Here is a 72,089-nt window from a genome sequence, read left to right on the forward strand (position 1 = left end):
ATAGTTGTACGGAGGACAAAAAAAAAAAAAAGAAAAATCTACACATATATATATATATATATCAGAGGAAAATCTTAAATATTCTAGGATAGTCATATAATAATCTTATATCAATTTAATTTATTGACATGTTTGTCACATTGCAAGAAGACCTACATTGATAAATCGAAGTGATTTATTACATTAGTAAATTCAGCTCATTACAAAATGGGAGCAAGAGTCCTTTCCCATAAATAAACTTAATACATTACCAATCATTTAGAGTACATTATTTACTTCCTAGAGAAAGGAAATAAATAATATTTTTGGGTATATTATTCATAGTAGTCATTGTTTAGACCAGTATTGTTCAGAGTAGGTGCTGTGGCATGACTGTTGTACTTGTTTTATCACTTAACCGCGAAAATACATTTGATTTCACAAAGAGTAAGGAACCAGCATCATGGATCCTTCTCCAAAAATTGTCCCACATGAACTTGACATGAAATAGACCCTGAAATTGAGTCTCGCTATGTTTTGTATGATATATAAATCTAATAAAGAATGTTAAAAAATGTATTCAATATAAAATTCAAAAAAATACGCATGTTACGCAATGTAGTGGCAGGAAAACTGGGGTTATACAAGTAATTTTCATGTTTGTCATGGGGGGAAAAAAACAAACAATCATGAGGGCAACATATTAATCGAAAGACAATGATTTGTTAATTAGTTTTGACTTTTGTGATGTAAATCGTGTGCATTTTTTAGCTGGCCTGTTTTGTTTTTTTGGAATTGGTAATTTGAAGAAAGAATTATCTTTTCCTTAGCTGTCGTCGTTATTATTTAACTCCTGAACAGTGATGCCAATAACTTGTTACTTAATAACGCATTACTCTAATTCGACTACTTTTTTTTTTTTTGCAGTAGCAAGTAATTTAACGTGCTAATCTTTATAAAGCAGTAGTAAGCTTAAAGTTACGTACCAGTTCATGATGCCTTACTATTTTTGTCATTCTCCTTGGAAAGTATCCTCTCCCGTTTAGATACTCTAATTACACTTAGACCATTAATAATCAAAGGGCAGCATAACGACAATTAGTTTTATCTTCATTTAAGTATGGAGTGATTCAAAAGTATAGATAAATTAAAATATGAATTATAATCCCTTAGTATCAGATTAAGCACTTCACCATTTGCATTACTCATAAAATATAATCTGGCCGTAGTTTAATTTTAAAACGAATAACCATAAATCAAATTTATGGAGTTTATTAAATATACAAAGATATAAAAAAAAAAATAAAAAAATATTGAACATTAGGGGGATGCTAGTCCCCGACAAATTATTATAATTTTGACGGAGAACATTTAAACTTTTAAAGTACTGTACTTATTCAATAGAATTGTACAATTATGCATTTTTGGCATGTAAAAAGACAAACAAAAATGAATATGCTAATCCTGACAATTTGAAGAATCTTTGAAAAGAAAAGAGCTTAAATGTCATGACGTTTCATTAAATTCATTAGACGGGTGGCCCATCTAGCGGTTGTATTTTTAACTACCACTTTTTTGACATCTGACAGCTGTAGTAACATTCTCATTGTGTCTAATATTTTGTAAAAGGTCTCGGGTTTACGAAATGGTTAAGTTTACGCTCGAAGAAAATTGGGAAATACTGAAGACTTACTTCCAAAATGGAGAGTCTTCAAACGAAACTGCAAGAAAATTACGTCGGTCGAAAAAAAGCGGCTTCCAGGCAGTTTCTGGATAAATTTGTGAAGCGTGTGCGCGAAACTGGTTCGTTAATGGATAAAACAACGTGTTCCCATGTTCGTCCAGTGCGTTCAATCGAAAACATTGCTGCTGTTGCTGAAAGCGAAAAAACAAGAAAACAAGCAAGGAGCTGCTGTTACGGTCAATGGTGAGCGCTATCAGGCCATGTTGGAAGATTTTTTGTTTCCCCAAATAGAAAAGGAAGACATCAACGACATTTGGTTCCAACAGCCAATATTTCAATGGATCTTTTGCGCACTGTCTTCGACAATCGCATCATAAGCCGAAACGGCAACGTCAACTGGCCACCTCGTAGCTGCGATTTGACTCCGTTGGACTATTTTTGTAGAGAACCGTCAAGGATAAATGTTACGCCAACCATCCAGAGACGATTGACGATTTGAAACACGAAATTGGAGTCGCCATTGCAGCTATAGAAGCTCACACAATCGAAAATGTATTGAAAAATTGGGTCGACAGAATGGACTACTGTAAGGCCAGCCACGGCGGTCATATGAATAAAATGGTGTTCCATTTTTAACCGGAATGTTGAGGCTTTCAAATAAAAAAACAATTATTGAAAAATATTCACCTGTCTTTTTTTTTATAGCAATATATATAAAAAAAAAAAAGTTTCGTGGGCCACTCTTTAGTTGCAAGCAATAAACACAGGCTCAAATTCGTATACCAAATTACATCGGCAAAAATCCTTCGTTTTGATCATCAATTCTACTTTGAATTCAACAAGGACTAAAGGCTGTCATTAATTACCTTTTTTAGTACATATTTCTACGGATTAAAAACTTTTTGATTTCATCAGATTATGGTCACGGGAAGTGAAAAAATTCATTATTCAATCACACAAATTTTTATTTGAGAATCTATCTCATTCATTTATGAGAAACGTTTGTCTACTAAAATGAGTCCATCTATTCGTGTCCTGGCCAAAGTTTTTATAGAGAAGTAATTACTTTCTAGCTCCTAAATTAAGGCAACGACAATCGACAACATTTATCAAAAATTTATTTTCCTATAATTTATAGAAATCTAATTATGTACAAAGATAATCATTGCTCCTTGATCTCTTGTGCAATGGAAGGAAATTTCGGTGCTGTAATATTGTGTTGTAAATTTTCAAGCAATTTTAAATGAGACACACTTGACTCATACTTATCAATCTGATTTTTATTTTTGTCTTGATAGAATGTTATAATTTAAAATTAATCTAAGATAACTGAGACAGGGAGACGAATAGATTGATCCCTCTTGGTAAAGGAACGTTTCTCATGGACACATGAGATACATTCCCAAATAAAAAGTCGTTCGCTCGAATAATTAATTAAATCAAAGAGTTTTTTAGTCATATAGAAATGCTACAACAATTGTTAATATCAACCTATGTATTCCCTAAAAATGCGTGCACTTTCCATGTATAAGATGCTCCCTGGATGGATGTCACTAAGAGGAAAGAAAAGATTACTTTAATTCCCGGGTAAGAATTATTATTAAGTTTCAATCTAAGGGAGTAATCTGTAAATTCTTGTTTCTCTTCTATATTTGCTATATGACGTAACGGTAATTCAAATTGTATTTAATTGCCTTCTAATGGTTTGTTTCGAATTTCTGAGTAAATCACACTGATTCAAAAATTAAACTGTTGAAACCGTATCTCCTATTTTTTATATTTTTTGCTTGGAGGAGAGGTTTTTTGTAAAAAGGTTCTACAAAAATTTAAGGAGATATTGCAATAAAGATTGACTCCAGGATAATAATAATAAAAAAGGAGAGGATATGCGTGCAAAAATAGTGCGTAAGCACTTGAATGAACCCACTTTGTTTTACTCTTCGTCATTCATGAGCACACACACTCATGGTTACACTTTATACGTAGATGTTCTCTCCTCAAGAATGAAATGATAATGATATCACCTTTTGAAAAAAAGAAAAAAAAAACACTCCTCAACATCCAAAAAACTTACATGCTAAAAAATGCACAGGATTTACAACCCTACTAATGAACATATCTGTTTACAAGTGTGAGACTCGGTTCAGCACAGATTTTTATTTCAGTTTGGTCTTATGTGATATTTTCTAGACCGATTCAGACCAATTTTTTGGTCCAGACCGCGGTTTCAGACTGTCGACCGATTTTTTTCCGGTCTCACATTGTAGACCGATTTTTTTCGGTCTCAATTTATGGACCCATTTTTTGGGTTTTTCATGTTATGAGAGGCCATTTTTTTTTCTAGATCAACTGTCATTCATTTTTTTGAAAAAAATTCTCAAAAGTACACGATTAGTTCTAGAACAAATACTGCATACATGTAAGATACGCCGAGATAAAAATTAATCTGAGAGTTATCTCTGTTTAAACTTCGATTTACGTCATTGTATTTGAAAAAACATAAGATTTCATGTTACAAACAATTTATCTGTAAAATAGGTGTAGACTGTAGGATTTATGCTTTGGACCGATATAGACATAATTTTTATATGGGACCGGTCCAGACCGAGCTTTTTTGTTGGATCGAACTAATTCGGTCCTACAAAGTATATAACAGTCTCAAAGTGGTCTAGGATATCCAGACCGAAGCCCAACACTAATATTTACCTTAAGCATAAAGTCAATGAAATTTTAGGAAAGGTGATGAAAAACTATAGCAAACCATTTTTCTTAGGATATTAATTTATTGACCAAATATTATAACCAAATTTTGGGAAATTTACCATTTATTACTTCATAAATGAATGAAAATTTCAATACTTATTTCTTTTTTGTCACTTTTTCCGTAATTTGATAGGCTTTGTGCTCCCGGTAAATATGGATATATATATATATATATATATATTACAATGAAACTGCACTGATGTGTTCATTAGTGGAGTTGTAGAAAAGATAACCTGCTGTTATACTAAATCTGTCTTAGACTGGGCTGGACCGAAGAAATATGGACTGATACAAGACTAATGAAAAGAGCTTTGGAAAATATATTGCCATTATGTATATTTTCGGTTTCTTTTTTCAGGATACCTGCACACGGTGTTACCACAAAAAAAAAAAAAAAACATTGTTTTTTTGTCAGCTGTAGAAGTTTCTGCTTCTTTTCTCCTAATCAGTATTTTGAAAATGGATTGTTTTAATTCGAATTATCTCTTGTTAGGCTGTGCACTATTCCCAACAATTATTGAATAATAACTACTAACAACTGATTTTGACCATTTTTGTCCTTTTTTCTTTTGGAGGAAAGGTTACAGGACAGAATATACATAAAAACTTGTTAAATGACGAGAATTTGAATTTTTTCTTTGTAAGCTTTTTGAGTTTCTACTTTGCCAATTTTTGTAGCCCTAACTACTTTTTAACTCTCTGAATATCTAAACAATTAGCACTAGTTTACTCTTACATTAGAAAGAAACTTGGCTAATGTGTGCACTTTTTGGCATATTACTCAGCTTCTAAAAGTAATATTGATATCTGAGTTGTTGTTTTTTGATAAAATCAAAATGAAAGTCTATAGTTCAGCTAGAATATTGGTTTATCTTCATTTTTTATAGAGTCAAAAATCAATAAGAGGTTAATATAAAAATAAGTAAAAACTTCCTTGTTTACCTATATATTAGTGATGGGACAATTAGAAAATAATCTCGATGCCGATACAATTCCTGTAAAAATTCCCAATTCTGATGCAATTCCAATACAAAATTGCCGATGCTGATTTCAATTTTAATTATTTACTATTTTAAATAATAGTTGAAAAGTACCATTCTTCTATCAAGGGATTCTATCACAGGATTTTATTGGGGGTGGGGGCTTGGTTTGTATAATATTTTGAAAAAAAATCCAAAAGTTAACTTTTTTTTTTCAATTAAATTTGAAGAAAATATCCACAACTATCCACAAAATATAATTTTTAATTTAAAAACGTCAAAAAATTTCAAAAATCCACAGATTTTGATAAAAAATTAAATTTTTGTGAAAAAATTTCAGAAATCCATAACTTTTCACATAATTTTTTCAAAAATTCAGAACTGTTCAAAAAAAATAAAATATTTAGGAAAAACCTTTTTAAAATTAAATTTCAGAAAAAATATTCAAAAATCTCCAGCTGTTTTAAAAATTATACATTTTTTGGAAAAAAAATTAAAAAATTAAATTGGTTTTGGCAATTTGAAAAAAAATTGGAAATTTTTGGAAAAATATATCAAAAATTCATAGCTATTCTCAAAAAAATAATTTTTAAAGTTTTCTTTTGAAAAACCCCACAGCTATTCACAAAAAATCAAATTTATTGCAAAAAAATTTCCAATATTAAATTTTTTGCAGACAAGTTCCTAAAATCCGTAGCTATTCTCAAGAAATTATTTTTTAAAAAAATTAAATTTCGAAAATCTACGCCTATTCAACAAAATTTATTATTTTTGAAAAAAATTCAAATATAAATATTTGTAAAAAAATTTCAAATATAAATATTTGTAAAAAAATTTCAAATATAAATATTTGTAAAAAAATTTCAAATATAAATATTTGGAAAATAATTTCAAAAATTAAACTTTTTGTTAAAAAATTTCAAGAATTAAATTGCAAATATTAAATTTTCTAGTAAAAAACAAAACTTCCTTTTATAAGGAGGGGCTACAGCCTCTCCAATCCAATCCCTGCTGACGCCCATTCAATTCTATCTATTCATTAGTTCGTTACACAGGTACAGACGGTTTGGAGAAAGGCCAGAGCTCAGCCTCATCCTAATGTACATAGAAATATGATTAAATATACCCATTACTGCATCTCTAATTTATATTCACAATGAAAATAACAGGTTTGTAAATTTATACTTAGAAATGATAATAAAATCACGGTTTTTATGACATTAAGGAGAGGTAATAAAACTTTTATGTGTCTACTGTATGTATACAGAAAAAATATGTATTTCATTTACATAAAACTATCATCTGTGAAGAAACAAATGGACTAGATGTATGCCATTATAGTTAGTTTGCGCTTTTGTCTTTTATTAGAATACAGTCGAACCTGGTCTAACCGTCACCTGATTTAAGCTTCTCACAACACTAACTTTCCAATATGGTAATTTCTTAATATAATGACTAATAGCTGTATTAGTATAGTTTCATAGTTTGTCTCTGCGTTGAAACTTGATGTAAAAAAGTACGAATGTTGCATCGAGGTGCACGCTATATTAAAAAAGAAAAGGGAGTAATGTATAGATTGATACTTATAGATAGTGATGTAAATGGTGTGTACTTCTTAGCTGTCCCGTTTTTATGGTTTTTTTTAAAATTGGTAATTTGAAGAATGAATTTCCTTTCACCTTAGATACTACCATTATTATTTTACTCCTGAGTAGTGAACTTCCTTTCCTTCTACATTCAATTTTATTTAAAACCATATGGAACATCTGTGTGTGCTCCTAAAAGACGGAAAATAGCCTTGAGGATTTGTCTTCAAAGAGTTATATTTGTAAGTCCTTGTCTAACTCAGAGTAGAATTGAGATTCCACACTGGAGTTATACTGGAGCCAATGCCCTTGTTCATTTCCTTTTATTCCTTCTCCTTTGTCACAGCTGATTATAGCTCATCTAATGAAAAGTCATAACAGCTCTCCTCTAAAACGTTCTTCAAATTGTACGGGTTACTATTTTGATTTTTTTAAATGTCTAAAGTAGACACGATTTTTTCACTACTTATAGATTCAAAAGACATGTCTTTATGTAAAAAAACAACAACCGAAAATTAACGTTGTCAAACTGACAGTTTGAAGAATGTTTCGGAGTAGAGCAGCTTAGCTTTTTTATCATATTAGCTGCGAGCTGTTGATTCTCAATTCTACTCTCAGATCAACAAGGATTTACACTTTTAAGCAGTAATTTTGGTCTTTTTGGAATGTTAAATGAAAAAACAAAAAAAAACGAAAATGAACTTGGTAATCCTGACAATTTGAAGAATGTTTCATCTAAGAAATAACAATGTACCCACGAGGGTATGTAGCTAAAGCTCAGCCTGTTATATTGTATAATAAAGTGGAGCACATTTTCGTATCAATTAAGATAAGATTTTATGTTTTTTTGTTTGTTCTTCGACGCCTAATAACTCCAAGCAAGACCTACTGGTAGTTAATAAAATTCCCATTGATTCATCAACATTCTTAACCGGATTGGATGAAGTAGATTTCTTCATCGTGTGAATTTGAAACTTTTGGAATCTGAATAAAAGGATTACAGTATCGTTTAAAAAAGTTGCCGTATTGTAAAAAAATCTAATTTTTAAAGTTACAGTACTTTTCCATTTCTATGAATATTTTATTTTCTTGTTTCCTAAGAAATTGAGATGTTATGTTATTCCGGTTAATAACCAATAAAAAATAAACTTTCAAAAATCAATATTTGGAGGCAAAAAGACAAAGGTTGTCAGATTTGCACTACGTCAAAGTGAGTATCGAGGAGATCATAAAGGTCGTAGGGTGATCCCAGAGCCCTGTTTACAAGATTAAAAACATGGTGGCTTCAGGTCAGAGCCTTGAGAGGTCTCCTGGTAGCAATAAACGCAGGAAAATCGGGACCATGGAGGACATGGACACAGCGATGGCCAAAAGTACGGCCAAGTTGGTGAAAGTGCATACAATGGCTCTCAATGTCAAGTATGTGAAGGATTTAGGGAAGGCCTCTTATTTACGACGACATCTGCAACTGCTTTCAACAGCAACCAAAGACATTGAGGTCAAGAGAGACCAGAAATTGTTAACTTTGTTAAAATATTATGGGGCTACACTTTGAATCTACTCCCAAGATTTTTCACCCTCGACTATAATATTTGGGATTGTAGTCGAGCAGCAAGACTGTGCTACCCCTGTCCGAAATTTGGCCATGTCTGAGGCCTTCGTCAGGACGTTCTGGAGGGTTTTTTGGCAGCCAAATCGTAGCAGCCAAACAAAATCATTTTGTTCAATGATCTATTTGTTTGTTATCAAAAAGTCCACGATTTTACCTCACACAAAGATTGCCATTACCACTCAAAAATTCTTACTTGGACAATGTATTTCACAGCAGTCATATTTCCTAGTATACCAGAGTAAGTTTGCCCGGTGTTGCCTTGGACATTAAGAAATTAATACTAATTAAAAACTCTTCTGCTTAATCCAAAAAACATAAAAGAAAGACCATAAAAATTTAAGAATTATTTTCATGTTGGTTTTATGTGTATGGGCATACTAATATATAGGCACTCATTTGTCATGCTATCCCTGAGCATCAAGAAACCCTTCTAATATCCCAAAATATACCCTGGCTTCTAGGTAGTACCATGAAAATTCTAGGTATAAATACAGTTTAAACTCTTCTGCACCAGTAATTCTAGGCACCTAAAACCCTTTCTAAAATTCTATAGTACACCCCAGCCCACGGGCTGTGCAGGAGAACTGCTGGATCTGAGGAAAGTTGAATTTATACACCTCCCATTCCATGGACATCAAGGAACCTCCTAATATCCCAACCATACAGGCTCCAAGGTTGTAGAGGTGAAGTACTGGGCCTCAAGGAAGTTTAAGCTACACTACCACCACATTTCTAAGCACCAAGAACCCCTTATAATAATCTGGAATACACACCTGCCCATGCATTGTAGGCTGCCAGTTCCTGAGGCAGGTAAAATTCTTCTAGTGCTGCTTCCCTGAGCATCAAAGAATCCTTTTTATATCCGAAATACACTCCAGGCCTCAGTCTGTACAAGTGAAGTCCTAATAAATGCTATTTTAAGACCGCCATGGCCTTGAATGCCGAAAAATTGTTACTAGAACCATTTCTGGAGCTTTAAGAGCCTACATTAAAAATTTAAGGAAAGTCCCTTTATTGGTTTGGCCGTGATTGAAGGACAAATAATGAAACAAACACACGCACACAGACATTCATATTTAATCATAGTATATATATGTAAGAGTCAGTCTAATGAAAAAATCTACATTCTTAAATTATATATTTTTTTTCAAGCAGATATAAAAATTAACTAAAATGAAACTCAGTTCATTCAAATGCACTCAGTGTTTTATTGAACATTTTAAAAATATATATTTTGTATAAAATTTTAAATATATTTTTTCCTTCTAGTGAAGTCTAATGATTGCTTTTACATATAACAAAAGGATATGTATTATACTAAATAATGTAGAGTTGTAAGCTCTAAGAATTTTCCATAGCTGAACATCTAAGTAAGAAGTGTGTTTGCTAATGATGGATTAAATATCTCCTGCAGGTATGTAAAAATATGAGACTGGAATTACTCCGATATCAATACGTGACAAATAGACTTGTATTATCAGAAAAGATGCCAGACTCCAATCATATTCGGGTACCCGAACTTTTACAGATCATAAAAAAGATCCCATGGATTATCCAGATCTTAAAAATATCATATTATTGCATAATACTTAATCCTAGTTATAAAAAAAAAGAGATGATATATATCGAATTTTGTGTTTATATTTATCTTCATAAGTGATTGGAGCCACATCTACATAAACAGTATATTATATGATTTTTGGGGAGAAATTGAATTACTTATATAAAAGGGAGAACCTTCTACAATTTAAAATATCTTTAGTGCATTAAAAATATCATATTTATTCTTAAATTTATATATATTAACTTTATTATTTACACCAAACATAGGCAGTAATGCATACTTCAGAGAGATAATTCAACAACACGACGACCGATTAAATAAAAAAAAAAAAAAAAAAAAAAAAAGACATTTTCCTTTTCTAAACCTAGTTTTTTCATTACAAAAATGGCAATTTTAACAGTAGGACAGGAAACTCATGTACTCAGTTTGTAAACAAAGAAACATGCAGCAAAATAATAAAACACCCTGAATGATAATATTATTTAATATAAAACATAGAATTATGTTACTCTCATAGAGAGTGCTGTAATAATTCTACCCAGAATGAGAGATGGAACAGTTATTTGAGCCGGATCTGAAGTATCCTTGTACAGATTTTCCAAATCTTGAAAATATCATATTACTGCTTAATACTTAATCCTAGTTATATAAAGAAAGGTATTTTATCTATCGAATGTTACATCTCCATTTATTTTCATTAGTGATTGGATCCAACATAAATAGTTGCATTGTATGGTTAGCCATACAGTTTTACCTCACTAACATAAAAATGTACACCCTATTTGATTGTCGAATGTCGATGTTTCTTCTTTTATTCCTCTAATCATGTTCTTAACATTGATTGGTAGGATACAAATTCTTATTAACCTGTCAACAATTATTAAATACTATGGAATAATAATAATTTTATAGTTGGAAGATTGGACTAACAACCAATTACAACCAACCAATAACAACCAATATTTTTATTTTTTTTAAATGAGCACCCAAAATATCAAAATTGAGCATTTTGGAATTAAAGAAAATACAGTTTTATAAAGATAACAAAGTGGAACAATTATAGATAAATAGAAGACAATAATCGAATTTATCTATGAGTGCAGTATCCAATTTTGAATTCTGTACTCAAAGATAAATTCATTTTTTGGCTTGAATTCATTCTTACAAAATGAGTGTTCCCTGTGTAACTTAAAATAATAAGCGTTGTCATATATTTATCATAATTTATTCATAAATTTTGCTCTATTATATCGACAAATCCGGATTCTAGAAAAAATTTCTTCTTTTTTTGCCTTTGAACTGTATTGATAGCTTTAAACATATGATCACATGACTCATCCTCGGTCATCACAAAAACAACATTTGCAATGTTCATTCGAAAAAAACTTTGAACTCACTTCGAGTGGGCCAGAAAGTCAATTACGCTGTTAAGGGTTATTGATAGAATATAAAATATTGTTCCCTGAACCCCACAAAAGTAAACATTTTGTTCTAAAAGGTTATTTTCATGATTCTAGATGTAAAATCGGTGAGTAACACACTTTTTTAATCCAATGACAACAATTTGTTAGCTAGTGTTGTCTACATTTGGTTTAAATAAAACAAATATTATGGAATACAGGGTTGATCTTATCTAGTAGTAGACTTCATTTAAATTTAAATAAATTGAAAATTTATTAGTCGATTGTATTCAAACTCGTTGAAATATAGGTATTGTAACTCAAGATTCCTTATGTTAAATTTCGATTCAACTAAAAAGAAAAAAAAAGAACGAGTAAAATAGAGCAACAAAGGATTGAAATTTTCTAGCTTCTCTCTCGCGATATGTCCCCATGGCCATATCCAAGGAGTTCGTGTGTAGCTGTACCACTGTTCATCGTACAAGAGACTTATTCACCGCCACCATGGTCTTGGGCGTTGTGGCAAGCTCAGGGGGAGTCTGCCCTCTTATTTTTGTGGAGAAGAAGGAGCGGTTCAATACTGATGCTTACATAGAACTTCTGGATAGGAAAATACTACCTTGGACCAAAGAAAAGTTCGGGGACAACTTTGTTTTCATTCAAGACAGAGCTCCATCTTATTGCACCTCTAAGACCCAGGACATTATGACAGACAACTTCCCAGACCTTTGGTAACTCAACATGTGACCACCCTCTCTCCTCAAAAGAGTCTCCAGTCTCTAAAGGCTTCCATCTAGAAGAAGTGGACCAAGCTCGAGTCTGACTACATAGTCAAGACCTGCAAGGGATTTAGGCCTCGTATAATTACTGGAGCTGAGGCCTCACATATTGAATTAAAGTTGTGTTTAAAATAATAAAATGTGTACCACTAGATGAGATCAAAACTGTGCAATATTATTATGATACTAATAATAGTTAGAGTCAGAAATGTGGTAAAATTTTAAAAGGAAACAACCAACTTCTTCAATAGCGAAGTTGACCTGTTTATCACAAAAAAAACACGACATCTTTGTATAAAAATTTTGCACCAAATTTTTTTCAATAAATATGGGTTATGAATATCAGTTAAAAGAATATTAAAAAAAAAGAGAAAACACTTTACGTTCCATATATAAAACGTTTCTCTGACTTTAATTATTGCGTCATAAATGAAGGATCATATTTGATACTTTACAACATAAAATAGATAATTTTTTTTTATCCATTAGGGGTTTTTAAAGTTGGATAATAAGGAAAAAATATATTTACTTTTTAATTGTCTTTTCTATGGAAATAAGATTCTACGACGATGAAATAACGTATTTTTAATACATGTACATAAAGTATGTAATTTAGGTCTTTTCTATATTTATAAAGCAAAGCATGTATGTAAAACGTAAGTCATTTTTTATCTCCGAAATAACTATATAGTCATACTAATAAAATCTCGCAGGCGTGTTGAATTTAGCATCGAGCGTGCACATCACTTAAAAAATAGAATATATAAAGAATTCATTCAATAAATTGATACTCTTATTAAGTGAATTTTATGATGAAATGGAAAGGTTTGTAAACATTTATCAAAAATTCTTCCTAAAGATATGTTTATCATGCTTTCAATAAGCATCGTTAAATTTAAGTTTAATAACAAACAAAGTTACAGTAATGCCGGAGAGAAACCATCCTTTGAACTTCACGCCACCGAAAGAACAAATCCAGAGATATTGACTAGTGTTCTGTCGGTTCTTATTTAGTACCAAGACCCGTGGTCCCATCTTGTTGGTCTTTAAAGGAGGTAAAATAGATCCAATTAAACATTCAGACAAAATTTTACAAACTTTATTATCTTTACAAATCCAATATTCTGTTAAAAATCAATTTTTATAAACTTGAAAAAAAAAAAAAAACAATAAAAACGAAACTGCAAATTTCACCAATTTCTTTTTTTTTTGCCCAATTTAGAAAATATCTTTATTTGTATAGTTTTTTTGAGACGCCATTCACTTTTCGATTTATAACTCAACCACCTATCTAAAACCTCGAGTTCTTTTTCGATTACACCTTCCAATTTCTTGGCATGGGTTTCTTGTTACATTTGCATGAATAAATTATAACCTACAATTTACTGATGATGACCTCCACCTTAAAAGCCATTGGAAGATTGGGATCCGTGGTCACTACCCAATCAGTTTCTGACGACGAGACTTGTAGTTTTTCTTTTAATTTTAGTTAACACATTTTTACCAAGGGACTCACTCTATTACACTCGTAGAAAATATGTGCTGACGATATTTTAGAGTATTTACTACTAATACCAAGATCTGCACCAGAGACGGCTCCAGTCAAGCTTACACTCAGAACCTTCCACGCCACTCTGCGACCTTCCTACTCCTTGAAACAGAATTGAAAAATTAATTTAAGTGTTTCTCGGTTTGGGTATGAGTAAAACACTCATTTTCCACCATTATCGGCCCTAGTTGCCTCGGCAGGTAAGTTGTCCAGTATAATTAAATATAATAGTGTTTCATTACTTATCCCTATTGTTGGGCGTTGTTTCATGCAGAAACAACCCCCCTTATATGACTCCCTTCTCACCTAATATCGATACCCTCGTCTTAGACTGACCAGTATTAGCAGATATGCGCCCATGCCAAGTTTCAGCCTTCTAGGCCTAACGGCGTAGGTACCCATAAAAGACTCACCCACCCAATCCCTATTATATATAAATAGATAGATTGCATAATACCATACTAAATAGTTTATCTATACTAACAAAGCAAAGTTTGTCTGTATATATGAAAAAGATCACGGGGTGCACTGTATATAGTGCTCCCTCATGTATATCATATATATATTTTAGCATCCATTATGTATCGAGAGATGGGATTTGTTTAAGAGTGCAAGAAAAAGGCAGGAGAAAGACATATGGTAGGTCTGAATTGAGACCTTTGCCAATATCAGCTGCTTGTTATATGATTTTTGTGAGAGAAAATGAATTACTACTTTAAATAATTAAACCTTCAACCTTCTTGAATAAAATATATCAGATGTTTGTTTTTGTTAGTGAGCGCTCGAGAGACTCAAGTACTTATTATTTTTCGAATTATATATTTTTTTCTAACTCTTATTACTACTATTTTATTCTTGAGGATAGAACACATATGGATTGCTATAAGTATTGAGAAGTTACGTGTGAGTCTCAACATGAAAAAAGAATAGTAACCCTGATGGTTTATTAAGGAGTTGTCTTCTTTATTATTAAAGCCAAATTTATTTTTAAGCCAAAGCAATGCTGAGTAAAAAAAAGAAATTTAATTTAAAAATAGAGCTATAGAGCCATTTTTTTTTTATATCTCAACTTTAGAAAATTCTAAAAAAAGTATGGAATATACTCTTAATAGTATTGAAAAAGGAAAAAAAACCCTCATAACATTAACATAGGTATTTAAAAAGGGAGATAAATATTTTGAAAATTTAAAAAGTTATATTATAATATACATTAATAAAAATATCCACAGCTATTAATTTTTTGAGTTGCAATTATAATGATATGTTTAAACCTTTTAAAATGATGTACTGATTCATAGAGGACGAGCCTCACTATGTCAGGTAAATAACTCTCTGTATTTTGCTAAAAAAAGCAAAGTATCTTATTTTTTCCTATTTGTTGTATTCTGACTTGCTCTTTCAATGTGAGTTTATTTTGTTAAATTTTATTTGGAATTTAGGAGTGCAAGTTATAGAATGTTTTATGACAAATATTTTTCGACAAAATCTAGATGATTAGGTGTTATTTTTCGCCTAGAAATATCTAAATAAAAGAAAAAAACATAAGATACAATTTCTAAGTAGATGCTTCCATATTCAAAAAAACATTTTTAATTATATATGTATCTTTTTCTGAATAGGAGAAATTGCACTACAAGTAGTATTGTGCCGGTCCATGCACCGCACCGCAGTCCAGTCCGGTCTCGTTCAGTGCAGTCCCACTTGTCAGTCCTTAAAAAGGGAAAATCGATCCCTCGTGACGTCAATGATGATGTTCTTCCTTTTTTTAATTTATAATAAAATAAATTATGTAACCATAAAATATTTTTTGCAAGATATGTGCAATAATCTTAATAAATATTTCATATATCTTATTTGCCTAAATTAACCATCGATATTTTTATGAAGAATTACAAGAACCAACAGCTAAACACTGATCCCAAGGACTGACGTTTTGGCAACTGGTGATTAGGGTTGGGGGGGGGCACATTTTCTTTGGCCAGAAAGGTAAGTTGTCCTCCAACCAATTCTGGATCTGTTTGAACATGTGTGCAGGCACACCCTTCTGCTGGAACACCACGTTCATGTTGGAGATTCCCAATTGCTTTGCCATCTCCATTGGTTTATTGCCAGTGACCAAAAGTGCACGGACCAAAATTCGTTGTTCACGTTCAAAAGGTATTTTCTGTGCTTCTACGACACTTAAGAAGATCTAGTTTTTTTTCTAGTATTATTTGACTGGAACAATTTTACCACATTCACAAAAACCTTGATTTATTTATCAAAGACGAAGTGTAAATATTTTTTCGCCGCACTCAGTATATTAGCCCCGATATGGCCTTTCAAACAAAATCCATCAATATATATATTTGAGTCAATTATTGGCTTATTATTTAAATTTGTGGGATTACTTAAGATACTCCAGAAATTTAGATACACCTTAAAACTTTTATTTGATTTAAGAGCCTTGCATTGGAGCTGCCATGGCCTCTTTTAAATAAAATCTATCAATTTTTCATTATCTTAATTTTTTTATATTTTTTAAAGATGTGGTCTTTTTTTATAGCAACCATTACATTTTAGCACTACCATTAATAGTTTTATTAGTAATAGAATAAAATAACTAGAGGAATTGCAATACTAAACTTTTTAGCTTAAAATTAGAACTCGAGAGATAGACCCGTTCTTCTATTCTTTTTTGTGATGTCTTAATTAGAGAAATTCTATAAAATTATGAAATATTTATTAAACAATATTGGAAATAAAAATAGCCTATAATAAAACATACAAGAAAAAAACATTAGAAGTTTTTTGTAAAAATGTACACAAATACTTAAAAAAAAAACAACGTACAAAGTTATAACACAAATTTCCACAGTTTTAACTTATCTAAAGGACGATGATGCTTTCTAAAAATATTCTTTATATGTTTTAAAATTTTAAGGGGATGTTCTCTCAATGTCCTCACAAAAAACCTCACAACGTCAGAGGCAAAGTTACATAACTTTCCATCGACTCTCAGTATTTTGCTACTAAAAGCAAGATATCTTGCTGTGTCATCTATTAAAACGCCTCTGAAATTTTCTACTCTGATCGGCTCCCTCAAAGGGAGTTTTTTGGCAATATATCCCTTGGAATTTAATAATCCATGGTAAAGAGTCTTGATTTTTGAAGTCGAATTTCTTCTCATATATAATCCAAAAAGAATATTGGCGGAAAGATAACTTGACTTTCTGCAAGTCTTCCCAACCTTCCTCTCCAAGACCCTCCACACATTGAAGTCAAGTGGATTGAGATGATCTCTCACTGTAAGACTGTAAGAGGGCTAGAAGGTATTGTCCTAGAAGTAAGCAAAGTGCTCCTTACAGAAGTTCTGTGTCTTCAAGGACGTATGGCTAGGGCACCGTCTTGGGTCTACACATAGTTCTTCTCAGGATAGTTAGCCTTTAGCTAGGGCAGAATTTTCTACCTCAGGACCTTATAGTAAGCCTCACCCCCGATTTTCTCATTGGGATTGAAGAAGAAGGGATCTATTTTCTTCCCATCAGAGGCCACACTTCCAAGCACATTGTTTGGGCCGGATGTTTTGTCCTGAAGGTACCTTGGACTTCCTCAGGTGATGCTGCTATAAATCTGTCATTTCTGCGTATTAAAATAAGACGGATGACTCTTCAAGTAATTAAGGACTTTTTAGCAGGGCTCAAGCCTTAAGCCCTTCATCTTGTCGGTGAGGAGATGCCTTGGAGTTATGACAAAAGCTTTTAAGCCCAATGTAATCATGAGCTCCCCTTCTGATGGTGATCTCGTTCACGTTCAACTCGTCAGCCATGCAGGTATTGATCCTGTTGGATCTTCCTTGATCTTGACCTCCAAGGACTTAAGAAATGTTTAATCTCACTTCAAACCATTTCCTGCCTTCCTTTTGACTCCATTCCCACTATCCTTGGCCGTCCAAATGTTTCAAACTGTCCTCTATGTCACGCTGGCAATTTCTGAATTTTTTTTGGGTCAACATCCATGTCGAGAAGATCAGAAACCTTTTGCCTTTTTGATTCCGGTTCACTCATTTTTCCTCCGATATGTTTCAAATCAAAACAATCCGCAAGAAAAACAGCACATATATTGGAACATTGCTTGAGATGTCACCTGAAACCATAATTAGCGGAAAAAGAATAAAATAATAAAGATGCGGAAAGTTTCTCTGTGGCACTCTGTATAACTTGTTTTTGTGTTGAGGGAAACATTCTATTGTTTATTTTCCCCTCATTTTGACTTATCATTAGTTACAAATGCGTACAATATGTTAGTTTGAGGCTCATGATTGAATGAGTGTACAATTTAGATGGATGCATAACATGGTACACTTACATTTAAAAAAAGATAAATTAATGTTTAAATATGTATGGGCAGATAATACAATAATGCATAAAATAATGTTTTTTTCCCCAAAAATGAAAAAAAAAGCTCATATATTATTATGTATAATAATTATTCCATACTATACATAGCAATTTTAATTTGCAGAAAACAATTTGAAAAACTTATACATATACACATTTAACGAATTTTAAAGAAAATGCTTCTTATTAAAATATGGGAAGAGTAAGTAAAAAACTAATCAAATATTAGAAGTGGCTATTCAAGAAAATATGTTTTGCAAAAATAATAAAGGATTATATTTTTAATGATGATATAAAAAAACGTGAAATTGTTCGAATGCGAAAATTGTCAAAATAGCGGCAAGTGTGAATGAAAAGAACATGTATATATCAATCAAAGGAACATAGGATAGTGGCCTGAAAAGTTTCTGACCTTAAAGTGAAAATAGCAGCAGAAAATGGACAAAATAATGTATCGAGCTGTCGTTGAATATTTGTCGTCCAAAATGACTGAAACTTTGTTGAGTAATTATGATGCTAGATAAATGTGACTAGCTGTTTCAGCCATTTTGGACAAAAAATATGTTATGAAAGCCTGAAACTCAATTTTGTCACCTTTTCCAAAAAAAAACAACACCTCACATCAACTCACTCAAACGACTGTTATATAACAACTGCACATCCAAAATGGCTGAAACTTTTGTTAGTAACTGTCAAAAAATTCTAAATGGATGTAACTAACTTTCTTTTATTTATGAGTGCTGCCATCTTCACGTTGAGGTTAGAAACTTTTCAGACCACCCTCGATGAATACTCTTACTAATTACTTGCAATAGTACTCGGCATACCCATAGTTATTATTTGTCGACTAACAGACAAAGGTTGCTTTAATAATATGGACGATAACTCCTCCCAAAACCATCCGTGTAACTCAAAATTTTAAATGAGGACACTCACAAGTAACAGCTCCAACCCAAGATGCTATCTCCTCATGAATGAAAGAATATTAATAACAGCTTCAGATTTTTATAAGTATGCTACAATGCGACACTTTAGTCTCTAGAACGCTCATTAACTGTGCCACTTCTACACACGGTCGTTCCTAAGCTTAATCTAAAATAAAATTCATTATTTTTAAACTGTACTTCCTTTTTCTTTTGTTTTTTAAATGAGCTTGTTTTAAGAAGGAGTTACCATCCAACCCACAAATCAACAAACCCACAGACTTTGCTAAAAAAACAAAATAAAATTGAGCTCTCTGTACTATTAGTGATTATGATAAAATAAGTATTGAGAACATAGGTCTAAGACCAGCCAAAAATTTATTCATTTATGAAGACCTATAAAAATAAATACTTCAAATTAACAGAATTCGGTCAACTGATGCAGTGGAGCCAAAAATGTAATATTTGAATTTTTTCTCAAAATATTAAAAAAAAACTAAACACCCCTAAAATATAATCCTATGGACACCCCTGTGGTATACCTATATTTATCATGATCCTGTTCGACGACATTTTCCCGCGACATGAAGAACTCTGTTAGGCATGTTCACAGCTATTCACAAAATATTTCAAAATCCAAAAAAATCCAATTTTTTTTTAATGTTCCATTAATTTGCTATTCTAACTAAAAAGTTTTATTTGTAACCGTTTGTTCCCCTCTCTTAATAGCTTAAATATGTAGCAAAAAGAGAGGACACTTTGCTGAAAATATTATTGCTATATTAAAAAAGAAAAAAACGTGGGAAGTACTTAAACTTTCAATTTAAAAAATGAATGTGACTTTAGATCAGTTTTAAGAAGGAACAAAGATATTCCCTGGCTCATCAAATCATATTATTTTTTTTAATCTTGAGGAAAAAATGCTTAAGTATTGAGTAGCTCATGAAAAATAGAGGGTAAAACCAAGGATTTGTTTTAATGCCGGTTACTACGGGTAGTTGAATAATTACTCCATAGTTGGGAAGTATTGGGTCATAATTATCTAGCTACTAATTAGTTTTTGGCCTTTCTTCTGTTCCTTTCGTATGAAAGGCTGTGTGATACAATAAAAGTAATGATACGTTCTGAATCATCGCGGGTTGCTTCTTGAAATAAACAAAGAAGTAATATATTTTTCTTTAAACTGTTTTCATTTTAGGATTTAATGCAGCCAACTCTATGTATTATATAACGTGTAACATAGTATATGGACTTTTATACTAATTTATATCAATGAGGGGCCTCGTTTAGTTTTATTTGTCCTATTGTACTCTGTCATGGATACTTATTTTTGATAAAAATTATCAATTTAATATATATAATAATTAATAACTGTTCCCGAAACAATATTTAGAAGTTGGTAACAAGGAAAATATGGAAGCCTAGTTACCATTTGCATTTTCAATTTTTTTATTTGCCTTTTGACAATCGAGGTTGTGAGTGTATAAAAAAGCTAGTCGTACTTATAAAGAAACGAATCATTACAATTCGCAGAAAATAATTTAGAAAATTAACCTTTAAAATTGGAGTTACTTGATAATCAAAATTGTATAGTTGTGCAGCATGAATCATCATCGAACAACATAAACAATCCCCCGGTATCAATTACAAAATGCTGGGATCTCTTCCTTTACAGTATTATTTTTTCTTAATATTATGTATATAAAAAATCGTTCAATTAATTTGAAAGGACAAAAAAAAAATCTCTATTTCTAAGTTAAAACTCAAATATCTCAATTTAAAATATGAAAAATCATCGATGTTCAAAAAATAAAACATTCTGGTTAATTGGATTCTAATTTAAAGTAATCCTGTAATAACCAAGTAGGCCATATAGGATTAATCATATCCATTTTCCATAAACAAATTTCACCTGTGCAGATCCCTTCCTGCACAGCTTTATACAAACATTACTAAATAGTCTTGAAAATAAAGTAACTGACGTACCAAGAGATCCCTCCTAAATATAAAAACTAATTTGAAAGGAATGAATTACCTGGAAATGGATTAACATGGAATGAAATTATAAGGAATTAATTTACTAGGAACTTATTTCCAAGTAAATTCATACCTTACCCCCACTTTAAAAGAAAATATTTTTGAGGAACTCATATCCCTAAAAAGCAGAAAAACATTTTTTAAGGAATTGTTTATATGTACCAGGTGCTTCAAAAAAAGTATACTGTTACAGATTAATTTAATATATTCATTTATAACTTTTCAATTCAATTATTCAACCGATATTTAATCTAATTTTTTTAAGTGAAAGCTAGTGTGGCGACCTCTTTATGTAGACGGTAGTTTCCTTTATATAGATGAAGATAAATCAATCATATGTGTATGAAAGCAGAAAAAGACATCCCTAAATTAGTGTCCCTGTACATTAGAAAATTGAGCATTAAAATAGACAGTAAAGCAATGCCAATCGTTAGTACACTGTCAGTTAAACTTCCCATATTTTATACCAAACGACCTTCGTTATGGTAAACCCAAGCTAAACGCCAGTTTTGGGTCAAAGTATAACCCGAAGAGAAGACTAAGTAAGACTACGTATCCTTGCGTTACGTTTCACAATGGAAGCCACTTTAAAATGCTTAAATAGACATTGACTACATTTGTAAAACTCACTTTTCACAATGTAAATAATAATAAAAAAAATGATTTGTCAGAATTTATTGGCTAAGATAATTTGGCGTTATTTTAAATATCAGTTCTGATTTTTTAAAGACACCTGAATCTAAATGTAAATCAAACAGAAAGTATATTAGTATAAAGTTAACCGTGGAAAACATATATGTTGTAAGTAGGGATGTATCAAAACATCGGAATCGGTAAGAATCGGCCTTTCTTAAAGTATCGATATCAGTTATCGTAATTGGGTCAATACTGCCAATTCCCCAGATACCTTTGAACAATTATTTATATGAATGAAATGTCTTATTTGAGCTCAGTTTTTGTGACAAAATTATCAATAAAAAAGGTAGACTAGACGACATGCTTCAGATAAATTCCAAAGAAAAAAAGGTGGAAAAAGTACAAAGAGTGATTATACAAATTAGCAGATTTGTACAAGAAATTTACTTGAAAGTAACGATTTAGAAATAACCATATTTTTAGTGCCCCATACAATTGAGCTGTATCATGAGACGTTCAAAAAGCCCATAACGTTTGGAGTTGGGTTGATCTGTTTACTCTGAAGCCATTAAGTAACAGTTTCACTAAATATTTTTTTCTATGTGTGTGGAATAATATTGTTTATAACAGAGCTGAAGTCGAGTCTATATTTCCTGATTCCAGTTCGAGTCATCAGTATCCGTTCCGGGTAAAAAAAAACCTCAAGACCGGACTCTAGGCATGTTTTATACATATTTCAATTCCTAGGACAAGCATATAAAACTCAGTTAGGAACTGGAGACAGTTCCTAACCATTTGCTCTAGTGTGGTCCGAACCAGTAAAATAGCCTATTGTCAGTGTGACGAATTTTTTTTTAGCAGCCAGACAGTTGAAATTAGATTAGAAGCTGAGGGACAAAGAGGCTGACTTTCAATAACCAACAGAGGAGGAGCGTCAAGTTGGCTAATATGAGCCAACTAGAAATTAATTGACTTTTGAGCACAGAGCGTAGTTAACTTTTTAAAGTTTAAATTAATTAAAAACTAATTATGACTGATATTATTTTTTTCCTATCCGTAATTATTAAAAAGTTAAACGTTAAAAAAAGTAAACAATTTCTTTCTTGTTTTTGAAATATCTTTCTCCATATTAAAGATTTTTAATCGTCAATAAAGATGGTATCAGAATTGGTTGAAAATTTAGTATCAATACATCTTTAAATAAAACCAATATTGAAAGAAAATAAATATATTGATATTATGTTAAGGAATACTAGTGCGGACATGCTATCTGAAAGATAGCAAATAAAACATTAAAAAGATTTTATTTATATTTTAACTTTGTTTTTGTTAAAATTCTAAACTATAAAGATCTACTATGAACTATAATGATAAAATAGGTAAATTTCTTTTTTAAAATCTCCTTGTATACAACTTTTGTTTTTGTTTTCTGTCCATTAGATCTAAATATAATCAAACTTGAACCCCCTTTGATATTCTTGAAAATGCAACATATGCAAAAATACTGCTCTTGGTAAATTTAAAGCCATTTTTCCAAATGTTTGATCTTCTGATTTATTTATTATCATTGTCATTACTAAATTAATTTTGAACTATTTTCTTATAAGTGAATATGGAAACTCATCGCCAAGAGAAGTAATTTTTGTAATCAATACAATTATGATCCATAATAAATATACATACTAACTCGCAAACCTTTTTCTTCATTTTTTAATTCGTATTAAATATCCGTTCTCCCCTTTTCCATTAGTACAATAATTCGTTTTTGGATTTTTAATTTTTTTCGTAAATTGACGAATCGACAGACCATACCTTACAAAAACTTGGAGACACGGTGAATCGATCTTGCTTTATGAAAATATTCTACTTATTAGCGAACAAACAAACCTGCTCCCTAGAGCATATGAATCTGGTCTGATCAGAATGAAACATAGGCTTACGTACGTAACTCAAAATTTTAAACAACTTTTATTTGATGTGTAAAGTCTGTATTTGTCTCCGTTTTTTGAATGAATGCGTTTTTACCATTATTTTTCTAAGCGTTTTAAATCACATAATACTTAAATTATTTTAATACTATGTAAGATACATATTTTTTTATCTTTTGCAATAAAATGAAATTAATCTGATATGTTTAATGTAAATGTACTGACGCTAGACACAGTCCAATCCTCACCAAATTTTGAAGAGTTGTTCTTAAAGTTAAGTCTAAAGATCAATCACATGCCGTATCTTTTTGAAAAAAACAAACAAACAAAAAAAAAAACTGGCCATAGCAATGACCTAGTGCTCCCTTATGTATTTATGGCATATACCTATATGTATATATATAAAAAGGAGTAGATTATAGAGGAAACATTTCGTAAAATGAATCAATCTCGCAGGAGTTTAGTTCAACTCATATTAAAAAAGAGAGAAATTTTTTATATAAAATATTAAAAGTAAATAAATATGACTTTTTTTTACAAATATTATATACTCTAGTAAAAAACAAAAAATTACTTAATTATTTGGGGTCTATACCCCCTCCAGCCCACCTCCTGCAGATACCCCAGTAAATAGGTATATTTGCTAGAATTACTCAATCTATTTAATTATTAAATCTGGCTCTGAATATAATTGAATCTATTAAGAAAAGGATGTTCACTCCTCAGGAATTAAATAATAATGACAAATGCCAAGGAAAGTAAAATTCATTCTTCACATTACAAATTAAATAAAATAAAATAAAAGAACCGGGCCAGCTAGAAAATTCAATGGATTGACATCAGTGGTTATATGTATTTTATATTCATAAAGCAAATAGTGTCTGTTCATAAAATTATCATGACAATAATCATATTAAATATTTTTGATTCCGATTAACTTACTGATAACACAGGCTTCAACTATATATTATCAACAATTAGCACTAAAACGCATTTTATTTTATAAATGCTACTTTCCTCAAGTTAAAACATGCAAATACACATATACGTTGAAGTAATCATTATTAATCACTCCAAACAACATTTTGTGTAGCATTCAAGTATGTATTTATTTTACTTTTCTCAAAATTTGCTTGTGCAATATGTATAATACATGCAAGTATATACTTATAAGTAGTTTAATATTTCATAAGGATGCAATCATTTCTTCGCATTTCTCCCTAATTTTAAAGAAATACATCCTCAAAGCGTTTCTAACAATTTCCTTTTAACTTGTTCAATTGAATAAAAAAAATACTAAGACTCAAGGTCTTGATAATGATTCCTTTAATAAATAACTCAGGGGAACACTCATTTTGTACAAATGAATTCAAGCCAAAAAAAAAGAATTTTTATTTGAGCAAAAAAATCCCATGGAGAGGCATTTTTTTGAAATAGATATTTTCTAAATTATATGGTGAATATTTCTCTATAATATAAGCTATGAGATTCCTCATCACTATGTATTACGAACCGTGACTGTGCATTTTCGCCCTGGCAAATGTAGCCCCAGGAAGTTCTCCCCTGCAGAAGTTTCGCTCTCATACATATATTATAGCATAAATGTATCTTCCACATATAATTTAAGGGCTTCCTTTACTTCAACAGAAGTCCATTGGAATTAATTATAAACTATAATTTTTGAGTAATTAATTTAAAATAAGTGTTGTTTATAATGAATTTGAACAATTTGATATGTTCTATTTTAAAATATACTAAAATTTAATTATATGCACTCATTTTACACTACTGAATGCAAAAATGCATTACAAATGCCGTCAATTGGGGGTAGACTAATTTTAAATCTAAAATTTTATGTAGAAGATACATTTATGATATAATTGATGGTTGAGGGCTAAGCTTCCGCAGGGAGAAACTGCCCGGGCGTGTCATGCTAGAACCATTACAAACAAGTCGTAAGGGTCGAAAGTAAAGTGTTGTTTTTCATCATTTTTCAGCCTAAAAATGGAAATATATCGTGTACAGAAAAAGATACAAAATCCACAAAAACACTTTTACAGAAATTTTATTAATTCTACTTTTAATTTGGAGATTGTTTTAAGGGTAAAATATGACTCTGAACGATAATGGTCCAGAATTGCTAACATCCCATATACTTCGTAATTTAGATGACTTAGGAAATGACTCAGATCAGTTTTGGATTCTGCACTCATAAATAAATTCGATTATTATCAATACCCCCCCCCTCTAATTGTTCTCCTATGTAATGAATATGAAGATTAACATATATTAAGCTGGTTCTTAAATTTGGGGGAGGACTGTTAATGTATGAAAATGAGGAAATTCAAATTTTACACCAACTTTTCTATAGACTACATATCTAGATGGATAAGAAGTAAATGTTAAATAATATTTGAAGTTAATAAATTAGAGTTTTAAGGTCATATAAAAAGGTCAAAGGTCCCAAAAAAAGTTGACTTCTGCTAAAATTTTACTTTAACTTGTGTAGAAGTGTGTCCCATTTATAGGGTGACATATTAATGTTTGTAAATTTTCAGTCTTCAATGTGCATTTTTTCTCCTACTATATAGCCATATGAAAATGACTTTTTTTAACGACATTCTCTATTTGTAAAGGGATTCAGAAGTTTCAGTTTTAAAGTAATGTTGCTGAATTTCCAAAGTTTTAATTTTAAAATAATGTGGCTCAATTTCAAAAGTTTCATTAAAATTTCTTCCTTCAAGTGATGCATAAGAATATAATCTTTATTTTTCATTTCTAAGAAAAACAAATACTTCAGAGACTCAAATGATTATGTCATGAAAGTCGTCAAGAATGCGATATATACCTATATATATTTGGAGCCTATGTCTTAGCCAAAAGAGAATTTATATATTACTATTAGCAATCTCCAAAAACTTTATGGCTAATATATAATTTTCAAAGGAGTGAGTGATCATATACCCAGTGGCCTCATCGGTTGAGTGGACCCTGTAGTATAAACTACATCTTGATTTATTGAATATATAAAATTTGTCATTTTGTATTTGCTATTTTTTAAAGTTGACCAAATCCAAAATTATTGTAGACCATGAGATATGTTTAGGTGTTGGTAATGACCTCCTAAAATATTTTTATGTGATATTGTAAACTGTTCTGTCGTATACCAGAATTAGTGGTTTTATTTCACATATCTGTAATCTACAATATATACATATAACTTGTTATGTATTGTCTTTTATTTACTTTTATCTCATGACGTAGGGATTTGTTTTATATAGATAGTATATTTATATTAAGTAGAGTTAACGTGTTTATAAATTTTAGTAGTTATGTCTATGTACATCCTTTTCGTATTAATCACCTACAGAATATATATATTTCAGTGTATGATTGTACACCCAATTTAAAGGTCTTCTTATTGGCTTTGCTTCGGTCCGTTACTTCCGTCTGACGGTGAAAATTTTTGAGTCCACATACACGCTACATAATGTTCCTGAGCCAGTGAGACAAAGAAATGTACGAAGTGTAAAAAATATTACTGCCACAAGCGCATCAATTCAAGATCACCCAAATTTGTCTATTACGCGCCGTTCTCAATCGTTGGGCATCTCTGTGACATCGTTGTGGCGAATTTTGCAAAAAGATCTTGGCTTACACCCGTATAACATAAAATTGACACAAGAACTGAAACCGCTTGACCACTTCAAACGTCGGGAATTCGTAAAATGGGCTGAAGGAAAATTCGAAAAAGATCCTGATTTTCAACGTGAGGCACATTTTTGGCTCAATGGCTTTGTTAACAAGCAAAATATGCGCTATTGTGGTGCGGAAAACCCACACGTGATTCATGAGGCGCCATTATATCCCCAAAAAATTACTATTTGGTGTGGATTGCATGCTGGCGGCGTCATTGGGCCGTACTTTTTCGTCGACGATGACAATCGCCACGTTAATGTGAATGGAAATCTTTACCGCGCCATGATAACCGATTTTTTTTTGGCCTGAATTGGAAGATAAAACATGCACGTGGTGGTCATTCAAACGACATCGAATTTCATTCATTAATTGACTTGAATGTATTTTAACGGCAAATAAAGAAATCGTGGATATCTCAAAATGTTTTCGTTTTATTAAACTAAAATGTGAGGACTGTTAATGAAAAACCCTTTATATACCTTTCTCATAGTACACACGATTAAAGATTAAACAATGACATGCATATCTATTCGAAGTATTGGAACAAGGTAAAGGGCTCTTGAAGTCAATAGCTATTCGACCCATTGGTTGAGTAGCTTTTATTAATTCCTGGACTTGTCCTTTATAGTTTTGGTTGAAGCACATATTCGAGAAAACAAATCCGCCGTAGCATTTTCCTTCCCTAATCTATAGATGATGTCGTATGAGAAACATAAAAGTTCGATTCTCGATCTAAGTATCTTCTCATTCTTGATTCTACTGGTATTTTTTGTCTTAAACATGAAGGACACAACCTCTTGATCAGTTATTATGGAAGTGACCACCACTTCCGAAAAGTTTCGAAAATAGCATATGCTTCCTTTTCGACTGAGGAATCCCTGACTTCACTTTTATTTAAAGTTCTGGAGAAAAGAGGCCACTGGTCTTCCTTTTTGATTAAGGGCCGCTCCAATTGCATATTCCGAAGTGTCTGTTTCAACAGTCATCAACTCTTTCTGGTCTACGGGAGCCAGAACTGAGCTAGCAATTTCTTGTTTATTTTAACAAAGGCATCATTCGCTTCTTTTTCCATCGGAAAATGCACAACATTTATTAAAGGTCTAACTTTTTCAGAAAAAATTATGACCCATTTTGAGTAATAAGCAAGTATTCCAAGTCCATCTTTGAAGCACGCTCAAACAATTACAGAACTGTCTTAGAAGTTTTTTTTAGTAGGAACTCTTAACGACATCTATTTTAAAATGATCGTACTTATACAATGCAAGATACACATTACTAAAGACATCGATTGGAAAAGTAATTTTTTTACTACACGAGGGGGGCCTGAAAAGTTTCCGATCTCAACGTGAAGAAGACAGCACTCGTAAATAAAAGCTAGTCACATCTATATATCATCTGTTGACATTTACTCAGCAAAGTTTCAACCATTTGGAACGCACAGTTGTTATGTTGCAGTCGTTTGAGTGTGTTGATTTGAGTGATTTTATGAAAATTGACAAAATCGAGCATCGAACTCTCATTAAATATTTTTTTTTGAAAGGCTATACGCCTACGCCAATCAAAGGTAAGTTGGATTCTGTTATGGGGACCTTACACCATCATTTACCAATGTAAATTTTTTGGAAGCTGAATTTAACTTGGCCGTATAAGCTTGGGAGATGAAAAACGTTCAGGACGTCAAAAAATTGCAACTATCCACAAAAACATTACCAAAAGTTAACCAAATGGTACTAAACGACCTAAAGTATCCAGAGTCCTAAAATCCTCTATCTATAAATTGATAAGGAATATCAAATAAAAAAATCCGTCAAAAACTTGAGAAATACTTGCAGTTTCCCGGCACGAAGAGGTACGGGATGAATAAAAAATGTGTCAAAACAAAGGAAGGCGGAAGCAATTGGGAATCTTGGTGAAGATGGCCGGCATGAAAATATTGAAAAATCTGACCTGATTATCTCCCATCGATATAAGTTCCTAAATCCTAGGTTAAGATTAAAACAGCTTTCTATGGTTTATTTTTAAGTCATTCCAAGATTTGAAAAGCTGAGAAAATCTTTTTCACCAAAAACAAAACAAAAACAAAGAGTAAAAAAACTCAAAATGAGTTCGTAGCAGATACGCAATTCTTCTCAATTAAATAGTCATTATTTAATTATAATTGTTAGTAATTATTGACAACATAACAAGAGCTATTTCTAATTTAATCAATCGACCTTTAGAACACTGATTAAAGGAAAGACAATATAACTTGATACAAACAATAGTTAAATTAATTTACCGCCATTTATTTGGTGTAAATTAATCGGGGCTATAAATTCCTAGAAAGTCCTTCTTTAAGGCATGGAAATAAGACAAAAGAAGAATTTTTTGTAAATAACACATTTACAAACAGAAATAAAACCTTTAGTTATTCTTTTTATCTTTACATACACACGGGCAAAATTAGTTTTTTTTTTCATATATTTCAAAATCATACAAAAACAAAATACGGAAATGTTATTGAATCCACTATCATGGAAAAAAATGTTTATCTCTTCCGCCAAAAGAATGGGAAACAAAGAATTCTATTGAAAAAATATGGATAACTTAAATATTTTATTTATATTCGCTCTCTGGCCTTAGAAAAATGATACTGTTGTATCTTTGACACACCAGTCTCAATATCAAAATTTTTGATGTAACTACTACTTATTTACTGTCTTCAGGATCCAACCGATTTCTGTATTTTGTTTTGAGATTTAAAATGTAGAAAAGCTACATTGTTCGCAAGGGGTAGCAATATTTTAGTGGCTTCAATATGTTCAGTTCTATAAACATTTGCAGCTTTTGACATTCAAAATCCTGTGAGGTTATCATTGCTCTAAAATTCCATACTTATTTCTTGTGTTGGAACAAAGTTCAATGAACACTCCAGCCAATTCATAAAACTCGTCTGGCAAATCAGCCAGCTCTCATTTGTACAGTATATGAATCAGACTCTGTAATGCAGTGGAATAATTTTTTCAGTTTGATCACGTGCCTTGTGACTGGTTCCTTCATATCACTAAGACTGCGGGTTTTGCAGTCTTCTATTACACTCAATTTTTTTCTAAATTACCCCATTTGGGGTAATTTACCCCTGTTTACCAATCACTCTGCTAAAGATATTAAATTTATGTTAACAGATCCGGTGTCATGCTACGTTTGATAAAAATAGTGTAATTGGGTCACCTCAGTTCACCCAAGGGTTGTCACCCTCCTCTCCCTGATTTTAATGTAACTTGGCACAATTGATGCATGTGGGTAGAAACTAACTCCCTTGAAATTGACCTTGATGACCTTGACCAGCCCCTGAATGGAAATTAAATTTTATCTTGTCTACTATAACATATAAAAAAATAGGTCCGGTATTAGTTTTTGTGATAGGAGATGGAATAACCCAATTGGAACCGGATGTATTCCACAACACCAACATTTTTAAGACCTTTATATTTTTGGCAAAGTAAATGCAGCAGCCTAGATCGCCGTATATAAACCCATGGACTACTATGTGTACTCCACACCCTCCATACGTCTTAGAGAGAGATAGAGAGTCAAATGAACATGCACATAAGACTATTGGTTCCTTAGAGGCCTTTCTTCTAGAGGCAGTTGTAAATATAGATAAGGAGGTACTCATTAAGGTCTATACCTGGTTTAGGGCCATCTTGGAGACTGCAGTTGATGTGGTGGTTTGACGGATTGACTTCAGCATTAACCCTGTCATGTAAGAGCAAAGGATGTGGAAATTATTTTTAGAAAAACAATTGCAATATTCATTATCCTTTAATTTTTCAGATGTATATCCTAAGAATTTATATTATACCATAGATTTATTTATGTGAATCTCAACGTCAAAATTGGCTATACAAAACCACAAATGTAAAGGAAATAAATATTATATGTTTTGTAATTTGATTTGCACCCCAAAAACATTCCTTTTCTTACAAAAATAACACAATAATTGATCTATGTTTGCATGAAGTGTTACACATATGTACATACCTACACGCTACTTCAAAGAACAACAAACAAAGTTAAGCAAACAGGATCTTGAAGCACAAAAAAAAAAAAGTTTTAGCCCTTGAGATCTCCTTCATTTTGCACAAAGATATCTGAGTCATAAAAACAAAACAAAAGAGCAAAAACTTTTTTCTTCTTCAAGAGTATGTACTTTGTACAGGGTTCGCCAGTAATATATACTTCCACTTTGGAAGGCTCTCTTGGGCAAATGCATACCCTTAATGATGCTTTTTTTCAAATTTCTTATTTCAAATTTCTACCTTCAGTAGATGGGAAAAAAATTCAGAGACCTCCTTGAAATGTCCATCGAGAGTGACAACATTTAACTCTGGGACTCCGTGAGACGTTCGTTTACAAGTTTATGAGGAAATTTGAGGGCTCTAAAGGTAATTTTGAGGCAATAGCAATGCGGGCAAAGTCAAATATCTCCAAGACAATTTTTAAGGCTGCATCTCGCCGGACTTTTGGTCTCTAAACTCACCAGATCTGAATTCCATGGATATTTTTGTGTTACGCAAGAGCGAACGACAACCCAACCAAACCCCCTGCAACACCAAAGACGAACATATGAGTCGGATCTAGAAGGAATTCCAGAATTTGCCAAGGTTTTTGTATAGAAACTGTACATAATTGAGGCTGGAGGTGATTTTATTCAATAGAATCGATCAGAATCCATGAAGTTTTGATAAGCTGGTTTTATTATTTAAATCTGATAACTGGTTGGAAAAAAAAATTGGGTTTGAAAAATTTTGTTTTCATGAAAGAGATAGCTTGCTCACTCTCTATACCTTAGGGGTTCGTATTTCCCGAGATCCTGTTAGTAAATAGAGTCTAACCTGTAGTAAGTGGTCAGTTAAGGGAAACTAAAAAAGTGACGACTTAGTGCAACGGAAACTTCTTAAACCAGGTTCAATAGTGCAAAAATTGAAAATAATGGACAAAAATATGATAAGGATAAAAATTTACGTCATAGAGAGGAATAGAATGACGAAAAGTGTGGAAAACAATCATTTATTTACAATGATGATAGTCAGGAGCATTTTGGCATGTTAAAAATAGAAACTGAAAAGCAATATGGTAAACTTGGCAATTTGTAGAATGTTTTGGAGGAGAACAGCTGTTCTACCATGCTGTTTCATTAAATTTGCTGCAAGCACCTATAATATGAAAAAGATCAAAATAACTTCGTATCTAGCAACATACCTAGACTTGAATTTTTCTGATGTGGATCCTCAATTCTACTCCGAGTCGAGCAAAAACTTACACTTATACCTCCCCAATAAACCTTCAGTAATATTCTCCGTCTTTCCTGCACACACGCTTTTGTGATTACTTTATACTTGGATATTCTCTCCTCAAGAATACAAATTATAATATTTTAAGGATATATTCAAAAATGAGGACATGCCAGACTTTGTGTCTTTAATTTAGATAGACCGTAAAAGATCAAAAATGGTAATTGGCAGCGTCTTGGGTATACAAATAAGAGAAACTGAAAATCAACATTGTAACCATGACAATTTGAAAATATTTTTAAGGAAAGCAGCTTAGCTATCATGACGTTTCATTAGAAAACCAGGAAGGACCTATGAAGGAAAGGAATTCAACACAAATCTTACTCTGTATCAACTAAAGACATATACAGGAATGACTAAATTTTCAATACTCAATTCTAATTAACAGACCCGGCCACTCTTTCTTTGTTTTGTATTCGACAGTCTATGTAAGTTTGAAAAGGGACCATTTAAAATAGGCTAATTTATGAAACTATATAGTAATGTGTCTGGCCACTAGCCGAGGATTGCAGACACACCCTTTAAACAGTTTTTTATTACTTATGAGATTCTTACGTTAGAACTGGATATGCCCCTTAGGCAAGGATTGGCTGTAATTAATACTGTATTATAATATTTTGAGAAGAAAATATAAATTTTAATTAAGTCTTAAATACTCCTCATTTATCCTCAATTCTCTTGTTTTTCATTTTTTCTTTATTAATAATAGTGTACGAGTTTTTTTTTAGAGCCTGCTGTAAATTTAATGAATTCCATATAATTTTTCCAAAATAAAATGTGTATTATACAAGCAGTAGTATCTGGCATTTGTCGGAGTTATAAGGCGTCGACGAAAATACAAACTTTGCTTAAATAATATAGATTTGTTCTCGTTAATATAGAAGATAACCTCCCAATAAATCTTCAGTGTTACTTTACTTGTTTCAAAAGCACATTCAGACGTATTTACTCAATACTTAGATGTTCTCTCCTTTAGAATAAAAAAATAATGGTAACAGGTCTAGAATATAAAAATAAAACATTGTATAGATTTCAAAAAATAAAAAGCTCCCAACCTAAAAAAGACTTACAATTATAAATATATTTATTCCTTCTTTATTGTCTTTTTTCATATGAAAGGCTCAGCTTTACTATACAGACTTTTAGCAAACCTGATCCAAAGTCACATTCATTATTTTATTTTTGATAAATGTACTGCCTTTTCTTTTCTTTTTTCATATAACGCGCTGAGCTATAGCTTCACACGCTAACTATTAAAAATGAATCCTTCTCAGACAATCCTTGCTATGTAAATATGTACTACATATATATAGATGTATCTCACTATATATATGGAGTATATTAAGAAAGATTGTAATAGAAACGTATTAAATTTGTTATTCTAGTAAAAGTTAAATAATTCAAAATATTTTTGGCATTTCGTGTGACACAATTTCTTATAGGTCATTAAAACAGCATATATTTGGAAATACTGCATGATTCCTTTGTCATTTTCGGTAGATCCCGGAAAAACGGGATCCTAGATTTCCGAGGGAGTCTTTTTTACTCTTTGCCTGTTTGTATACGCTCAATTGATGGTAATAAATAGTATTTTCTAACTATGAATTATAATAATATAAAAAACTTTCAAAAATATAATATAATATAATAAATTGGATTACAGATGAGAAGTCTTTGTTGATAAAGTAAAAATCCTATTCAGTTTCGCATCAAGTATTCATCACTAGCTCCTTTGTTGCTTATTTAAATTGATTTATGCTCCATCGAGATATATTTTGGCAATTTTGGAGATACACAAAAGGTTATTACGTTAGCAAAAGAGTACATTTGACATCCATTTGACTCTTTTATAAAGTATCAATATGAATTAAATCAACAACTATAATGAAAAATAAAAATAAAAAAATCTGTAGAAATTGTATTTAATAGAAGTGGTGACCTAGAATGAATTTTATAATGAACTAAAAAACCACCTTCTAATCTTGATAAACATGTTTTTAATTTATAACAATGATAAAATAATCGAGTTTACTGCCTCTAAGGACTATCAAAAGTTACTAGTGACACATCTACCATTTCCAACTTTTTAAATGACATTTTTTTTTTTTTGCTGCTTTGCTTCTGAGGCAAAGTCCATATTTTCTGATATTATGACCATTATGAAGAAAGATCAGAGCTATCCAAAATCCAAATCAAGAGAATCGTGTCAAAGGTTGTGAAAGGAAAAGAATCCGACTGATTGATCTTCTAATACCGTAGCTCTCAAATGGGGTTACGCTGAATTAATTGTAATATTTGAGACACTCCAGGGGTTATTTGAGAAATATATGTATATATTTAAAAAAAGACATCAATTCTTAAGTTTTCTGGTCGCAGATCTAGAATCCGACTCTCCTGCCATCTATTGGGGGACAAGGGAGTTCAGAGAAAGAAGAATTATGAGTAATGGTGGGTTCACATAATTCCTTACTCACTAATTTAGCAAGCATAATTTCACCCTTTTCATGATTATTATCTTTTAGTCGATATTTACTGACTTTTTTTTTTGACTTTTTGACAAAAAACTTCTCGTTTTTCAATAATTTCAAGTATTTTATTGGCATTTCTTCTCCTTCAAGAAAAAAGACGAGGTAAAACATACGGAAATTAGAAAAAATAGTAGGTATGGATGAAATTGGAACGATTTCATTGGTTTAATGTTCGAATCAGTGTGATTTACCCACAAGTTCGAAACATATCATTATAAGTCAACTAAATACAATTATTACACTTACGTTATGTAAAAAAACATAAACATGACGGATTACTCCAATCGATTGAAATTTAATTATTATTCTTCGACGGGAATTAAAGGAATCTATCGTCTTTCTGCATTACATCCCATCCAATGAGCACAAGATATGATCACACATTTTCCAAAAAACACGTAGGTCGATATTAACAATCCTCTTTTAGTATTTATACTTGGCTAAAAAACTCTTTCATTTTATTAGATTATGGTAATAGATAGTAATTTAATTGATTATTCGTCCAATGGACTTCATATTTGGAATCTATCTCATGTATTCATGAGAAACGTTCGTTTGCCACAAATAATCCCTTTATTTGTCTCCTTGTCTCAGTTTTCCTATTTCTTGAGAAATAATTCCAAGATTAGTTTCGATTGGTGTGTAACTTAATTGGTAATGTAAAAGAAGCCCAACTCTCGGAATCGGTTAAATATCATTTTTCTTAATCAATGGGCTTCTTGAAACCTTCCAGAACCTCATTTGTTCTCGCTGGCTTCACTTTATTCCTAATTGGGACTTTGGATGATCCGCGTTATAAAGTTTAGTAGAATATGGTCCAAAAACATCTTAAAGAAGCCGAAATTAGAACGGGTGCTTTACCTTGCACGGAAAGTCGAAGAATTAATTCATGAGTTGCTTCCGTGTTTATTTTTAAAATAATAGAAAAACTTGAAATTTTTTTGGCAGCTGATTCCAAAAGTATGCACATGGGGAGATCTCTATTTAACAACCAACTTGATGGCTTTTCTGAACTTGATTTTTTCCAAAGCTTATCATCCGATTAAAAAACAAAAACAATGTCTAATGAATAATGAATCCAAAGAATAAAATATATGTATATTCAATAAAATCCCATTTGGCGTCTACCTCGAAAATGGGAGGACGTCTTGATGACGATGCCCTTTGGCAGATTCTGAAATTCCTCGAGATCCTGGTAATCCATTCCGGTTTTGTGTTGCAGGGAAATCTATTAGCGTATCTTTCAACTGCACCCTACACAAGAAAGGCCATGAGGTTCATGTCTGGTGCGCTTGGAGGCCTAACTCTGTGTCCGACATAGTCAACAAAAAATTTGAACAAGCCGGTGAACGTTGGCATAGAGGAGGGTCATACTCACCTTCATACTCTTCTAGTTCCTTCCTGACTTTTCCGACAAAATACCTATCCAAGTATATGAAGTTTGCAATCTCAACATTGTCTCGTTCGGCAGGATCGGTACAAGTGCACTCGACCTTTTCTATGATTGTGGAATAACTGCTTGATTGATCGATGCCATTTATTTTAACTGACGCCAAACACTTTTGGCTAGCCGCTAAAACAACAAAAAACGTTATAGCACAAGATAACAAAGGAAGATGCACTAACAAAAGAAAATGGGGGGGTCTTAATCGAACATATATGTATATCGAGATTCATGACTCCACAAATAGAAGTTCATAGTTGATCTATTAATTGTTTTTGTATTGTTTGTCATTCATTCTTAAAATTGACAAGGAAAAAGTACAATAACAAAAATACTTTACTTACAAAATCTTATACATCTTGAACAAAAATAAGATATATATTTTTCATTTTTCAGCTGTCTAAGAGCCTACAAAATATATTTACATAGGAATGACAAAATAATAAATCTCTAGGTTGGATTTGAAGGGCCTAGCATAAGCTCTCCGTCATTTTTTCCTCATTCATCTTGCTTATATTTATTCCTAGGAACATCAAATCTTAATTTATGGGTTTCTAACTGCATATATATACATACATAAATCTTCTTTATTTATACAGCTGCACCACGTTTACATATGTCAAAATTTGAGTTTATCTTAAGTTTGAAATTGGAACCGGATGATTTTTAAAGATGTCAATGTTTTTAAAGAAAAAAAAAAAATGTTTTTGTACAAAAATACAGATTTTCAGAACTTTAAATATTAACACGAAGAAAGCTTTTTGAGCTGTTTATGCTGAATAATGTACCTACTAGCAAATATGTATTTGTAGAATTGCAGAAGGGGATTTTTCCTTTAACTTACATTTTACCTAAATAAGAAATATTCAGCTATGTAATGACTAAGGATGTCATTTTTGTAATGAACAAATGGTAGTGTGACTTATGGTATTTTAGAATTAACACCCTTGTACTATTATCTGCCTTTTAGATATATGATTTTGAAAGGGGAAAATGAAATACTGCTATTAAGAGGATAACATTCTACATTTAAAATAGTATTAAGGCAAGGTAAATATTATTTTTATTTTTAAATTCATATTAATTATTCCTTTTTAAAGCAATTGACACCAAATATGGAGGAGAATGCATACTTCAGAGGAAAAAGTTAACAGGGGGAAGAAGACCTATTAAATCATAATCAAAAAAGAAGAAAGAGCACACGCAACAACCTTTTTTCCTTTTTTTAAGTTCTAATCCTAGTTTTTTTTTTTTTTTTTTTTTTTTTTTACAAATTGTCAACTCTAAAAAAATTCGGTGAGTAAAATTTATCTCCTTCTTTTGCAAAAATCAAAAACGATATCCTAACCATAGATAATCAACTTATTTGCTGTCAATGTAACTGTTTGAATGTGAGGGGTCTCATACTCATAACTTTGCTTCTAAACGTATAGACTATACGTGTTTTGAGGTCTAATTGCACGAATAAAAATGAAGGTATTTTTTCTTCTCAAATAATAACTTGTTGCAGTCCTTCTTTCAACTCGTCCCCATTACAGTGAGAGGTCTTCGCAGTCATGGGCTCCGATGCGCTCCACACACTTTAGTCCAGAAGATTTAGATCTGGTGAAGATGGGGACAGAAATACATATCCCAGAGAGGGGCAACACTTTTGGAAATGTACAATATTGGAGAGCAAAACGTGGAGTGTTGATTAATGTTAATTTTCTTAATTTTAAAGGAAGGTTTAGTGATTATTTTTTGACATTCTAGTTCGGCCATCATTGCGTCATCATGAGTAAGCAAAAAACCAAAAGGCAGCGCATCTCATATAGCATAGATACTAAAATTGAGGTGGCAAGGATTATGTGAAGTGCTCCAGGACCCTGGTTTTCAAGGTGGCCAAATTAAGAATAATGAAGAAGACGTCTCCAGTAAATGCAGAAAGTAGAGCAAATTTAAAGAGGGATCCTGAGTTCCTGTTCCTCTGGGAGAAGAAGATCAAGGAGGAGCCAACCAAATATATGAATTGCATCTCCCACAACTTCTCCATGGCTGCAATGCTCACCAGGAGATCCGTGAATGGCGAATTGGGAGTGTCCTCATACACTAGTATTATTGGGTAATTATTTATGTATTTAAAAGCTATCTCTTGATTCTACGTTTTGGCGCCTTATCCAGATTCCATACATAATCTCTCTCAGGCTGATTGAGTGCCAAGACAGTCTACCTTAAAACTTTTTTTTTTTTTATGGGGGGGTATGGGGGGGGTCTCAGTAGCAACTTTGTCCTTGTACGACAAGAAATATGGACCAGTCTGGTTGCCTTCGCACTCTAATGGCTTTTAATTACAAATGATCAATTAATTTGTCAGTTCGGCAGTTTAGAACTTGGTCCAAAGTCAAGATCGTCTTCTCTGTATACATTTTCAGTGTGAGTGTGCTCATAAAAGATAGAAAGTAACATTGAAGATTTGTTGCAAAGTTATAATTGTAAGTTCTTGGTGGACTGAGAGTAGAATTGAGGATCAACATGGTAACAATTCTGGGCAATGTCTTCCCCCGCCCCCTCCTTTATCACACCTGATTGTAGCTGACATAATGAAACGTCATCACAGTTATATTGTTCTTCTACAAAAAAAAAAAAGTCAGTTAACTGAAGAACTTGTCCTTATCTATAATGACTTTGAAATGTTAGTCCCTTTTTGCATATATTTATTGTTGAGTTTTTGAAATAATATCGTTGATCTTGCCTTCTTCCTTCCCACAATAGTGTCCAAATAAATCATTTCTATCAGTTGTTGCTCCAAAATTCTCGAGCAGTCCATATAAGATCTGCTCATAAGTTTATCGTAAAACCCTTTAACTCCTGAAGAGATGGTCAGTAGTCTCTCTCCCTTCATTGCATAAAGGAAAAATACTCCTCTGGTCATTAAATAATTTTACTTCAAACTCCAACGTTCCTGAGAGTAATCGATATTTGAACCATCTCTCAGATGATATCAAATATTTACTCTTTATCACTTTGATGCTTTATTCTATGTTTCTCCTTTCGCAATAGTCACAAAAGCGAACCATATTTGATTTTTGAAACATCTCCTGATCTATGACCTACAAACCATCAAGGCTTTCATCCTGAATGACACCAGAGGCCTTTCGGCGTCTTTAAAATTACCTAACCTTTATTGAAAGGACGGATCAGCAATTATATCAATTAGTGAGATTGATCATCGAATGTCCGTAGCTATATTTGCGGAGATGGTTCGCATTTCCAGGAAATTAAAGCGTCCTTGTATGGGCAGTTCCCAAGAGAGAGAGACAATTCTAACTTCACAGTAACAACTAGGCACCCTTTACATAGATACTGTATTTGTTTAGTATATAATGTAAGATTCTCCATAATATTTTTAAAACCAAAATAGGATTACCTATAGGAAAGACTTGTCTCTCTTTCAGAAAGTCATTGAGAATAAAACGCCAGGTTTCCTCGATATTCCATATTTTCTAACCCTATAAAAGTTCTGCATCTTCCATATTTTTGAAACACTCATTACGGACAGTCCTCCACTATTCAGTAGACTGTGAATCCTATCATACAAAATGTTCCTTCTCACGTAAAATATGATTTATATAAGCCGAATAATTTGCCAAATTTCCCATTAACTAATCCTACTTTTCCCTATTCAGCGTTAAACCTTAAATAATCTAATGCATCTTTTCCTCAACAGACCTTTCAACTCAAAAGGCATAAATAATTTGGATATAAAATGTTTGCAAAAAACAACAACACCATAATAATGGAAATCATTATTTGCATACAGCCATAATGAGTGTGTTTTCCTTTGCAAATTATACATCTATTGAGTAACATTTTTGGGGATATTCTAAATGTGTATGTAGGAAGACAATATATTATATATTCATAAATATATGGATGTTCTTTAGACTGGTTCTTAAATTTTGTTATTTGGAAATATTGTTCAAAAATAAAGAAATATAAAGTCTGAACCATATTCATTAAATGCTATGGGATTGTGCACAGTTTTAGAAGTTGTAAATGTTTAAAGGTTATAGTATGGAAAGTTCGATAAATACATTGCATTAAGCACTGGACCCCCTTCCCCCCCTAAAAAAAGTGCTAGATTTTTAAATGACTTTTTATAAGAAATTATCATATTAGGTGAAAGTTGTTTTACAACTTTTGAAAACATTTTTATTTATTTTAAATATGCATTGATTACAAAAGCCTTATTTTCAGTACTTTCAGGTAAAAATGGTATGCACAACTTCTAAACCTTTATCAATTTATCTCAAACTTTATATGTCTTCATTGTTTTTTTAAAAAGGAATATATTATAAGTATTTTTTCTCCACATTTCGATAAAAACAAATTTAAGAACCAGTCTAATGCAAATTTTAGTATGCAAAGAAAATAACTAGGGTTACATACCAGGGTCAATGTAATTCATTGGATATGTCAAAGCTTTTAATATTTGAAATAAGGTTTTTAATTTTTTTTATAGTAAAGTACAATATTTTTTGATTCACATTGAAGAGTTCGTTTCATAAATCCATCATGAAAGTTATTTTGCAAACATTCCAACTTAATATATATAGTTTGTACTTGGAAGAAATGTTGAATTTTACTGTAAGTGGGGCTCGGAGTAACGATAAATATGCAAAGCCATTTTTAAAAAATTTAATTTGAATTTTGTTTTCTTTTTTAGAAAATAAATTCTTAAATTTATTTTATAGAAAAAAAATTTGGGATCTTTAATTTTTTTTAGAAAATTTAATGAAAAAGTCAAATTAATATTTCTGTTTTTTGATGTTCTTTTAATTGGGTTGATAGAGTTGCATTGAGGAAGTATAAATAACCTTTATTGTAATACTACTACTCATTTGGGGCGAGGAAATATTTTTGAAGTCCATACGCATTATGTAAATTTTCTTCTCTAGGAACGACTGAGACGCGAATCTATGCACATTGATTTCAAGAGAATAATTTCTCCCAAGGTCTTTGTACATTAGAGCAGGTTGATTGTCAACTTTTTTCGAATTTTGATTAGGACTACAGTGGAAAAGCTGGGATATGGCATGAAAATTGACCTTTGTAAAATTGCAATTTCCTATGAGGTCATCTTTAGGCCGCACATCTTGATCAAATTATGAAAAAAGAAAACACGTTTTACTTTGTGAATATATATACTAATAAGACATTTTCAGTTATTTTGCAAAGTATATAATTTTGATAAATATTTTTACAACCCATAATTTTTTTCTTCTAAAACTATATTATGGAACAATACCAAAAAGATAAGAAAATTTGATGATCCGTGTGTACCGGGTGGTATATTGAAATTTAAACACTTACTAATTCAATAATTAATTAAGGTTGAGTAAATATAATTAATTCATATTTCGATATATTAAAGTATAAACAATTAATTACAAAACAAACCTCTCTAGCTTACATACAAGTCGAGAAAGTAACACTTGAACGTGATCGACAAATTTCCATTCGCACATTCCAAGTAACTACCCCTTTTGGGTGCTTGTGAAGGAGAAGGCCTACAGTGTCCTTCATCCAAACGCCGAGGCACTCAATACCACTGTCAGCCAGATTTGGGATGCAATGATAGAAGATTACATCAACAACGGGTTTGTAGGCCTTCCACCAACGCCTGGAAGTCATCATTGCCGCTAAGGGCGACTACATTTATTATAAAGAGAGCCCAGACACACATCTATTTATATCATTAATTTTGTTGAAATTCTATTGTTGGTTAATAAATTATATCTTCTGGAAGTTTAAAATTCTACATGTTCAGATTTAAGTGGACCACTCAGTAGTACACATCCTTTTTTTTTTTACTTTTTTAGAAAGGAAATATCCAAATTATCTGATGTTATTCTCTCATTGTGATCTATAGGGCAGTTTTAAAATTTAAAAAAAAAATTTCTATAGTTTAGAATAATGTCCATCATAATTAATTAATGCAAAATCATGACAAATACTGCATATTAATCTTCATTGACGAAGTAACCAACTTTTGTCTCCTTTCAAAATTTAAATTGAATGTACTAACATTAGATGATATTGTAGGAAAATGAAATTTTGAATGGGTTATTGTCATACCATATGACAACTTTTCCGAACTATTCTTAATTGAAATTCGTAAATATTTGAAAAACTAACCCCCCTATTGTCTTTTGAGCTACGTCGTTCCAAAATCAAATAATTATTAGATTTTATTTTAAAAAAATAAAAAATCCAAAAACCTTCAATATTCCTTCTAAAACCCTTTTGTCTTGATAGTATTTTTGAGAAAGAGTTGGATAATTTTTCAACTAAATGAATTGGTGTCTTTATTCTTTAACTTTGTCAAAATAAAAGTTAAATGATATTTTTTATTTCTTGGGAAATTGAGCTAGGATTTCATACAGATTCCAGGCAACCATTTTTTATATTTTGAGATCCTGGAAATGAATGAGATACAAAATAACAATTACTGTAAAAATCAAGATTAATTTATTTATTATTTGAGGAGAAAATATTTGTCAGAGATTTTGTTTTCACGTTTCCTACGCTAAAATATAGTTAAGTTAGAATTAAATATTTTTTTGTGAGTTTGTTACATTTGCTACGTCCATGGAAGTTATTTTTTTGTCTATAGCATTGTTTGTTTTGTAGTACAAATAGTTAAAAACTTTATCTAAAGTTATTTATTTAACTTTTTTTTCGTAAATGAATTACATAAAGGAAGCTATTAAATAATGAAATGGCATATTACCTTGGAATTCCTTGTAGGAGTAAAAATTTGAGAAATTTCGAGAAAATTACGTCCCGATATCCATGGGAGAAAGATTATTGTACAAAAAATTTAATATATTCTACTACATGTCTGTCCGTCCGTCCGAGAATAATAACGAACAACCAGGGTATTTATTTCAGAAACGGAAACAGATGCCGCCCTTAGACATAGAATGAAAGTTGTTCAGAATTCTGATTTACTTACCTAAGGCTATGTTTTGTTCTGATCAGACTGGAAAATTGGGCTCTGGAGGGCAAGTTGGTTGTTCGCTAGCTAATAAGTTAGTTAATTTTTTTTCATAAAACAAGAGCAATTCTTTGTGTATCAAAGTTTTTTTTTTAGGTTTGGGCTGAAGATTCGAAAATGAACAAAAAAAAAAAAAATCAAAGAAACGAATTGCTGTACTAATGGAAAAGGGGGAAATGTATACATTGAATACGAATTAAAAAAATGGAATTAGGAAAAGGATTAGCGACTTTGTCTTGGTATGTATTAATAAAGAAATTCGAGATAAAATATACAATACGGGTACTTCCTATTGTTGATGATATATGAGCACGTAGATTTAAAATAAGCTAAAATGTTAGAAAGAGTTACATTACTAAAAAATTTTCTAGTTTAAAGACCATCTAATAACAATAAAAGTATCAAATACAACTAACTAATTTAGAAACAAAAATGAAAAAAATAATGTGATAGTTGCGTGTATAACTCTTTTATTTAGGACGTTTATTTCTTCAAAAAAGAAAGTTTATTCCGGAGGACGATCGTCTTCAATATAGAAGAGAATCAAATATTTGATTCCATGGAATTCTAGATACATGGAATAATCACGCCCCCATGATGAATGGAACAAAAATCGAGGATGACTCATTTTTCTTTTTTTCTTCAAACCAATCACTCATTTTATATTATCCTCATTCACGAGTATTCCATGATATTACTTAATCACATCAAGGATATAGTCCCAGGAGCTACCAAGCAATTTTGGAAGATTTAGAGACAAAGCCGTATATATTGCAGTGGCTTATACACTTGTCCTATAAATGCAGACTTCCTCTGTGCAAGACTCGCTCCCTTGGTGGACCGTCCCACCTTCGTGTCAGCCTGATCAAGCATTTCCATTAGAGTATTAGTTGTTATCTGAGGTCTTCTTGACTTCTTTGCATAATTTTCTGGCAAGTTTGGGGGACATCTTACGATTCCTGCCAGGCCAGTTGAGGTTTTTAATACTGTCGAACCTTTTGCACTTGTTTTTTATGCTCTGTGTGGTCACCACAGGGACATCATACTGCTTTAAAATGTCCTTGTAACATTTTCCTTCACTGTAGGTATTCACAAGGTGCTGACACATGCCCTCACTCAACTCCTTCATATTGACCAAAAATTGATTATGACGAGACGTCTATTACACTATTTATACTATTCTGGAAAGATGTTATTTCCTATTTTGTTTAACATTTGGTCATCAAACGAGGCTTTTATTCTATTAAGGCAGTTTGAAAGAACATTAAAACAAAGATCAAAATGTTTAACACATTTTCATTGACATTATTGTCACGGCTATAAATAATTTAGAACAATGTATTTTTTGGTTATCCATTAATAAAATACCCATGAAATCAAAAGTTCCTTGAATTGTGTGTATTAATGTCATTCATTCAGAATTTCTTAAATATATGATAACTTAAAGAAAAGACATATCTACTGATAACGTTTGAATTTAATTTGAAATGCACGGATTTTAATAAATTAACTATATATTCATTTTTAAATATTCCTTACTCGTCTGATGTTAATAAAAGTTGTTGGAAAATAAAGACATTTTTTAATATGAAAAATATATAAAACATGACTATAATTATTTTAAATTATCTTGGATTATTAAATATGGTTTTATTTCAAAGGCACTCAAAGTTTCTTAAAGAAATTCATTCATTCAAATGTATTCACTTCAATTTAACTCCATGTTCCTTTTATCTGCCAAAAATAGAAAAGAAAGCCTTAAATAGAAATATATGTTTATATTTTTGGATATACGAATAAAGATGTCTATTATTGTAGATTGTCTTCTCGTATAATAAAGAAGCAAGAAGAAAAAAAAGGAGACGAAACTAATTTTCATGATGTTCTGAAACTATGTATGTCAGAGAGTTGTTTAAAAAAAGCTTATCAAATTGTATTTTGAGAAGAGAAAACGAATATGAGCAAAGGGCCTTAACTATTGTTCATAGACACGATAAGAATCTTATTGAATTCTTATACATATATATGTCCATCTATTTACATTAGAGTGTGTGGAAAATTACAGAGTGTGATAGGGAATTTTTCCGCAATTAAGATGCAAAACCGAAACCTTAATAACTTTTGATTAGAAAAGTATAATGAAAAAATGTTATTACAAAACTTTTAGCAATCCATCTTGGCAAGAGTTATTTAATATGGTCACATCCAGTCTTTATCACAGCCTCCACACGAGGTGAGAACTTGGTATAGGTTGCACCAATATAATTGACATACTTGTTAGCCCATTGCTTTTTTATACTGACCTTGAGTTCCTGCACATGTCTGTGTAATGTCTTCTTAAATTGCTCTCTAAGACTCTCCACACACTGAAGTGAAGGGGATTGATATCAGGACTGGAAGAGGGGGCAGAAGGTCTTGTCCCAGAAGTCAGAAAAGTGCTTCTTGCAGAAGTTTTGTGTCTACAAGGCCTTATGGCTCGACCACCATCTTGGGTCCGTACATGTTTGTTCTCAGGATAATTAGCCTTCAGCCAGGGCAAGATTTTCCATCTCAGGACCTTATAGTAGGCCTCAACCCTGATTTTCTCATTGTCCAAACACATTGTTTTGGCTTGATGTTTTGTCCTGAAGGTACAAAACGGAATTCCTCAGGTGATGCTGGTATAAATCTGTCGTTTCTGGGGTTCAAAACCTGTTCGACTTTCAAGATCTTCTTTTTGTAGAAGATTTTCACAGTCGTCGGATGACTCTTCAACTAATTAAGGACTTTTTTGTATTTCTCAATCCTTAAGACATTCATCCAGTCGGTGAGGATATGTCTTGGAGTCCTGACAAAGCTCTTAAGGCCGAGGTCATCATCCCTCCTGATGGGGATCTCATCCACAGGGAACTTGTCAGCTAAGCAGTGCATTGATGCTGGTGGATCTTCCTTGATCTTGGCCTCCAGGCGCTTGAGAAATGTTTCATCTCACTTCAAACCATTACCTCCATTTCCTACCTTTTTGATTCTTATTCACTCATTTTCGTCCGATTTTGATCAAATCAAAACAATGCACTAGAAAAAAAACACATGTATCGGGACATTGCTTGAAATGTAACATGAAACCTTAAGTAGCTCAATTTTTTTAAATGGCATTTGTAATACTACGAAATATTTTTTCCTACCAAATTTCAGGACGATTGAATGTATTTGGTAGGTTCTCTAATTTAGTTAAAACTTTATTATATTCACCAACAGTGCAAATATGAAACTCCAATTTTTTAAATAGAAAATACGCGTCTATTTCAAGTAGATGATAAATAGTTTTTTTAATTGAAGATTGCCTATACCTAGCTTTACATACATCCCTCCCCTCACCACCTGATTGACAATTTGTGGATACGACGTCAATAAAATTGTTACTCTTTTGAGTTAAACTAGCCATTATCGCCATAAAAAGTGAAGCACTTCTAAGCAAGTGCATGCCCCATCAATGCAAACAGGCAGTGATCTCACAGAGCGAAGTCTGCTAAAGTTTTCCCAAACCAAACGTCTCATTTGTTTCCTCGACCCATTTTTCTGCATGTGATGGTTCATTATTATTTTTTGTGTTGCCTTTTTTGATATTTCGGTCATTTTTCACAAAAAATGCTATTCAAATTGATTATTTGTTTACGGTAGTCTTCAGTATTAAATGGTTCTCCAGATTTTAGAAGCTCATAACAGTCTTCAAACTTTTTCGGTGGTTTTCCACGTTCTTCGTTCCTCACGTCAAAATGCCAACTTTTTAATTTTTTTCAATCCACTTAAACACTGTGGTTTAACCATAACATTCTCATAGTAAGCTTTGACAAGTATGCGATAAGACTCTACAGCAGTTTTCATCAAATGGTAAGAGAAAATAAATGATGTTCGCAAATTGATGTATACAAGTACAAAAGTTCGATATTTTCAACGTTATTACAGATGAATGTTGTATGAAACATCTTTTTTTTTGAGGAGAATGTAAAATATTCTTTGTTAGAAGTTAGAACAAAAAAAATGGTGCTCTGGTGTTGTCTGATGGCAACAACATTTGACTGCTTTTGCTAATTCTAGTTCATGTTTACACACCTTTTAGTACATGTTTTTTTCCATTCTTACAAATTATGATCATAAATTTGATCCCTGGAGAACTTTGATGTGTATTTTTAACCTAGAATAATCAAATAGTTCTAGTTTGGTTCAAATTGAACATAAATTACTGGTCCCAGAGGTACAATTATGTATTTTCTGTTAAATATTGTCTTATTTTCATCTTTATGTATAAAAAACAAAGCAATAATTTTTTCAATTGTTTCTAAAATAATTCTTACCTAATAATAATCAGCAGGTACTTAATGAATAGTTACTCCTTCTAAAACTTTATAGAGGGATCTTGTCATTACAATAGAGTGAATAGAGTTAGACAATCAATACTATGGAAAAAATATACCAGTTCTAACAAGGAAATCTGGTGCTTCAAATTTCCATATTTTACGGTATATATGAAGACAAAATGTCAAAATGTTTCTTTTATGTGGAAAAATAAAGGGGTTTGAATTAGGGCCGCCTACATTTTTTTCCTTTAGGAAAAAACAACTCCATATTTATTTTCTTCCTTTGACATTTAAAAACTTCATCAGTATACATTTCATCAGTGATTACAAATTATTCAAATTTATTATCAAAATAACCTTTCAATGCTGATACGGACTTTAACTGCATTTTTGACGCAATGGCTTTGGTAATAAGCTAAATATGCTTTATTGGTCAGGCAGCAATCCACAAGTTCTTCACGAGACATCATTCCATCATAAAAATTGCATTAAAAAAACACTTTTTGGTGTGGACATCATGCTCGAGGGATCATTGGCCCATACTTTTTCGTTGAACATGATAATAATGATTTTAGTTAATGGAAATTGCTATCATACCATAATAAATGTGGTTTTTTTGGGGCCTCAATTTCAAGATATGGACTTGGCAAACATGTGTTTGCCAAGTCTTGTCATACAGCAAACGTTACAATAGATTTATTGCCAAACAAATTTGGTGATTTTGTTATTTCGAGAAATGGACCAGGTGATTGGTCACATCAATTGTGCGATTAAACGAATTTAAATTTTTTTCTTTGGAGTCACATGACCTCATTGGTATATAAAAATAAGCCGGAGACGTTCAAATGGCTCAGAGAAAATATCCAGTGCAAAATTGGTGCCCTATGGCCAAATTTTTAGAAAAAGTATTGAAAAATTGGGTTCAATGATTGGACTTCTGTGAACGTGTTCGTGGTGTTCAAACCAGAGAAATCTATTTTCAAACATAAATGTATATGCATATAGTTTGTAATAAAATAAATTGGCAAAATCTTTAACCGTGTGTGCTGTATTTATAAAAAGTTGAATCGCTCTTAATGAAAAACCATTTACATATGAACGTTTCACGTAGTACCAAAAAACCCTCCATAGAGTTAACTACAGAAAATTTGAAGCCTATTACATTTTCATATACAAAACGCAGGTACGCTGTTGTGATTATTTTGATGAACAATGATCTGGATGTTAGTAATGCTGGTATCTCAAAGATGACAAGAATCGAGTGGAGAAAGTTTACTGAGTTGAGTAAGGGGTTAATCAATTATCCCAGGAGAGGGATCACTACAAAGGAGGTGTCAAAGAACAGCAGAGGGATCGTCCTAGCTCCCCCAGCTTGAATCTGATGGATTATTTTGTCCTAAGCTACCTTCAGTCAAAGATCAAAAGAGGTTTCACACCACTAAGAAGTCCCTGATCGACTCCATTGTCCTGCAAAGCAAGAATTTAGATCATGATCTAGTTTTTAAGTGGTATGCGCTGTTTAGTTCTCGAATCGGGCAATTGTCAAGACCAACAGAGCCGTCATTTAATCATATATATTATCAATGATTTTATCAGCATCTCAGTTTTTTTATATGAGTAAATCTTAAGAAATTAAAATATTACGTTAATTCAAAATAGATGGATCAAAAGTGCAGGATTTTGTTGTTAAACGATGTATATTGTTAATGGTTATTTAATTTTTTTGGTTAATATAACTATCTATAAGAATCAATAACCATCTGTGAGAATGGGAATCAAATAGTATCTATTCTTTACTAATTGTAAGTGGGAAGTATCAATTCGTTTAAAGAGTTATAGGCGCATCTAATATTAAAAAAAAAAAAATCTAATTCCAAAAGTAGACGAACAACACTTTTCAATTTTGATGATTTTTTGTCAAAGGTTTCATTTAAACGAACACTAGGGTGCATTAAACCCCACCAAGTAAAAAATATAGCACTTGGGTTATGATGAAAATGTTCTATCTATGATAATAACGCACCGTATCAAATATTTTTAAATTCGAATAAATTTTACTGCTGCCGCATCAATCATTATGAAATTGGAATATTATAGTATATGGTTATATTACTATGGTAAGCAACACTAAACATTCATTTTTGCTTTTTTTTCCAAAAATTATGTGTTTAATATTATTATTGTTAACTTGCACTTCCAAAACAAAAATTTATGAAACTTCAACAAAATTATTTTTTACCCGGTAAAACACTTTTGATATACCGCCATAACGAAATAAAAACATGTTTTAAATCATAGGGGTTTGATGCATCATAGTACCCATAAGTTTTGAATCCTAATGAAGGGATGCAATTTCTTTGACTTGGCTCTCTTAAGCCATTAAAGTCATACTTCTAGATTAGTAGCCATTTATTTCGTACTAAATATCAACAAGTATAAATTTTACAATAAAAAATAATTCGATGAATAACCAAGAAAAGTAATTTCAACTCATCATAATTGAAATATGATGAACGTTCCAAAGATGTGCTACAATTGAAGGTAATGAGTTGAAGCGAACCTAACCCGACCCACCCTAATGAACACATGTACATTTATGCGCCAAGAGTGAACGAGATATGTAAATATGTTATCCTATTTGATCCAAACGAGCTGTTTTTAAACTAATTTTTTTCCTAATCTTAACCCATTAACAGGGTTCTGAGAAATGTTGAGTTTTAAAAAAGAATGAAAACAACAACAACAAAAAAAAACAACTCACAGAACAGTTTAAATTAAAGGGCTTAAAGGGATTTGTTGAACAGAGACATTTTCATTCCTCGTATTTGTATACAAATAATAGCTTTAAAATGCCCTCAGTCCGGATTTTTGTACCTGCATTTGTCACATTTAGGTTTATTTCGTCATGAAGAGAAAGTTTTGTTTTGGCCACAAAAAAAAAATTAAAAAAAGTTATATCGTTGTTGCCATAAAAACCAAAATGGCAATTGGCAATTCTGTAAAGGTGTTCGTTTTAATATGGTTTTTTTATCAGAATAATTCCGGTTCCAATTAGTTGATTCTAACAAATTGCACCAGCTTAATTTTTTTTTTTTTTGCATAACACCGGAACTGAAAGCAATAGTTTCAGCTCTACGGCATTATTATTAGTGATGTGCCTCGAGGAAAACTTGTAAATTGGTACTAGATTTTTACAAAAAAAAAAAAAAAAAAAAAGGACACAAAAAAACTCAGCTCGTGACCATAAAAAGCCGCGTATTACTCGGAACTCGTAATAAACTTTGAATATTTTTTTTTCTTTTTCAAGCCCAATATAAAATGTAAATCTTCCTTGACTAAGTTCCTGTCTTTGCAAAATTTAGAATTCATATTTTCCCTCAGTTAGAAATGTGTTGATTTATATGCAATTTCTAATCATAATCCCAGTTCGTTTTGATTATAATCTTTGTTTGTTTGTATAAGACTAGCGGAAGTACTCAACATTGCTTGGAATTACTTAGCTGTCTAAAAACTTTTATTTTTCTATATATTATTATTAATATGCATTCATATTAATAGGCATCAGTGCCATTAAAAACATATTTGTTACAAGTTATACCCAAAATATAGTAGAATATTGGTTTATTGACTATATAAACTGTTGAATGACGCTTATGACCACCATTAAAATAAGTTTTAAAATTAGATTTAAAATAAGATTAGTCAGTGGAACATAAATTACGAAAAAAAAAAAAATTGTGTGTTCATCAGTACCTTATATTAAATGTATTATAGTCCTTCTGATCTACTAATATTTTTGTTATTATAAGATCCTTCTATATATATATACAGAGCCCTCTAAAAAACTACACAAATTTTAAATTACAAGTTTTAATAATTTATCAAAAAATATAATTTTTTTTGACTGACGAGTTTTTTAGAGAGCAAAAAGTTTGGGAGTGAGTATCTCGTGCTCAGTAAAGTAACGAGTATTCAAGCGATTAACGAGTAAAGCTCGTAATTCCTCAAATATTTTGTTAGAAACTCGGAAATATCCATGTAGAAAAATTTAGCTTACGGCATATCATTGATTTTTATCCATGGAGTTATTCGTGCTCAAAGATTTTTGCAAATTTCAAATTATAAAATGAATAAAAAAAATACATGTTCCTTGCTACTCCAACGCGTGATAGCAATTGACTCTATATTTCCAAGAAAACTTTAGAATCTCACCTATAGAATGACCCCCCCCCCCCATCCCGCTACTACTTCTACAGTCTCATTAATAAGGATGATAAAAAAGGATACTTCACCCTGTATTTTGTCTGGTCTTAGCAGACAAAATTAAACCTGCAATAACTACAGCTATTGTAATTAATGATTAATAATCGATATAAATATGATTTTTATTAGAAGAAAAAATAAAGTATGCTGTTTATTCTTTAGAATATTAAAAATAAATTGACAATGTACCGATAAATTTACAATAAAGCATCTAAGTAATTAGAAATAACTTAGAAAGCCCCTTACTTAATAAAAATCAAATTTATAAAAAGGATTATCAACAAAAATCATTTTTACAAAATTGATTCCTTAAACACAAAAATTATCTTTATATTATTGAACCTTAAGTAAAAAGTGGATATGAGAGATTTATTGTCAAATTAAGAATAATAATGAAGGGCTGAAAAGCAAATTTTTTATAACATAGGCCTGCTTCTACAGTTGTGGATTCCCACTCTGTCGTCTCACAGTTTTTAAGACATTCAGTGCACACTCAAAAATGAGTCATCGAAATACAGGCATACAGACAAACTTTGTTAAAATAGTTATATAACTAATTGTTGAACATGCCATTCAGTCTTTCAGAAAACTTTATTTGTCCAAAGCCATAGATACAAATTATAAGTGGGTGTTTGAATCAATCCAGAGAAAATTTTCCACAAAAAAAAATTCCTATTGCTCAATATTTATTTGACAATATGGATATGAAGTTTTTTAATGAACTCTTCTGCAGTCCTAACTAAATACTAAATTAATTGATTCTAGATTATTTATTTATTTATAAAATATAGCATATTCCTACATATAGAAAAAAGTAGTTAGTTCTTTTGGCAGTTAATGTCGTCTGCAAATTTTAATTAATGACTGACTAAAAAAAAAAGACCATTTAGTACCTGCAATTCAAACTTCTGAGGTCAAATAATTTTTTTTCCAAATTTATTCTGAATTTTTTTTCTTTATTAATGGGCTATAGTCAAATTGTGTCTCCATTCACTTTTATAATCACATTTTGCTATTATCAAGAGGAAAAAAAAAGTATTTAGAACCATGCAAACATCTATAGATCACTCATGCAATTTGTTTTTGCAAGCATTTAGTTAATTTTCTCGTCACGTTTACTTGTTAAAAATACTCCTACTTGCAAATACATAACGTAATATTGCATGAAAAAAAAAAAAATCTAATTTTTTGTACAAAATTGCTTCGTTCAAATATTTATTTATTATTTTGCGTTAAATGGTTAGTTTTTTTATAGATATACATTATATGTCAACAGTAAAGCAATCTTGAACAAAAATCAAGAATACTTGAAATTTTAAATTAAATTAATTATTGTTTATACAAATCATGGTATGGGTTAAGATAACCTGCATAGGTAGTATTAAAATAATTTATGTGTATGTCTCCTATTCGTCTTGCATGGAAAAACAATGATAAAAACTTCAAATACAAAGATAGATACAACCTTTAGGCATAAAATAAAATTTGTTCAGAAATTTGAATTACGTACGTAGAGATTCATTCGGATCAGACCCGATTCCTGGGCTCTGGAGCGCAAGTTTATTTATTTGCTAATAAGTTTATTTTCTTTCCATAAAACAAGATCGATTCACTTTGTCGCAAAGTTTTTATTAATGTATGTGCTGTTGATTCGAAAATGTACCAAAAAATTAAAAAAAAACACAAAAAAACGAATTATTGTACTAACGGAAAATGGAGAACGTATATTAAATAGGAACTAAAAAAGGGAATTAAGTAAAGGAAGGAAGAAGAGGATTAGGGAGTTAGTCTTAGTATTTACTATGTATGCTCAATCTTCATTAAAGTTAGCAATGCCAATGATAATGAATAACTCACAACATCAAATACTTGAAACTAATACTCTATATTAACCAAAATCAGTATTTTCACATGATATATTATTATATTTTTCATTTTCAAGAGTGTCAAAAGGGGGTACGAATTTGATTATATTTACATCAAATGGACAGAGAACAACAAAAAAATGTTGTATGGAAGGAGGTTTTACGATAGAAATGAACCTATTATATATGTATTTATAGTAAATTGTTTTAGCTTAGAAAGTAAACTTAAAGAAACTAAATATAAATAATAAAAAAACAGCGTAGATGGTACATACTAAGACTAACTCGCTAATCTTCTTCCTCCTTTATTTACCTAACTCCTTTTTTAATCTGTATTGAATATAAGTTCTCCCTTTTCCGTTAGTACAATAATTTGTTTTTTTAAAATAGCTTTAAGATAGCGTGTTCCCGCTAGGAATATATATAAATAATTTGACATACGAATATGCTAAAAAAAAAAAATGAACGGCGTCTCTCTGACAACTAAGAAAGTTTTGGGTGGAGATCAGCTTAGCTGTCATGACGTTTCATTAGATAAACATCTATGCAATGAGAGAAATAAACAAAAATCTCTCTCCGTTCATGCAGTTATAAATAAAAATAGGAGTTATAACGATGTAAATCCTCAATTTTACTACCTGTCCCACACGTACTTATACTTATCCCTCTGTATCTAATCCTCAGTGTGACTCTTTGTCTTTCATGCACGTGTGATTACTTTATATTATGTTCTTGCTCAGAGAATAAAATAAATCTGATAACTGCTTTAGAAAATAAACAAACACCTTTCCAGGTTCTAAGTACAAAAAGTATATCCCTAATTCCTTATCATATTTTTTTATCCTATAATAATAGCTATGTAAAGATGGTTCATTCCCTGTGAGCATAAACATATTTTAATCCTTGAGAGATATTATACCTGGTGACATGCTGTGGAGTATTAAATATGTACAACATAGGGGATGAAAAAGTGGAGTTTTAATAAACGTTTATTTTCTCATTACTATTAAAAGGTTTCCCGATTATTTTTTGATATTACATTTTTGCTGTTCTTTTTACATAAACAAACTACACTTATCATTTCATCATAATAAATAAGTAACAAGCATAAAAGAAGTACGTCTCAGATCTCCTAGGTGCTGGAGTTGATGTGATGAAGATTTTGGACCTTACTAAGTCTCCTAGAAGGCTGGTTTTTAAGTTGGCCAAGATAAAAAAAAAAAAAAAAAAAAAAAAAAATGGAAAATACCTCTTCAGGATGTCAGGAAGTGGAGAGTATAATTTAAAGAGAGATACGAAGTTCTTGTTAAGTTTAGAGAAGAATATAAAGGAGGATCCCACCAAGTCGATGAATCGCCTCGCCAACGACTTCTCTGTAGCTCCTAGGACCATCAGGAAGAATATAAAGCACAACTGGCGATTAGTTTCTTTCTCAAGTACCCCAGGCCACCTTCTGATAGAGGCCATGAAAGCCAGGAGTCTCGAGAGGTGCAAAAAAATCCTAACATGGATCAAGGCAAATTGATCAATTGTGAAAATTTTCACATTTCCTCAATTCCACAGCCACCAGAACAACCACTTGCTGGCAGAAAAAAAAGAGGTCCGATGGATTTATCTCACCAAATATCCTGCCCAAACAATATACCTCGGCGTTATGTTCTCTGATGAAAAGAAAGATGCCTCCGTTCTTTTTCAAGGCTGGACAGAAAATCGGGCAGGATGCCTACTATAAGGTAATAAGGTACACCATCTTGCCATGGCTGAAGACCAAATACCCAGAACTACATGTGGACTCGGGACGGCTTCCTCTCTCACACGTTGTCAAGTGTCAAAAGTTCTGCGCGGATAACATGGTTTGATTCTGGTCCAAAAAGATATGTCCTCATTCCTCCCTGAATTTTAACCCAATGGACTTTTCTATGGGGGGGGGGCACTTTATAGAAGGAAACCAACAGGGCCTCACACCCAAATGTGGTCTCACTGAAGTCTTCCATAGTTGCTGCATGGGACAACTTTTTGTCATCAACTTCTGCATGGCCTTGAAGTAACGGTTAAAGGCTGTGAATGATAATGATAATTTTGTAAAAACCTTGTCTACATGGTTTGTTAACATTATTGATTATATAAGTGTTTCCAAATCCATCTCTCGAGTCCACGTTTTGCTACCCTAACTTGTATATACATATTTTTTCGCTTTTTCTTGCGAAATCACAAATAAGAAGTAATGAAATGTCTACTTGGTTAAATTTTTTCACCACAAAAACATAATTAAGGCAATACTTGAACTTATTTGTTATGTCATAGTATGTTCATTTTGTAGAAGTGTTCTCTACAGAAATGGAGGAAAAAAGTTGACAGTGATTGATGAGGTTTTTAAACTTTTTATAACCCCTTCAACCGGAGAAAAAATCAAGATCTCCATCACCATAAATATTTAAAGTTTGACCATTTTAGATAGATACTATGCAAAGAGTTTTCATAATGTTATTTTTATAACAAAACAATGGTTTGGATGATCTTTTTACATTTCTTTAGCTAATGCCGTCATTTTGAAAGTGTAAAACATCCTTAGACGTGCCTCCATGTATCAGCAGGAGGGAGTAGCGTACTTCAGTTTGGCAGCAGAAGATATACAATTTAAAGTCTTCATTTGATTTATATCACATTTTAAATCCCAATATAGCCTTTCAAATAAAACCTATTAATTTTGCTTCTTGTGAATTTATACAACCTGAAGTATAATTTGGAAAGTTTCCGAAATACACACTTAAATAATTTGTTAATACAAATGGAACATAACAATTGGTTAACAAATACAAATGTTTAAAAAAAAAGAGTCATACCTTATATAGTGTTAACGAATCTCATAAATGTGAAAGCCATTTAAAACGTTGATGATTACAAATCTTTTTAACCCTTTGTTAGTGAATTGAGATATTCTGAACCCTAGTTTATTTTTTTCCCACAAAACCTTTTTAGTATGCTCATGCCCTTGAAACTATATATCCAACATTTTGTTGTTGTAATAATGTCGGTACTAGGAATCATACGTATATTTTGTAAGTATTAATCAAGGTTTGGTGAATTCAATTCTGTGTAGTTCTATAACTTTCTCTGATTTTTTTTTTTTTTTTTTTTTTTGACATTCTATGGAATATACGTACTCAATTACGATTCAACTTGTTCGTTTTCCAAAGTGGCAGAAAAGAATCCCCTACAAATGGTAATAAATGCATCTTAGCTAGATACCTAAATGTTACGAGAAAATTATACAGAGATGCTGTCCTTGGATATAAAGGATCCCGTAATATTAAGAGCGCTAAAATTATTAAAAGAGTAGTCAATGACATTAATCTTAACGGTACCGGTCTGGTATTTGACAATGCCTCACCAAAAATGACCTATGATGGAAGAACAAAATCGGGTAACGAGATACAAGGAAGACTAGGCCATATTTTTATACCCGCAGATGCAACGAACCTCATAGAACAGTTTAGGGTTTTGTTTTCGTATATTGCAGACGACCTTCCCATTTTAGCATCTTTTAAGTGTCCAACAAGGCCCAAAAATCCTTCTAAACGTCTCCCAATTGGAATCAACGGAAATCTGTTATGAAATTTTAAAATTACTATAAAATATAAGATCAAAGCTGACGTAGGGATAATAACGTTATTGGATGCCTTAAAGAACATTGATAACCAATCAAAAGTAATTTTTGCAGAGAAAGGAAGCAAAAAGGCAAACGATACGGGAAACATTCAAGACCAAATTGAAGCATTTGAACAACAAAACTGCAGATTCATACTCCAATTTAGAGAGCTTACTAGCATATGAAAAAAAAAAAGGTATAAAACAAGCCTGGTGGACCTCAACATGAGAGAGTAGTCTTCTTTCAAATATTTGGAAAACCTTTGAAAAAAATTGACATCAAGAAGGACGTTAACAGGGAATAATTGAAGATCCCAAAGACATAGTTGAAGTAGCTTGCAATTTTTACTCCAAGTTATAGGACTGATCTGTGTTTTCTGCAGACTCCTGTGTGAATTTTGCTACAATTAGTGCCTCATAAAAGATTGTTTAAAATGAAACATTATCTTTACAACGCCCTTCCTTGGGACTTAAATATGAAGAGACGGATAATCAGATTGGTTATAAATTTAAGGGTATAAACGACCCAATTACACAAATCGAGATCCGCAACTTTGTCAGGATTTATAATAAAGAATACAATTATCCAGGGCACTTGGGTCTACCTTTTGAATTTTACAAATCTTTTAGTACCAAGCTAACCCCTGTTCTTTATGCAATCTATGAATATATATTTAAAAGGGGACTTGCTCCAAATTTCATTAGCACTGGAATTCTGGCATTGATACTAAAGAAAAACTTTTCAAAGGAAGAAATAATAAATTACAGAAAAAGTACTGAGGCCTTCCTCTACATAGACATTAAAATACTAATAACAGATCAGGATGATGCTGTGCATAGAAAATTAGAGTTCTTGGAACAGAAGTTCATGTTGCTACCCATCCACTCTTGTACAATATATGCAGTATGGGGCAGAGGGCAGGATCAAGGAGATAAACTCTATTATTCAATTTAATACTTCAAGTACATAGTTAGGATTGTAGAATATGAGAACTAACAAAATAATGAATACCTAAAGCGTATAATAATATGTTCTAGTCACACATCTCCTAACGGTATCTTGTCTCTATGAAAGAGGCTATGAATTATGATCTAACTTCAGCGACTCAAATGACGTAGTGAGTAGGAACTACATCATTTCAGCTATTGTAGTTTCTACAAAAGACTGATAAGGACAGGTCATTCTACTGACAAATTTTATTAGGACCTGACTGATAGTTTTAGTTTTTTCAGACCTATCCAACACTACATATATGACATTATGGCGCTTACGGGTTATTCTTTTAAATAAGTATCTTGATAAATCCTAAGTACTTTTTAACAATGTTTTTTTATAATTTTAAAACTTCATTAGCATCATTTCTCTATCACTGATTAATCTGCAAAATGGTCAATTCGGCCGATTACTGATAAGTTGCTAATTAAATGGTACATGCATCCCTCATATATTTGATTTCTAGCTATAATTTTATTACGATATAAAACAACAAAAGAATATATCATTTGCATATTCCTTGCTAAATGAGTGAAAAACTTTTGACAATATGTTTATTTTTGCAATGAAAGGGAGAACAAAGTACTTTTTACTGATAATAAAAAAATACATTCGGAAAATTTAATTAATAAAAGTTTTGTTTTGAATATATGATATTAGGGAAAAAATTAAAAATAAAAGTTAATTATATTGCATATCCAAGACTGAAAAAATTATTTATATGTAATACATACATAATATATAAACAGGGCGGGAATTTAAATCTGTAGCAAGTTTAGACTTCAATACATTGGTAAACCTGCAATCTTTGTTTATGACAATGTGCTTATCAAATGCAACTGACAAAACTTTATAAGATAAAAATATGAAATCCTTTAGATGTCCTCCAAATACGAACGCCCTGCTGCCATTATTGTGTTCGTCCTTGTGGGGTGCACACCCAAGGAGATTATTGAGTTAAAAATAAACTGTTTATCCTGTTGCCAAGGCTTTTAAGGACTTTAATGGGTCGGGAATACTTGCAAGGATCGTTTTGAGAGCAAAAACTGTACACTCGACTTCTTGAAGCAATAGGGTGAAGGAAATTAACACTTTGCCATGTGGGTCTCTTGGAGAGAGAGAGAGAGTCCAATAACCGTACACATAACACTGTTGACTCCAACAGGTTTGCCAACATGTACTAAGAATTCCTCATCCAAACCTTTGCTTGGTTCAGCTGAGGTTGTAGCTGGAGAAATTTGGGTTGAGTGATTGACTTCAGTATGGAGCCCTACGTTTATAAACAAAAGAAATATAAATTACTGAATTAATTTTGGGAAATAAATTGTAACAAAAAATTATCATAATATTTTCCGGATTTAAAATCCCAACCTGTATAATGTATGGATATACAGGTTGATCAAGAATTAGAGTTTTATTATTTTTTATTTATATTTTTTCCCATCAATATGAAAACTACTAGAAATGCTTTTTATCTAAATAGAGCCAGGGTTACATCTGCATTTCTCAACGTATTATCGTCAGACTCTATTAACAAATAACCAATGACAGTGGGCTAATATCCCACATAGTGGAGGAATTTTTGCTTTTTACTAGAAAATCTAATATTTTCTTTTATTTTTCAAAAAATTTAATATTTCATTTTATTTTCAAAAATTTAATATTTTATCTGATTTATCAAAAATTTAATTTTTATTTTATTTTTCAAAAATCTAATATTTGAAATTTAATTTAATTTTTCATATGTTTTTCCCAAACATTAAATTTTCTATGGATTTAAAAAAGTTTCCACAAAATTTAATTTTTAAGAATAGCTACAGATTTTCAATTTTTTTTTTTCCGAAATATTTAATTTTTTGTTCACAGCTGTAGATTTTTAATTTTTTTTACTGAAAATTAAATTTTTATGAATAGCTCTGGATTTTTGAAATTTTAATCCAAGAACTTCAAATTTAAAATTTAATTTCTTGTGAATAACTTTGGATTTTTCAAATTTTTTAGGAAAAAAAATATTTTTTGGAGAATAGCTATGGGTTTTTGAATTTTTTTTCCAAATAATTGCAAATTTCAAATTTTATTCCTAAAAATTTTAATTTCTTGTTGTTTTTTATATTCAAAATTCTCCAAAAACTAATCCCCCCTCCCTTTAAAATAAATAAAGATATATTTTTGCGGACGCCCCTGAATGAAGAAAATTGCATTGACTTCTAACAATACAACAAGAACGATAACCAAAATAAAATTAATTAAATTTCAATTCACCCCATGTCAGGGATCAAAAAGCTTATAGAAGCCCCTAAATCAGTCGGTAGCCGAACCCAGTTCTTCTCAATTACTCTTGGATTATTCTTCCTTTTATAGAAGTAGTTTGATTTTTCAGAACATTACGAGTTCAAACAATCAACGTTCGGACTAACTAAAAGTATTAATAGATTTGACCATATAAATTATAATCTGTAGCCAGTCATCACAAAAGCAAGGTAGAGGGATTTTTTTCAAAATGATTTGTGGATTAATTTTTTTTTAAATTGGTCAATTATTGCCATTTTTATATTAACCCATTGAATGCACCCCAAACTACAGGGGGCGGGGATCCGATTGTCGCCTACTTTAAACCTTGATAACTTGAAGACGACATTATCAAATAAAAAACCGGTTACCAAATAGGAAAGCTATTCTTGTCAGCTGACGATACGTAGTTTAGTTAGCATCATGCCGTCATCATATGAGGAGATAACGAGCTATAAGGGGAGCGAGGAGCTTTCGAGGTCCGCCATAGTCATGGAATAGGTTAATAATGGAGGAGAAATCTCCAATTCGACGATTGCTTCAACCTTAGGAGTGAATTAACGGACTGTTCAGCGTATCCGTAAGAAGCTAAAGGACACCTGGGATGTTGATACCACCATAAAGAGGTCACCCAAGGAGGAGGGCGCCAACAGGAAGGTTAGGCACACCGACTTTGTCGACAAGGTGAAGAAGATAGTTGAAGATGACCCTACTAGGTCCATGAAGGCCATGACGAGGGATCTGGGCAGCCAGACAGGCCCTGGGTGTGGCAACAGGACTCAGCACCCTGCCATGTGTCCAAAATCTCCATGCAGTGGTTAACCGAGAACTGTTATGACGTCGTAACCAAGGATTTGTGGCCTCCTAACTCTCCCGACCTTAATCCTTTGGACTATTTTGTCTGGGTTATGTCGAGAGACATACCAAAAGACATCCCCATAGCACCAAGGCCAGCCTGATGGACTCCATCAAGGAGGTATTCGGTAACATGGCAATGAGATGGTCAGAAGAGCCTGCAGCCGGTTCAGAGGCCGTTATTAATGCCAACGGTAATTATATCGAATGAATGGCTACTCTATACCTATATGTCCGTCATAGTTTTGATTTTCAATAAAAAAGTTAAAAAATGTATATATTGTGTTGTTTTTTGTAGAAAAATATTTTGGCGACAATTTGATCCCCGCTCCCTATACACTTAAAGTATCCAAAATTCTTTGTCATGACAAAAAAATGATAAATTGATAGATTTAATTGATTCCAAATTAAGTCTCTTTAAAGGTATTAAACTATATCTAAAATTATTCTTGCATCATAGAAATCTGAATACAAAGTCTTTAAATGACTCAAATATACCTATAAAATATCGGGATTTATGTATATATGAAGTAAAAAAATTAATTGGTTACTTTTCATTTTGTAGAGTTATGTTCGATATTGTTTTTATATTGACGCACCACATCTGTAAGTAATTTGTAGACTATAGAGTAATCACAGTAAAATAAATATTTTATCTTACTGCCAGTTTATTTGATATTATCTTACACATAGTACATACATATATATATTTTTTTTCATCTCGAAATAATAATTCATACATAACTTGCCAAAAAATATGTTAATTTTATATGAACATGTAATTTGAAGAATCTTATCAAAATATGATTACATATATTATATATAAAATAGTATAAAATTTGTTCAAATATTCTTCATAAAATAGGATTGAAAGAAAACTGTTTAACAAAAAGATAAAGATGTGACAAATATGACTTGCAACTTGTTATGCCATTTAAAAATTTTGTACCGTTAAAACTTAAAACTCGTCCAAAAAAGTTTGTATTTGACAATCTGAGCAGTGTTATTTATTTTCCAAAGCTGTTATCATTTTTCTTTAATTCTTGAAGAGAGAAGATGTAAGTAGTAAGTGTAACCAGGAGTCTAAGATCATGAATGACAGAAAGTATCACTGATGATTTGTTGAGGCGTTATAAGGGTATGTCCATAATTATAATCGAATGGGTTATGATGGATATAAGAAAAAGTTGTAATGTTTTACTTAATGAGATGTGATCTCCTCCGTCCGCATCACTCAGTCCACGGATCGTTCCGGAGTCCCCTCCTCCCGGAATACTCCATAACAGACAAACTTACAACTTCTTCCACATGATGATACATTCAATTTACTTTCATGATCCTCCAAAGTGATATTTGTCCAAATATCTTGAAAAAATCCAATCCCTCTCCTTCCAATCTAATAATATATTATTTGCTTTGTGACGTTATTTCCTTAGCATGAAAAGGTTGCGTGTTGCTGTCTCCAATTTAGAGATAGAAAGGAAATGTACCCTGTATGGGAAAACTTATGCACCCAAATTTAGTGCAACTTTTAATATTTAAAAATATCTCATAACGAATTTTATATGAAGTTTAATTTTTAGATTGGTTGTATAATCACTTTATTTATTTATCGTGTTAAACTATATTTGGAGCATAAACCCAAATTCAATGCACATGGAACCTCATGCAGCAGGTTATGATTTCAATGTTTAACTGTATTATAAAAACTTTCGACACATTTTATTCTGAATGTAAAGCAACAGTTGTCTACAAAAAGCTGTTGAATAAGTTCCTTCGAAGTATCTTGAAATGATTTTGTGCTGATTGTAATATAATTTTATAGACCTTAAAGTAATATTTATAGGTGTAAATTTCAAGCAGAAGTCAAAAAAGTACTCAGAAAATGACATTGTCATCCTGAAAATTTGAAAAATGTTCAAGAGTAGAGTAGCTTAGCTGTCATGGCGTTTCATTAAATCATCTCTTGGTAGTTGTGAGACGAAAGAAATAGACACAAAAATCTCTCTATCAAGGACATGAATAGGAATTACTCCTTTGTATCTCCTCAAATCTACTTGTATTCAAACCGGGACTTATAAATCGCCAACAAATCCAAAGTATTACTTTCTTTTTTTCATGAGGACACTCACCTTATACTTGGATGTTCATTTCTCAAGGATTTAAGGAACAATGATAACTATTGATGAATATCCCATGTATCATTTCTATTAATTAACTGAACCAGGCCTACAAAAACGAATTAAATACATTCTAAATTTGGAGCCTGTTCCTACGAGTTGTGCTTCTGTACTCTTGTGTAATAGCCACCGATTAGTGTTATATTAAGTACGGCTTTTTGAGGTTCGTGACTGCTGATTACACCCAATCCTGAGCCCTGACACATTTCCTGAATTTTAAACATTGGAGTTATTTTTTTCATGCAAATTTGTTTTCTTCTAAAATTCAAATATTAGCTTTCATTCTTTTGAATTACGTGTAAATATAATTATTATAGTTAATTTAAAAGTTAAATATTATTAAGGGGCTAAGTATTTAGTAATGCATGAGTAATAATAAAAATAAGGTGAATCTTAAGCTCGTTCGTTTTTTTTTAATAAAGTGAACTGAAGAGTTAATTTTCTTCCTTAGACTATTGTGTGTATTATTATTTTTTTTCCTAAAGAGTCAAACTCAAACTCATTCTTCAAATTGTTCGGGCTAACATGTTGATTCTCTGTTTGTTTTTTTCAACATCCCGAAAATCCTCCCAATTATTATCACTAATGATAACAGCTTTTGAAAATAAAATGAAAAACATTGCTCAGATTGCATCTTCTTTAAATTTTGCACTCATTTTATTTGATATTTTTTAAAGATCTATAAATATACATACTTAAATATATCTATTTATAATTTGGGATACTTACAGACAGATGTGCGTTGCATTTTTTACGGTTTTTCGATTTTTTCTTATACTAAAAAAATAACTATATGGTATATATTTCCCCCCCCCCAAAAAAAAATATAAAAACCAAAACCATAAAATGAAATTATATGGTAGTTTTTCTTCCATATAGCTTATTACTTACCCTACAATATATTATAAAATGATGTTGAAAGTAATAAAGGCCCTTTTAATTCATTGTCTGTTTCATTTTGATAAACCTATACATAATAAAAACTTTTAGTATACCTAATAAGGATTTTTTCTCAGGCTTTACACCTACGGGAATTCCTGGGATATTTTGTATTTAATTATTTCATAAATAAGCTTTATTTTATTATATACAGGGCGCAGTAACATTGTAGGTTTAAAGTTTGAGTATAATAAACTAAATCTAACTTAATATCATTTGTAAAGTGTTTTTTATTCAAATATATTGTATTTTATTTAAAGATCATTTAAGGAGTTTTCTCCTTTGGATTTTAATAAATATTTATAAAAAATTATCCAAGCGACATCTAACGGAGGAACAAGGAGTTTATTTTTATTTTCTTCTCTTTTCTCTACTACAGCATAACTTCCTTTTTTATAAATGGTAACAACACAAGTTTTATAAATTGTAAAGCCTTTATTTTTGTTTCATAATGACTATACACACTTAAAGTTTTTTTTTTAAGTTTAAAAAATCAAATCCCTTTTATCCATACACTGAATTTTGTTCTTTCAATACCCTTTATTTTTTTCTCAATTTTTTGTTTCTCTTGAAATAACTTTTCATCAAGATAACAAAGATATGTTGAAAATATTGGGGTTTCCAGTATAAATCCGGATTCAACTACTCAATTCATTTAAATTATACGAATTTAAAATTAATTTAAGCTCTCTAAAAACATTATTTATGGAATTCTTTGTTTCCAAAGAATTTAGAAAATTTAAAATTATGAAAATGAATTGAAAAAATTGTTTTTTTGTATATTAGAAATTGATTTCCATTAATTGCACCAATAAAACTTCAAATGCTGAACAAACCATATTTTAGAAATATTAACTTTTTGGATGCAAGAGCACAATTTTGTTTACTACTTCAACGCATGATAGCGACTCATTGTATATCAAGAAAATATCAACTTTATAAGCTCGCCTCTAGAGTAAAACAACGCCCATCCTTCTATTACATCTACAATCTGATTGCCATGCGTTATGAAGAAAGAAATTATACGTTGCCACACCCTGTATGATTCATTAAATGAAACATTAAATACATATTAAAGAATCACTTGCTTTAAAGTTTTAGAAAGAGGAGATATGGAGTATTAATCAACCCAAAAGCCTCGTCACATTAATTATGTGCAGGTATAATTGATTGATGAAATGTTCCATAACAGAATTAACGTCTTGAATTGGGATGCATTTTACGTCTTTTTGAAGCAGTATTGGATGTGATATTTCAGATGTCTCATAATTTTATAAAAAAGAATCACATGGATTCACAGGATTGCATGAGTTCACTTTTAGCACACGGGTGTGGCTGTGTATTTCACAACTTTACTACTCCCAGAACCATCAGAAATTAACTAGTTCATGACTTTTTTTTTGTTGCATGTCTGATAGGCTCACGGAATTTGAAAAAAAAAAAAAAAACAGTACCCGTAAGCTCTAAAATAACATTCTCAAGTTGGAGATTTTCCTACATATTCTCTCAAATATGACACTTTGTGATTTTGAGGTAATCACATAGATATCACTGATATCATGTTGACGTGGTTTGAAGATTAGGGGCGTCCAATACATATTCGAACGAACGGTGTACCACTATTCCATACGAAATTCGTGTACTTCTGCAAAGATTTAGGCATTAAAAATGAGCTGGCATCCCCATACTCACCCCAATCCAACGGGTATGCAGAGGCTGCCGTCAAATCAATGAATATGATCCTCAAAAATCTAATAACTCGGCCTCATTTAGTTCATTACTCCTAGAATGGAGAAATACACCCAGATCTGACGGACTTAGTCCATCCCAATGGGTATTTGTCTACTCCCAAAGAACTCGGGTCCCTGCATTGTCCATTGTTTACAGACACCTGTCACCTTCCGACTTTGAGAGGGTGGAGGTGAAGAAGAGAGACAAAGATATTTTCATCCAAAAATTCCACGATCGCACCTTAATAAATTGAAACCTTTTGATTACTGGGAATCGCGTTAGGATCCAAAATACAAAGACAAAAAAGTTGGACACACATAGAGTAATAACAAGTACTCCGGAAGATGGAGCATCCTACTTTGATGATGTGGAAGGAAAGATAATAATACGAAATAGACGATTCTTAAAAACGTATCAATCTGAATATCCTTAAAAACGGCTTATATAATATTAGTATTACATAATTATCTGTCTGTGTTTTATATTAATGTTTTGTGAAGTGTATTAATATTATATGTTAATATATTTGTCGTCTTTGGGAGAGATGTAATACCATCACAAATAAAGATTAAGCCTGTATATATATATTATTACCCTGAACCTTTGTATAGAATATATTTTATTAGCATCAATTAAATAATCTATCAGTCGAAACGTTTTAATTTGGTAACTCAACAGTGATATAAACATGTATGCAAAAAGTGAATTAAATCGAAGGTTTTCTCGGGTAACCATAGAGCGCTTATAATAAGTGTAATGTTAGTAAAAATAAATCCTTTATTTTTTAAGAGATGGCTTTAGTAATGTGTATCTGGCACTGTTTAAGTGATTTGTTTGACTCAGTATTGTTCGAGCAGTCATCAAATGTGGACACCTACAAAGAGAAAATGCGCAATAATTTACTTTTTTTTTTTTTCAAACCTGTCAAAAATGCTGGCCATTTGACAGAAACTGTGAATAGTGTTTATGGCTCTGATACTCTAACAGCCAATTACGTGCAATTTTGGTTTTGCCGATTCCTTCATTTGGAAGACTGAGATCCAAAATTTTATGATAAATGTTAGGTATAAATGCCATGGATGATAAAAAAACACATAATTCAGTTGAAAAAAGGATGTGTAAATAATTTAGAGATAAAACAAAACTTTTGTGGATACTTCTGCCCACCTCTGTATATATACTTGTACTTTTTTTTTGGTATATTACTGTTCAGGTTGTAGAAGTAATATTGAGATATTTACAGAGTTCAAAGTAATATGTTACTTCTTGATTTTAAGTACTAATATACAGTTATATTATTTGGGAGCATTTTCGACATGATAAAAAAAGAAAATCAAAATGCTAACCCTGACAATTTCATTAGATCATCCACAAGAAGCTGCAACGAGGGGGGGAGGGGTATGGAAATAAATAAGGACTTAGGCAAGAATTACCTCCAATGTCGATCCTCCCTTTTACTTGAGTCCAACAAGGACTTACAATTATAACTCTCCAACAAATCCTTAAGGTTACTTTTCATTTTTATGAAAAGTCACAAAACCACAATCCGGATTCGTATACATCCACGATATGTGGTATGTAGTAGAATGGAAAGTTCACTCATCAGGAATTTTTATAATAATGATAACCGCTTACGAAAAAGCTCTTAGGTTGCCAACTACAAAAAAACAAAAAAAACAAAAACGGCCGAGCTAAAAATTCATATAATAACTATACGAAGCTGAATAATTAGCCAGTTACAAAGATTTAACTGTTAAATTAACCAATACTAATTATATTTTCATGAAATAAATAACATTTTAGAATGAAAGCCAACACTTTAGTTTCAAAAGAAACTAAATTAGCATAATTATTACTCCGACGCTGAAATTAAGAGAATGGCTCACAACTTGGAACATAATATATTTACGGTCCGACATAGTTGGGTTATTAGAAACTCACTGTAATGATATATGAGGAAGCATATAATCATTTGTGAAGGTTACATCTATAATCGATGATCCAACCCTTTCAACGAATGTGAATTTTCGACCCTTATTACAAACATTTATTTGTACTGAAGAACACATATCTTCTATTTGCTCACCTCTTCTATTGGTCGTTTCTGACCCCACAAAGAACTGTGAGCATTGGTGTCCATACCTATTATTATGGGGTACTTTTTCTTCCTTACATTTAGTTAAAAGTTTTTCTAGCATAGGGAAGTTGCACGTTAGTTTTATATCTGCATAATACGATACCATTGTTACTTACTTTTGTAGAATTCTCATCGTAATTGCTATCATATCTTGACTTCCATATTCCAAAAGCTATATAGCTTCCTAATATCCTTTTAAACATTTATGCTCACCCTTTCAGTAGGGCCTGTTGACATCTGGGAGTAAATACATTATAACCATCATTAATTTGTTGGAAATTATCATTTTTCCTAAGATATTTTGTTATCAATGCAATGGTAATGTTTTCTTCATTTATTAGCTTGAACAGTTTATATCCTGTCAAACTTTTCTTCCCTCATTTTATATTAAAATGTACTGAGAAATTAAGACTTTTTTACTTTTTATGACTTTTGATACCGAAATAAAATTTGTAGATACAGATTTTTAACTCATTAAATTCAATTATTCCTTGTGAGGAGGTTCATTTTCAAGGTGCAGTTGATTGATTTCCCGTGTTCTTTTCTAAGGTTCCTCTTAGAGGCATTCCAAAGTTCTTTTACTTTTTTTTTTTTTTTTTTGATTGGATGGTTTCCACCGTCCTTCTCATCAATACTTGTTTCCAATCCTCTCTCAAAGGAAGTTCATTTTGGTTTAATTTGTTTTCATGCGTCTTACTTTTGGGGTCTTCGATTATAACTGTAACTTCATCGTTTTCTTTTGCATTTTTGTTTTAGCTCAAAATACGATGTTCTATGTTTTGTTGGTCCTCTAAATTGCAACCCTGTTCCTATAGTTCTTCTTGGAGTGTCTCTCTCTCTTTCATCAGACTCTTCCACTCCTCCAATTCTCAACGGTAGACCCAATTCTGTCCTAAAATATTTTTCAAAATCCGTATAATTAGTTTTACTAGTTACGGTGCACTTTGATTTGGTATGCCCTGGCTTAAGACTCCTAAACCATTGCACTAGCTGAATATCAGTTATTAATTCGACTTTCCCCTCTAACTGGTAGAAAGATTGGCAATTTTGTTTTGAGCTTTAGCTGTATTTGCACATTATTTTGCAAAAAAACTTTTTAACATTCAATAACGTTCATTTTAGGTGTCTCATTGTGTGGCACGTCCTCTTTATTACCAATTATTTCTCCAAAGTGTAGGCAAATCAACATCTGAACCGTTTTTAACAATAACTTATATTGGGCTTTCATTATATTTTCTATTCCTCAAATATTAAGAAGGACTCTATCGTCTATCTCTAATTTAGCCACTACCTCTGAAAATCTAGTGAGGATGTTTATTGGTTATTGAACGGGAATACTAAATACCCCGCTCTACTTTTACATTCATTGACTCTTTGCAAGTCATTTCACTGAGTGATAGTTACTCAAATATTTTTTTATAGTGTTTTAATTCTGGAAAGGATCTCCTCAAGCGGTTTATTTTCAGAATCTTTCCAATCTAAATAAATTTTTACCCAGATAGGATCCGTACGAATTGTTCAACTACTTTGAATACCTCTTTTTATTCTATTAGAATATGAATCTTCATTTTCTTATCATAGTGTACACCCAGCTTTTCTATCAACGGTCTGTCCTCATTTAAAGTTTTTTCCTTTCCTCCATTGACTTTCTTCACATTGCTCTCATCAGGCAGTTTATCTATTAGGAGCGATGCCATTCTTTCCAGTCTAAGAGAATACTTCCTCACTTTGTTTCCATTATACTATAATATCAATGAAGTAAATTTAAATCTTACGTCATCTATTACGTAAGAATATATTAAGATATGTTAACAAATCTTCCAATTCCGACAAAACTGTAAAACAAGATGGTGAATTAAATATCATTAACAGATCTAGACAGCCTTGTTTTCCTTTTGATATCCAATTTCAATACAATAAGCCACTAAAGCACTGTTAAATTAATTTACAAAGACAAAAATAATAACACTCTCTGTAGCAACACATTAACAAACTCGTGTAAAGTAAAAGTTGCAGATTGATTTTGATCGAACTTGGTACTAAGATTATATATGGTTACAGTAAGATGCCATTACATTTCGAGAGGTCAAAGCAAAAGTCCAAGCTCAAGGTCACACCCAAAAATGACCATAGGCGAAGTTTTTTTTAGCTCTATCGAGTGCCCATTCTTGTTTTAATCATAAAATAACTCTCAAAATTAATTTTTTAATTATTTTAGACATACACTTTAAATCTGTGAAGACGTAAATTTTTACTAAACTTCGAGGAGTGGTAGAGCCCTCCAAATGATGCTCAAATTAATTTTTTTACTATTTTCATAATTTCTGTAAAATTACCCCAAATTTGGGGCCTCTTGTGTTTGTATAGCTCAAAAAAATACATTCACAGCACAACCTAATGTACGTACCTATAAATGGGCAAAGTAATATTTTAGAAACTTGGTTATCTCCATTTAGGAACCTACATGCTATCCACATTAATGAACAATTAAAAATAAAAGAAACATAATTAAAGTCATTAAATTTCATCCATGTTCTATAAAAATAGATACATTAAAAGAATTAAACATGGATGTAGGTAAATATATATCTTTTTATACATTTGGCATTGGTAAATATATGTCAAAAGAAGTATTTAATACATATTCAATAATCTATTAAGAATTGCTTTACATATTATTGATGGTAGATCGATGTACGACCTAACTTTTCTTTTTATTATGCGTCGCAATCTGACTGTGGAAGTAGTAGTGGGCTAAGATGGTTTCATTCTAGAGGGGAGGTTCTAAGAATTTGTTGGAAATAGGATAAATTGTATCATCGGATGGAGTAGTGAAGAACGTTCAGTTCCCAAAAATGGATTGACATAATATCTTATAACATAAAGTCAAATGAAATTGAGCTCTTGAACTTTTTATTGGTGCAATTTATGAAAATCAAAGTATTCCTGGAATCTCCAGTGCCAATCCCAATAGTCCTCCAACTCAATGTCCAGATTCAGCTCCTC

Source organism: Lepeophtheirus salmonis, chromosome 10 (assembly GCF_016086655.4).
Source record: "Lepeophtheirus salmonis chromosome 10, UVic_Lsal_1.4, whole genome shotgun sequence".
In the NCBI taxonomy this organism is placed as follows: Eukaryota; Metazoa; Arthropoda; class Copepoda; order Siphonostomatoida; family Caligidae; genus Lepeophtheirus; species Lepeophtheirus salmonis.